The 70,331-nt window shown below is 26.9% G+C and overlaps 1 protein-coding gene and 1 long non-coding RNA gene across 3 annotated transcripts; one reads left to right on the top strand and one right to left on the bottom strand.

The window, feature by feature from the left end:
• The first annotated feature begins 14,917 nt into the window (after positions 1 to 14,917).
• LOC136081922 (uncharacterized) lies at positions 14,918 to 17,771 on the top strand. Of its 2 annotated transcripts, XR_010639245.1 has the most exons (5): positions 14,918 to 16,041; positions 16,586 to 16,632; positions 17,134 to 17,172; positions 17,368 to 17,472; positions 17,639 to 17,771. It is a non-coding gene; the product is annotated as an uncharacterized LOC136081922 (long non-coding RNA). The 2 variants fall into 2 exon arrangements; XR_010639244.1 differs by lacking the exon at positions 17,639 to 17,771 and having other exon boundaries at positions 17,368 to 17,532.
• Positions 17,772 to 20,271: 2,500 nt separating this feature from the next.
• LOC136081456 (uncharacterized) lies at positions 20,272 to 21,426 on the bottom strand. Its single transcript, XM_065798770.1, has one exon. It carries the CDS (start codon positions 21,424 to 21,426, stop codon positions 20,272 to 20,274), a length of 1,155 nt encoding a protein of 384 aa, XP_065654842.1.
• Between the last annotated feature and the right edge of the window lie 48,905 nt (positions 21,427 to 70,331).

The following is a 70,331-nucleotide window of genomic DNA, read 5'->3' as shown; positions in this document are numbered from 1 at the left end:
AAACAAATTATATCTATCTATCTATCTATCTATATATATATGTATATATATATATATATATATATATATATATATATATATATATATATATATATATATATAATATATATATATATATATATATATATACACACATACAGCATTTTATAAAAAAGATACTGTTGAACACTTTATGGTTTAAAACCAAAAAAAATTAATGTTTGGAATTTGAGTAACAGTTTCTTATTTTGTTTCAATAGATTTAAAGATTTTAAGTTTTCTATTGTTTTGGATGTTATTGTTTTTTAAATTTTCTTATAGCTTAAAAATAGTATTTTTCTTTATTTTGTGGAATATGGATCAAGACATTCTTCACTGTCAAGTTTTTAAACCAGAATTTAGTGAAAGTGTGGGAGTTAATTAGAAATCTCTTGGACGTTGTTTAAATTTAACTGACGATTGTTTAGACATTATTGGTAAAGATAATCTTCAAACTCAAGAAAAAGCATATTCAATGTTAAGAAAATGGTTGGAAGTGAATATAAATCCAACTCTTGAGGAGTTAAAGATTGCTTTACATAAAATAGAGAGGATGGATTTAGTAAAAAAAGTAAATTAACTTAAAAGTAAATTTTTTTTTAATGATTTGTTTGTGTTTTGTAAAAAATATTTACATACTAAAGTATGTGAATATTTACGAGTTGCTTATGGAGTCTCGTCATTTTTTTAGTCATGATTTTTTTCATAAAAGAGTTTGAACAAAATATCAAACTTCAGCTTAATTTTTTATTCTAGTTTTTTGAGTTTTATAATGAGCTATATATTTAACATTGTTTTAAGTTTCAAAATAATTTAAAACAATGCTGAATATATTGCTTTATTTTGCATTCTATTTTTAACTCTTTTTTTTCGATAGTTTTTCTCAAACTTTTTATCATGCTATCTTTCTTCAAAATTGGAAACCTAAAATTTGTATTTTAAATCTTGCATTTATATATGATTTTACTTAAAAAGTTTAAATAAAAGAGGCAGAAATGTTAAAACTACTGAGAACTGTGGCATATGTTTCCAAAAAGTTATATATTAAGAATATTAAATTTTTGCTTGTGGTTATATATTTTTAAGTATTTTTTGTAACAAATTTCATTTATGAGTAGAAAAAGTTGCTCAAATTTCAAGAAACAGTTACAAAAAAACTAATGACTTTTTCTTCTGTTTTTTAAGTTTAATTTTTCCACATAAAATCTCTTATAAATGTAGTTGAAATATAAACCATTTAGACATAACTCTATGTTTTTGTTATATAATTTTAACAACTTATATTTCTTGAGTAAAATTGGTCATATATTTGCAATCATTGACATAAGAGTTTATTAAAGAAAAGGTTTCTTTCGCCTCTGTTAGTAATATTTGTTAAAAATTTATACCATTTTATTTCTCTTATTTATCTTTTAAATATTTATTTTTTATTTTGTTGTTGTTGTTGTTGTTAACAAAACAAATTTTTTTTTAAATTATTTTGTATTGTGTATTATTTTGCAAAGAAAATTTACCAATATAACAAATAGTTTCTTTAACATTAAAAAAAAAAAAAAAGCTAACATGCAGTTGTGAATGAATATTAATTTCTAACATTTTCAAAACAATTTTGTTATAATATTGTTTCCATTTGCACTTGCAAGCACACAAATACACAGACACACACACCAAAAAGAAATTACCTGTACACAGAAAATAACAACAAATTGATTGTACACCGAAAATAACAACAACAACAAAAATCAAAAATGAAACACATCATTTATGTTATATTTGGGAAAAAATAAAAGAGGATAATTATATTTACATATTTTTTTATAATTCTTTGAAATTTTGTTTACAAATACAAAAGTCAAATTTACAATACAAAAATTATTTATTTATTACATTTGCAAATACAAAATTTACTTGATATTTAAACCTGTTTAAATTTACTTGCCGCCATCATGCAGTAAATAAATTTCACTCTGCTCCTTAAATGCCATTGTTGCTTATTTAAATCAGTTCTAAAATTACATATTGCAATGAAGGTTCTTTCAATTAACATTCTATTCGACAGAAATTGGCAAGACAAGTAAGTTGCTCCTCTAAAGGCTATCAAGCTAGGGCAATTCTATGTGAAAACATTCAGGGCATGCAACTCAGGTTTTAATGATTTTACACTACTCAAAGATTTGAATAAGTTATGAACATTCCCAAAATTTTATCATCTAATTCTAAACTGTTTCAAAGATATGACTATTCAAAATTTGCCTTGAACCAATAAAAATCTGTCATTTAAAAAAATGTTTTGGTCTTTGTTTCTGTTCTGTGTGCAATGGAAAGCTGAAAATAAGTACACTTACATATTTTGTGGCAAGGAATCCAATAAAACAACCTAAAATATTTAAAAATAAACATAACACCTGTAATTTTGACCTCTGTCACAATTTTACTGGGGCAAGTTTAGTTACAAAATTATAGTTTGATTTTTGTCATTCTGAATAGTTTAGTTAGAGTTATTACAAAGAATTGAAGAGTGGTCTTTTCTTAACAAGAAAAAAAACACGGTCAAATTTACTTAAATTTTTTTGTTATAAAACTTAATTATGAAAAATGAAAGGATAAAAAAGGTGGTACTCTTAAGTGCTTAATTCTCAGAACTCAATGTTTAATAATTTTCGGAAACTTTTTGCATCCACCACTTTCCACTTAATATGACCCCCTCCCCCCAGTTATTAAATTTTACTTATTATTAACTTAGAAACTAATCTAACATTAAAAAAATCTCAAACTAAAGAAAAAAAAATTTAGTTATTATTTCTTAAATTTTGAGACCAGTTTAGATTTTAAAAATTAGAAAATATAAACTCACTTATAGGTAAAAAATTAGTCAAAAATCACTTAAAAAATTGTTTATTTAACACTTTGTTTCATCAATGAAGACTTATCAGACATGTGTGCATTAAATAAATGAGTGCATTTATGATGAGTCTTTATTGATGAAACACAATGTTAATGAAAAGTTTTTGTTAAGTGATTTTCTACTAATTTATTGCTCTGTTCTTTTAAGAACATTAAGCACTATTTTGAAAATTGTTTAAAGAGCACTATTTTGAAAACTATTTAAAATTGTTTATATATATATATATATATATATATATATATATATATATATAATATATATATCTATATATATATATATATATATATATATATATATATATATATATTATATATATATATATAATATATAAATATATATATATATATATATATAAATATATATATATACACACACACTCTTGTATGGTCGTCTTTAGGTTTTTACAATAAAATGTCAATTTTAGGTTTTTTCTAAATTTCAAGACTGAAAATAAAAAAAAATTTAATTATTTGATAGACTGCCTGCCCAAACCATACCCTCAGTCGATGTAGCAGCGCTCTGTTGCGAGTCAGGCTATAAGATAGTTGATGTAGCAACACTCCGCGCATGTTTTACAGTTAAAAAATAAAAATAAAATAAAAACATTTAGAATGTTTTTAAAAACGTTCTAGTCTTTTATTTTGCTTTTTTATGGTTTAATTATTTCCCGCAATTAAAATAATGCGTTTTGACATAATCTAACCTTGATTTTGTCAGCTTTAATACCACAAACAAGTGAAGAGCCATTTTTTACCACAAACACATTTTCTTGGCCATAAACTATAGGAATATATATATATATATATATATATATATATATATATATATATATATATATATATATATATATATATATATTTATATATATATATATATATATATATTTATATATATATATATATATATATATATATATATATATATATAATATATATATATATATATATATATATATATATAAATTATTACTTATTTTTCAAGCTCATTTTCTATTATTAAACTACATTTATCAAGTCATTTTTCTTTTTTTTTTCAATCCCCACCACGTCCCTGGTAGTACTGTGCTCAACTTGTTTCTCTGTGCTAAGTTAAATAGTTGAGAGAGGGTTGTAAATACAATTAAAAGTAACCTCTAAAACCTGGTATTATTTTTTTCCGGAATTCCGGATATTCTTTCACCTTTTATTTTTTCTGGATATCCAAAACATTTTCTATACATTTAAGTTTAAGTATATACTTTTGCAATATATTTGTTTTTTAAGCTTTTTCACTCATCACTCATAGAAAAAATATGAAAAGTTTGAAAAAAAATTAAAAACAACTCAGCTAAAAGCAAAATTAAAAGGAATATAAGGGGAAACATGTTTCAGATTTTTCTGGATATTTTATTGTCAAATAAGTTAATAATATATAGTTAATTTAATAAAAATAAGTTAAATTAGTTAATAGTAATAAGTTAAATAACGAATGTCTCAACAAATGCATTGTTAAATACCTTAACTCATGAGTTACGGTATTTAACAAAGTTGTTTTATTAAAAATATTATTTATATATTTGATTATTTATGTATTTGATTATTGAAAACACAGTAACACGTTTGTCAAAACTATTGGTATTTACGAAATATTAAAAAAAAACTTTTAAAGGTAAATACAACTTTTAAAGTTTTAAAAGTTGTATTTAACCTTGAAAAAAACCTACATTTAAAAGTTAAAATAACTTGGGGTACTTAAGCTATTTAAGGTACTTATTACCTTTAAATGCCAATGGAGGCATAACACGATGTAAAACATTTAAGAATTGAAACGTAATTAAAATACGTCACAAATAAAAAAAATTTTATGTTACATTGAGTCTTTTTTTTTTTTAAAGGGTAACTAATTGAAATATCGCATAACGCTAAAAAAATCTATGTATGGGACGTATTTTAGTTATGTCTCAAATCTAGATTTAGTTACGTTACATCTCAATTGGTTACACTTTAAAAAGTTGAAAAAAAAAACAATTGAGACGTAACATTGCGAATTGAGACAGCATTTTTTTTTCGTGACAAAGTAACCAATTAAGATGAAGTTATTTTACAATAAAAATAAAATAAAAAATAGTATTTAGCAACACGGCAATGATGAACAAATATTTACTGCATTTTCAAGTTGATTTACTTAATATTTAATTAATAGTTAGATAATGTAACCTTGTTACCAATTGTAACCAATTGAGACGTAACGTAACTTTAAAATATTACAGCGGTTTATTTATATAAGCATGGTAATATTTTCTAGAAAAATTTTTAAAAAAATATTGCATTGGACATTGCAATTTTTTAAACTCTTTTTTAATGTATATTAAAATTGCTTTTTTATTGAAATGATTTATTGCTTTATAAAAATTATTTTGTTTTGCGTTTCTTCTTATTTTTATATTTCAGGCCTTGTTTTAAATAAAAAATGCTTAATGCAATATCAGACATGTGGAGCTGATAGTTTTTTTTATGGCTCTGCTCCTGGTCCCGTATTTTATGAAAAAAAAATTGCAAATGTTGAAATAATTTTTTTTTATCACATTTGCTGACCCAAATCCAAACCAGTTACAGAAATTAACTTTTAACAAACTTTCATGATTACAAGGTTAATGTATTACTACCACTACTCAATTAACACATATTAAATTTGTAAAGAAAAATGTTTTGGGTAAATATACATTTTTTTTTATATATAATTTACCAAAAACTAGAGTTTTTAGTTCTAATTTTAGTTCTAATACTACCCAGTGAGCACTGTACCTAAAAAGATGTCTTTTGAGTTTTTCAAAGATGTTCAAAAGATATTTTAAAGATGTCTTTCTTATGTTTCGTGCCAATTTGGTACCCAGTGGGCACAGGATCTAAAAAAGACATCTTTTGAACATTCAAAAGACGTCCAAAATGTTCAAAAGGTGTTCAAAACACTCTAAAACATTCAAAAGGCATTCAAAACACTCCAAAGGCATTCAAAAAACATTTAAAAGACGTCTTTTTAACATCCCGCGCCAATATATTACATATATTGCCTTTTATTATATTTTTATACCGATTCTATGCTGTTAAATATTTGATAGGCAATTTAATTATCAAAGGTTATTCATATCCTAAAAATTATACTACCCAGTCGGCACGGACATACAATATACACCTTTTAAATGTGTCTTAAATAGGGTTGTCTTAATTAGGGTTGAGGATAGCATAATTTAATTGCATCAAAATATTTCAACTAAACTTTTATGGATAAACTGAAATTGTAAAAATAATTTATGGGGAGGAAGCAGAACAGCTATTCATAACCCCTAATACTATTTGTTTTGTGGGTATTTTATTCTTTAATTTCTGATCTAAAATAAGTAATGAAAAGGAAGCAGAACTCCTTCACAATACCCCTGATATTGTTTAGTGCCTAGGTTTTTTTACTTTTAATTTCTTATTAATTTTTAAAAGAGCAAAAGGTTGTATGCAGAAAAAAAAATGAGTATAAATTTAAAGATTTTTTAAGAATGGCAACTTCTACAAACACAATTAATTTTAATAAACCAATATCTAAGAATTTAAAAAGTTTTTTTTCTTGGGTTAAAAAAGCAATTATATGATACATAGAAGAAAGCGAGTTAGTAGTTAAAATATGGTGTAAGATTTGTGCAAGAAACAAAATAGCTATTTTAAGCGATCCTTCAGTTAAAACTTGTGTAGTAACTAAACATCAGGTAAAAACTAAAATTATTTGTTTAATTTGAATTTGTGATGCCAGAATATATTTTAAACTTTATTTTTGCTGATAACATTTAATTGGTTATACAAGATATCTTTATGATTGCACATAAAGAGAGTCTCTATGCAACTATATTCCTATTCAAACAGATTTTAAATTCTAAAAAAAATTAATATAAAATTACAAATTTTATAAAAGGTTGTTTAGCTGTACTAATTGCGAATAGAAACCCTGAAGAAACTGGAAATGGCTGTATTGTTATCCCTGATACCAGAAACTTTTTAACATTAACACCAAAAACAGTGAAGCGCCAAGATGATAAGAACAGCCTATGAAATGACACTAAATCCTAACAAACCCCATAACCATTTCGAAATACTCATCAAATGCCAAAATATTAATGGGGTATATCTTTAAGAAAGAAAAAGCAACAATAATTTTATCTCATGTATTGCCAATGTGGTTAAAGAAAAAGTTACAGAAGTTGTTTTCAAGAAAAACTTTTTCTCCATTCTTTCCGATGGTTCTCAAGCTAGGAAAACAAAGGATGAGAAAGAGTTAGTTTTTGTTCTTGTTAAATAGTATGGAAACCCAGTCTATTTTGTTGTATCTTTACTTGAGATGGGCAACTTAGGTGGTACAGACACTAATGCTATTAAAAAGGCTATGTACAGTATTTTTAGTGAACCAGGAATATTTCTTTAACTGCAGAAGCATGCAAACACAAACTTGTCAGCGCTACTGCTGATGGTGTTAGCGTCAATTTCGATATTTACAATAAGGTACTAACTCAAATGAAAAACGATCATACATGGTTCATAAAAATTCACTGCGTAAACAACCATTAGAATTGGCTATTATAGGTGCAGTAAAAGATATTGTCCAGTTTAAAGGGTGTGAACGCTTTTATGTTACCCTACTCCATTTTTTCTCGCAATTCTGGCAAATTAAAAAGTGAAGGTAAAAAACTAGCTGTAGCATTAAACATTACACACTAAAAATTGCCCAAAATATCTGGAAAGCCCTTTGTAAATCACAAGAAACACAGTTTTACAAAGTTGTTACATAACTGGTTTGCATTTATTGTGGGTCTTGACAAAACTCTTGCAAATCGCAGTACTAAAGCAAAAATGCATGCTAAACTTTCAGCCATAACCGAACGACAGATTGTTATTTCTAGTATGCAGTTACTTGGACATACTGGAGAAATTGAGTGCTTTATTGTTGGTTTTTAGAAAGAATAAGTTAATGGTGAATGAGTTGAAAGCAGCAGTGGATCTTACTAAAACTAGCTTAGTTAAATAAAGAAATAAAGAAATTGACAATATTCTTGATTCATATTTACTTAAGTCTAAAATTAAGGACAAATATAGTTCAGCCACTCTTATTGCTTTGTATCTCAATAATGTTAATGAGTTGAAAAGAGCGCATTTTAAGTATATTGACTGTGATACTCACAGATCGCCGGTTAAAGACCACCAGACAATAGAAGACTTCATAATGATATATGGAAATGACCCTATTTTTATCTTTTGCATACGAGATGAGATCTTCAAGTAGAGCCATCAAAATCTATTTAAATAAGTAAAGAATTGTTTGCCTTAAATCAGCTGATGCTAGCATTACAACAAATTATAGTAGTGGCATATGCAGCAGCAACAATGATTTCAGTTCTACCTCAGAACCAGACATCAAAATTAATTGTCTTAATAAATATTCTTGTGCTTGCAAGATGATAAAGAAAGTTTTTTTATTAAATTTCTTTTATGATTTTTTTACACGTCATTTAACATCTTTTTTATTTTATTTTGCTAAACATTTTTGATGGAAAAGTTAGGTTAATAAAAATTCTGGCAGAGTTAATAAGTTAAGAAAAAACATTTTCTTTGTTTTTTCTTAACTTATTAACTCTGCCAATATGTATTACGACGCCTTCAAAAATCTTGTTACAAATTCAAACTTAATTATATTCTAAAACTTATCCAACCTTTATCAAATAATTGTTAGCACAATATTATCTGGCTTAACCCCCCATATAGTAAAAATGTTTCTGCCAAAATTGGTAAACTCTTTTTGGATTTAATAAACAAACAATTCCTATTTGGCCATAAATACCACAAGATTTTTAATAGATATACTATAAAGGTGAGTTACAGTTGTATGCCAAACATCATATCAATAGTTAACTCTCATAACCATATAATGAAAAACAACACCTCAGATTCCAATAAATATTGCAATTGTATTATTAAAACCAAGTGCCCTCTAAATCTACAATTCCTTGTAAATAGCATAGTGTATCAAGCCACTTTGTATCCAGGCACTCTGGACAGGAGTGAAAAAGTGTATTTTGACGTTAGTGAAACTGCATTTAAACTTAGACACTAACTATACAAAATCTTTCAATATCAAAAAATATAAAAATGATACTGAATTATGTAAGGAAGTATGGAGGTTAAAAGAAAGTGGAATAAGCCCGAAAATTGAATAGAAAATCGTAAAGGTTGTAGATCTTACAAACCACAATAAAATGATGCAACCTATGTCTATATTAAAAGTATGTCATAATATCTTACACCAATGATAACTTATATAATCAGAAGAATGAATTACTTTCTAAATCTAGACATAAAAGCAACTTTCTTTTTTCAAAGTTTGATACAATTAATTAGGCAGCCGTTTTTAGATTTTCCTTTTTTCTTTTTGTTGTTTGTTGTTATGACAACAGAGCCCACTCACTGTAACTTTATATTGTGACGGGTTATTTACATCTTGATTTTGTATTCGATGGCTGAAAATTCTCTTTAGATATGAAAGTAATAGTGCAATTAAAAGTTGTATTTTTGTTTATAATTATATATATATATATATATATATATATATATATATATATATATATATATATATATATATATATATATATATATATATATATATATATATATATAATGCTCTATTAAATAAATAAATCCTATATGTTTATTATTGAGCACTCTTATACATACAAGAGTTTTTAGATTTTATTTACAAATACAAAATATCATTTACTAATATATATATATATATATATATATATATATATATATATATATATATATATATATATATATATATATATATATATATATATACATATATATATATATATATATATATATATATACATATATATATATATATATATATATATATATATATATATATATATATAATAAATTAGTTAGATATATATATGTAATAATATATATATAAATAAATATATATATATATATATATATATATATATAAATATATATATATATATATATATATATATATAAATATATATATATATATATATATATATATATATATTTACATATATGTATATATATATATATATATATATATATATATATATATATATATATATATATATATATATATTTATATATATGTATATATATATATATATATATATATATATATATATATATATATATAATTGTATATATATATATATATATATATATATATATATATATATATATATATATATATATATATATTACTATTTTTGTTTTCTTATTTTTAGTGCGTTTCTTATTTTCCACTACCAAAATTGATACAAGTTGAGGAAAAAGCAGATAAGAATATAACGAAAATAAAAACATTTTTTGATATACAATTTTTTTGTGACTTTTTTCAGTCGCTATAATAAGAAAATACTTAATCTATTGAGCTAGAAACCTGGAATTTTGAAATTTGTTTTTCAAATGTTTTTGCTAAACTAAAGCAAGAAAACAATTGCTATTTATTTGTAAAAAAAAATTATTTTTCTTAACAAGTTTTTCATGTTAAAAAACAAAAACTCATTAATACTAATATTTAAATATAAAATATTTAGTCGTTTTTAATACCCCCTCTCCCTCTCCCATTGAAATAGTCTGCACTTTTGTTGGACTATCCAAATTGTGCATCTTATTGTGATAGTTTATTTCCTGATGAACTGTTATTATTGGCGATGCTCTAAAAGCTTGTGGGGTAGTGCGTTGTTAATTTACTTTTTTAATGAAATTTTAGGAGCCTATTTAACACTTTTTTAAGTTTTTAAATACATTTTTTCAAACAGAGCAATCGTTATGTTCATTATCTCTAGTAATTTGTATTAACATTGGTTAATATAAAGAAAACAAATTCAGACATGCATCAAATGCGGTAAATACATTTATTAAAGAAATCATTTTATTCTTTTATTTAAATTATTCCGTCATTACAAAATTTATTAATCAAATAATATATTTTACAAATAAATAGCAACTTATTTTCTTAAGTAAGTTTTTTTGCCACAAATTATTGAAGCAACTTATAAGTTTAAAGATGCAAACTGCTGTGGTCAATTTGCATTTTTACGCAACTTGTTCGTCAAAGTAATTTTAAAAATATTACTTTGACGAACAAGTTGTGCGATGGCACACGCTTTCCAGGTGTAATATTCTAAGAATAATGTTACATAAAGAATTGAATACAACATAAAGTTTAAGGCGTGCAGACCGCCATATTTATTTCAAGTAATAATAATAACACGAGGCATGTGTGTATTATACCGAACACGGATATTACATTGTTCTTCTATAAATTTTTTATTTATTTATTTATTTTTTTTTTCAAATTTATTTATTTTTTTTTTTTTAAGATGTGTGTATATTATATAGTTAAATAAATTCTTTATAATATACACAGTTAAATGAAGTCCCTTAAGTAGGCAGGTCTGTTTTTAGTCCTTGACGATTTTCGCATGTCAGGCTGCGGTTCAGCCGATAGAGCTTCAGGAATACTTGTAGCTTCTTCTAATTCATTGTTTGCTGTTTCCTCATTTGATGTAGGAGGTGTGATAACTGCTGGTAATTCGTATGGTAAATCAAGTTGTTCATGCTGATATGCTAGTGGTTGCTCATTGGTTTTAATCAGATGTTTACGATTGCGTCGATATAATCTTCCGTACTTATCTACCATGTTGTATGATCTGGGTAATGTTAGTTTTTCTTTAACTGTCATTTTCTTCCATTTTCCATCTTTTCTCATCCGGGCGGTGTCGTTTGCTATGAGATTTTGGAGTTCAGATGTGTTCCCATCGTACTATTGTTTTTGATTATTTCTGGACTAGGTGATCTGACTATAAGCATTTAAAGGAACTGCTGGTAAAAGTAAGTCATGGTAAACGGGTTGGGTTGTTCGCATTCTACTGTTCATCAGAAGTTGGGATGGAGAGTAGTCCATACCTGTGAGAGACATGTTGAGGTATTCTATAAGACCAGGTTCAAGGTTGTCGCATTTTTGTAGTATTTTCTTCATAATTTTCACGCCCATTTCACTTAGACTATTTGATTGGGGGTAGTTAGGACTTGATTGAGTGAAGTTGTACCCATATTCTTTTGAGAAGTTAAGGAAGTCTGCACTGTTGTAGCGGTTGTTATCGGGAATGAGATTTGAAGGTATTCCGTGATGAGTAAAAATGGCTTTCATGAATTTGATTACAGAGAAGGCCGTTTTGTCAGGAATGACACTGTTCTCTATATATTTAGAAAAGTAGTCTATAACAATTACATAGATTTTTCCATGCAACTCATATATGTCTGATCCTACTTTACTCCACGGTAAGTCAGGAATGTCCTGTTGAATGATTTTTTCCTTTTTGTTGTTATTACGGTACTTAAGGCATTTTTGGCAATTAAGTATTAGTTTATCAATGTGGCTTGTAAGTCCTGGCCAGTAAACAGCGTTTTGAGCTCTAGCTTTTGTCTTTTCGTTGCCAAGGTGTGATAAGTGAAGCTGTCTAAATATGAGGGGTCTCATAGTAGTTGGTATGATTATTTTATTTTCTTTTAAAATTATTTCCTCTGCTAGGTGTAAGTTGTTTCTGATGGTCCAATATTTCTTTTCTTCACTACAAAGCATTTGTCGGTTTCAGGGCCAACCATAAGTTATATAGTTTGTTATTTGAGAGAGCACAGGGTCAAGTTTAGTGTTGTGCTGCTATTTCTTTAGTCTATCTGTTGATATTGGCAAATTTTGAACTAAAGTGTGGAGTATAATGTTGCAGTCCTCATATCGGTATATCGGTTGAAACGATCACAAGCAAAATCTATTGCTAAAAGTTCTTTTTCTATCTGGGCATATCTCTGTTCTGCTATGATTAAACTACAAGAAGTATAGCTAATTGGGTGACCTTCTTGCATAATACAGGCTTCTAATCCATGTAAAGATGCGTCTACCTGAATCTCGACATCTTTTGATGTGTTGAAGAATGAGAGTACAAGAGAAGCTGAAAGAACCTGTTTAATTTTTTCCATAGCACTGGTATGTTCTAGTAAGTGACCGGAGCCCCGGCGAAAAACAGAGTTTTTGCAAACCGGCCCCTGCTAAACAAACACAATTTGCAGGGGTTACTAATTGGGGCTGGATTTTTGTTGTTGTTGTTGCTGTTTTTTTTTTTATTTTGTTCAACTTTCAAATTTGTTATGAAAGTTTAAGAAAATATAAAAAAAAGTCACAAAAATAATATATACAAATATAATATAATTCATAAATATTTACAATGACCAATAAGAAAGAACAAAGTAGATCAGATGGATATATGGTGTCTTTAAAAGATAGGAAAAGAAGCAATGATCTTAGAGATAGTATGAGAGTAGTAATTATATTTATAGTGTGTATCAGAAAAGATGATAATGATGCCAATAATTAAGATGATGGTGATGATCATTGTCATCATCATCATCATAATCATCTTAATCATCATCAACTGTATGCTTGATGATGATGATGATCATCATCATGATGATATTACTATGATGATGATAATGATATTATTATGATGATGATGATGATATAATGACGATGATGATGATGATGATGATTATATGGATATTCGGTATAGCAACGCAAAATTTGCATTACCGAACATTTTTGTTCGCTAATGCAACCTGACGCGGCCTATGTTCGTTTTTGTAACAGTTTTGTTCGTTATTGCAACTTGTTGTTCGTTATTGCAACTCCGGGAAGCATATTTACATACTCCACAAGGCGATAGCACACATGCGCCCGCGCACGATTTTTCGTACTTTTTTATAAAGAAACATATTTTTAAATTACGTACTATATACTATACTTTATTTACCTTTGTGTTTACATTTGAAGTGTCGCTTTATAAATGTATAGTAATCAAAGAACACGTAAGTATATTAGAATAACATTTTTTTAATTAAAGTACACAACTATACAAAGATCGTGAGGGTTTATTTTAAAAGAAAAGTTGAATGTAATTAATGCCCTTCTCCATGACTTTTGGCGTTTGCTCTATCTTGGGATATATTTAAAGCCAAATTTCGTGGACGTTTTTGTGGTTTGTTCTTTTTTAAAAAATCGTGCGCGGGCGCATGTGTGCTATCGCCTTGTGGAGTACGTAAATATGCCTCCGGGAACGCACGTTAAAGCCTTATAAGTTTTTTGTTTTTTAAGAATTTACTTGATCGTAATCCGGCAATAAATTTGTTCAATCGCCGTTAAATACTAAATAAAATATTATATACATACATAAAATATTTTATACATATATATGTATATGTATATGTATATATATATATATATATATATATATATATATATATATATATATATATATATATATATATATATATATATATATATATACATATATATATATATACATATATATATATATATATATATATATATATATATATATGTATATATATATATATATATATACATATATATATATATACATATATATATATATATATATATATATATATATATATATATATATATATATATATATATATATATATATATATATATATATATATATATATATATATATATATATATATATATTTAAAAAATTTTAAAATGTATTCTCCAAGTAGAGTGCTCAATGTTCTTAAAAGAACAGAGCAATTATAAATTAGTAGAAAATCACTTGACAAAAATTTATCTCATTTAACACTGTGTTTCATCAATAAAGATTCATGATAAAATTATCATTTCTGATGAGTCTTTATTGATAAAACACAGTGGTTAATTTGATAATCACTTATACTCTACTTATACTCTAAATATAAAGTTGTTGTTTTTCACTTTTTCTGTTTTCTGTTTAAAACAAAACAAAAATTCAAACTTGTCTAATAATTCTTTCAAGGTAGTTCAAGTGATATCGAAGACTTGGATACATTTGTTACAGCAGGTATACAATTTATTCATATTTGTATATAATTTTTGATACACGTATTTGTGAATATTATATGTTATAAATTATATATATATATGTTAAAAATTATATTTATGTTAAATTTTGATACACATATTTGTATACAATTTTTGGTGTGTAAATATATGAGAAATGAAAGTGTTGTTCAATAAATATAGTCTTAATAAGGCATTAAGCTTGAACTCATAAAATTGGCAGTCAAAATAAAGGCAAAAAGTAAAGATTTTACTAAATGATGACTTAATAATAGATTTTTTATTTTTGGATCAGAATTTTTATGTTCGATAGATTCACAGGTGTAAGGTTGCAATACAATCTAATAACTTGCATGAAATTCTTTTTAAATTTCAAGTCTAGATGTGAGAGAAAGATCCCCGATACAGTCTACTTTATTTTGTGGTAATGTTTTTTTTATAACTGTTTGTAATAAAATAAGGATATAATTAAATGTTTAAAGGATTGAAACTGTTTACAAAGAAATGTATGATTGAAATAGCACTTCTCAGTTGCTATAATCTATTTATTCTGGTCAAGTAAGTATCTTACTTAAATTTATAATTCACAGATACATATTTATATAATATACTATTGAGTCGGGATAGCTCAGTTGTATAACGTGCTGCTATTATTGTGATCGAATAGCCTGTCGCAGCAGGATTGCAGATTTAAATCCCACCTTTGCCAGTTACTATTTAATTATGAAGGGAGTTTGTTTTATACAAATTTTAAGGTCCCTAGAGTTTATTAAATACTGTGTTCTTAAAAATATATTTTAGCATTTGTTTATTTATTGGGAGTTATTTAAACATCAGTTTGGAAACAAAATGGCGTGTAATATTTTAATGTAAATAAAATCTTTTGCAATATTTTATTTTTGAGTATTCAATTTTCAATACTTGAAGTCAAATAGTTTTGACTTCAAGTATTTAAAATCGACTTTTAGTCAAAGTAGATCACAACTTACTAAATGCTAAATCCATTAACATGTTTTTGTATTTCCGTTTATTTATTCAGAAAATCTTTGTAACAGAGATCTCCTTAGCCTAATGACAGAAGACAATTGCATGATCTTTTTAAAGCTTTTGTTTTAGCTTTTAATAGTTTGAAGGTAATCATAATCTATAATATTAATCATATATTTATTTCTAATTATTTCATCTTAAAATCATCTATTTAGATAATATTCAACTTTCCAGTATTATTTTTGTTTTTTAAGTAATGATCTTTTTAGGATAGTGACTATGTACTTGAAATTCTAGTGCCAGAATCTATTGTATTTATTTTTGCTAAAGCTAGTAATGTGTCAAGAATAAAGCTAATCTAAAATCTTTTGTTTTTCAATTTTTTATTCTAGTAAATAATTACTTAAATAATTAAATATTACTTATTAATATAATTAAATATTACTTATTAATATAATTAAATATTACTAATTTGTATAATTATATAAATAAGGGATTTTTTTAAATAACTTTTATTAAAATCATAACTATTTTTAATAATATTTTTGCGTATTCTTGATTTAGGCTGAATTAGCTCTTTGTACTTACATTTCTGAAAGGCAATACAAACTTTAATATTTTTATTTTATTTTTCTTTCAACTAATTTACCATTATTAGTTATTATTACACAATTATTAATTTTTTTTAAGAGATAAAAAGTGTTTCTGTAGCTCACCAGAATCAACTTGTGGAACTGGTAAGACTGTAAGACTGGTATTCAATCAATATATATATTTTATTTAATGTTTATAGCAACAAGGTATAGAAATAAGTTGTTTTTTATTATTATAATCCACCCAACCCTTGAAAATAAAAAAAACTGAAGTTGGCAAAAAGTTGCAGACCTCGATATGTTTTAGGTCATCATCAGGTCAGCAAAAACATTTATTGACTAGTTCCATCATAAAAAGTAGAAACCTAAAATGTTCGGAAATGTTTAGTAACCTCAAACGCTAAGTTCGGCAGTTCGGTTTGCATTGCCGAATGCCGACCCTAATTCCGAGGGCTGTACAGCAATACTTTCAAAATTTTAAAAATGTAAAAGAATTGAAATATTTAGCTTTAATGTAATAACATATTTAATAATAATATAATTAAAATAAAATATTTAGCTTTATATAATAAAATATTAGCATAATAAAATATTTAGCTTTAATGTAATAAGTATAACAATTTTATCTTTTTTTTTATCTTTTAGATGTAGATTTTTCAGTATCAATTTATTCAGAAAATCAATGTGAGAATTTTAAAGTCAAATTTATTAAAGCAATTCAATAAAATAGTTTTAGATATTAAATAATAAATTGTAAAATGTGTGTTCTTTAAATTTTAAAAATAAATGTTTATTATATATATATATATATATATATATATATATATATATATATATATATATATATATATATATTTTTTTTTTTTTTTTTTTTTTCAGAAATCCTTTAAAGATATTGGCAAATCAAATTCATCTATAAGTACTAAGGATTTAAAAACAGATCCGACTATAATCATTGATGTACCACTTGGATGTTCAGCAAGTGTGAGTTGGGTGTTTATATATATATATATATATATATATATATATATATATATATATATATATATATATATATATATATATATATATATATATATATATATATATATATATATATACATTAATTTTTTATGTTTTATTTATATTTTCAATATCGAAACCAATGTAGAAGATTGAAAAAGCTAAACTGACTTAGCCGATAGGATTAGTGGCAGAAATGGTTACGTTAACGTTCTTGATGTTTGCAGAAAATGTTGTATTTAATTTATTTTAATTTTAGAAATACATTATTATTAATAAAACCTATAAATTATTCGATTTCGTTTTTATAATTGAAATAAAACTTGATATTTAAATTTCTGATAAAATATTTTGACATCGTTACGTCATAGAAATATAGCTTACAATATACTATTGGAAAAAAAATAAAAAATACTGAAACATTTAGAAAATAATAAAATAATCAAACAAATAAATACTGAAACATTTAGAGAAATTAAATTTGGGCTCCTCATATTAGGTACAACATATTTTCCTTAAGTTGGTGAAAATGAATGTAAAATATAATTTTTTTTAATTGATGCATCAACTACAAAAAGTACTTCAATATAAATACAAGATAAAATGCGAAATTGAATTGCGGACCATTATTCTATAGGTATTTCATGTTGCAACAGCTTTTTTAGCCGTTTTTAAACAATAAACATGACTATAAACATGACTACGCTACTCCAACCAAAACCCTCAGTCGATGTATTTACATTTACCTGGATGCTCTCTCTAATAGTCAGTAAATGCATTTTCACTTAATAACATACATTACTAATATATTCATATTAATTTAAATTAATAATATAATCATGGTCCTTAAAATATGACATTTTAGTTTGCACAAAAGTTCGCATTTCACTAGTGTGTTCTTTGCATTTTGCCGATTTCCTTACATTCAACAAATATTAAAGAGACATAGGGAAGCACTTGCACCCTTGATCCGTAAGCACCTTTGATCCTAAAGCGTTATCTCCATTCCTGCAAAACCTTTTAAAGAGGGTTGTTAGCCATCGTCGAATAATTATTTTACAATGGAAACCTTACTTGCCTAAGTTGCAAATCGAGCTTTATTATTATTAATGATTTAGATAATACTAAAATTAGTATTATGTTGTTCTATTAGTCATTATAGAAATTGTGTTTCTGAATTTTCAAATAAAAATAAAATGCAAATCCTGAAAATGATTATTTTTTAAAAAGATATTATTTTTCAGTTTCTTGATTTTAATTCGGGGCGGGATTTACCATTCACTAACAAAGGCAGAGGCTGATCTTGCCTTTTTTTTATGTTTGAGATAACTTTTAGACATGGAGTAAACTCCAAACATTTTTATGGTTATACTTACATTAAATAACGATGCTTTGCAAATACTAAAATAAAAATAAATATTATACCCAAATAAATTTAGTCCCCCTACCCCATATGTGAGGGCAATTAGTTTGCAAAATATTTTTTATACTATTCTAAACTAATTTCAAATTTTAACAATTAATTTGAAATTTCATAAAATAATCTTTTAGCGTTCAAAAATTATAGCGAGATAAATATTGTAACCCTCTCAAATTGAGGGGGATTCAAACTTTTTATGGACATAATTTTTAAACGCTAAGAGATTATTGCATATAATTTAAAATTGATTGATGAATATGTTTTTAGTTAACAATAGAAAAAAAGTATTATGGTAATTTGTTACCTTCACATTTGAGGTTAGGGGAGGGGTGTTTTTTGGAGGCATTTTTTTTATCGGGCTCCAATAGTAATAAAAGGTGCTGTAACGACTATTGTCGCGGAGCATAAAATTTAAAATTTATACTTTAACAGCCGTTAACAAATGTTTATCTAGTCTACCTTTAAAAGAATTTACTGTCATTGCAGAAACCACTTTTTCAGGTAAAGCATTCCAATGAGGTTTCACTCTGTTCGTAAAAAAATTGTGTCTAATGGTTGTTTTTGGAAACTCTCTTTCAAATTTCATTGAATTACCTCTTAGACTTTGGGAAGAAGCTTTATAAAGCTCTTTATACCACAATATCTTATCAATACCAGTTGTTATTTTGAAAAACTCAACAAGATCATCTCTTGTACGTCTTGTTTCCAGAGTTGTGAGACACAACTTTGCCAATTTTTCAGTATAACTTAGTTGTTTTAGTTCAGGTGCTACCTTTGTTGCTTGTCTTTGAATTTTTCTAGGTCATTGATATTGTTTTTATTACCTGGACTCCACACTGGAACTGCAAATTCCAGGTGTGGTCTAACCAGCGATGAGCATAATTGCCTTACCAATTTAGTGTTAAGATAAGTAAAGCTTTTTCTTATTAAAGATTCAAGTAAAGCACAAAGAATCATAAAGATTCTTTGTGCTTTACTTGTAGCAGCTTAAACCTGATGATTCCATTTCATAGTGGATGAAACTATTACACCTAAGTCTAATTATTTTGTTGTCATTTTTAAAATAAAACTTTGATTGTCGTGTTTCATAGAGTAATTATAAATAATATTTTTTCTTCCAATGTGCATAACACTGCATTTGCTTATGTTAAAATCCAATAACCATACATTTGACCATTCAGTTAACAAATCAATATCATTTTGCATATTAATTAGATCATTATGTTCTTTTATAACAGATATGATTTTAGTATCATCAGCGTATAGTTTTGTAATTGAAGAGATACATTGGGGAAGATCATACGTAAACGAAAGAGAAGAGGACCCAATACAGAACCCTATGGCACACCGCTATAAATCTCTCACCAATCTGATACAGCTTCACTCATTACCACTCTTTGTTTTCTGTTCTTTTTTTTTAAAAAATCAATCCAATTTAAAATATTGCCTTTTATTCCATAGTTAGAAATTTTATATATAAGTCGATGGTGGGGCACCTTATCGAACGCCTTTGCAAAATCTAGGAATAATATATCAACTGGATAATCATCTTCAATTTCAGTTGTAATAATATCGAAAGTTTCTAAAAGGTTTGATAGGCATCCTTTATTTTGTACAAATCCATGTTGTTCAGGCTTTAACAGATTGTTTTCTGTTATATAAATTATCAGCTTTTTTCTAATTATTTTCTCTATTATCTTACATTGTATCGATATTAAAGAGATAGGTCTGTAGTTGAGCGGATCTTCCTTGCCTCCTTTTTTAAAAAGTGATGTAATGTTTGCAGATTTCCATAATTCTGGCATCTCTCCTGAATGAATCGATTTCTTGAGTATTAATGACAAAGGTTTGGATAATCCTTGTGCACAATGCTTTAGCACATAGGGACTGATGTTATCACAACCAAGTGACTTGTTTTCATTAAGTTCTAATAAATAATTATGTACAATATCTTCTTTTAGTTCTTGGTCCCAGTCACATTCAAATAATTGCATTGTTTTATTGATGAAATGTGGTAGATCATGATTTTCTTTGACAAATACTGATTGGAAACTACAATTTAGTAGATTAGCAATGACTTTTTTATCTGTTATTATTTTATTGTCACTAGTTTTAAGTGCTTGTAGTTTTGTATGTGTTTGATTTTTTTGTGCATATGCATAGAAAAGTTTTGGGTTATGTTTTACATCTTTTGCTAAGTTTATTTCATGATCAAGAGTAGATTTTTTAATTTGCTTTTTAATCATTTTATTAACTAGTTTGTATTCATTATTTAGGTTTGTATTTTTGAAGTTTGTAGCACGCACTCTGCACCATAGATTACGCTTTTTTCTAATTAGATTATTGATTTTTATGTTGATGCATGGATTTTGGATAGAACTAGTGGGTTTGAAGTGGTGAGGAATATATTGTTTGCAAGCTTTTTCATAAATTTTTAAAAAGTATTTATAACATTGGTTTGTATTTATTTTATCAAATATTTCATCCCAATTCACTTTATAAAACATGATATTCATTTCTTGGTATTTTCCTTTTCGAAAAATAAATCTCTTTTTGTTGAACTTTTTCTCACATGAATTGAGTATGTTAGTTTTCCATTTTAAGATGTAATGTCTTTTAGTAATTTGACCATCGCAATTTTATTACATAGTAATTTAATCATCACAATTTTTTGCAAAGCATCTTTAATTGACGTAAGTATAAACAAATAAATGTTTGGAGTTCCATGTATGGAAGCTATCTCTCCAACAAAAAACACGCTGGTTCAGCCCTTGCAGCAAGGGAGGGTCTGAGAGCTAAAAAATAATTAAAAAGCTTATTGAAATTAAGACTTTGTTATAGTTAAGATAAATCAATAACCTTTACACAATAGTCTAGTTAGTAAATTCTGCACTATATTATATCGATGTTATAAATAAATATCTTAATACTCGCCTTTGAAAAGTATATAGCTTATCCCCAAGTGGTGTGCGTGGGGTGACCTGGGGGATGGGGCTTACTACCTTGATTCTCACCCTCAACGCGCTCTTGATTGAAATCAAACTCAAATAATAAAAGTAAGAAAGTAAAATGCCTTAAACTTTATTTTTCTTATTTAAAACTAGTATTAAGATGCATGTATGTATGTAAGAATACGAAATGATCATTGTAAACTTATTTACATTTATTATAAACTTAAAATTGCTGAATTTGTTTATTTTGGAAAAACGCCCACAGAAGGATTTTCAAAAAACGTATTGGTTTGGTATAGATACTAGTGTAATAAACTATTTTTATTTATTTGAGATTTATTTTTTGAAAAAAAAGTATAAACAATTGTAAAATGTAAAAAAATATTTTAATTTCTTCTGTTTTGATTTTTCCATTAGTCAATTTCTTTTACCCAAAAAAACCCATTCCGCGGAGCATTCCTGCTTTTTTACGATGGAGTTTAGATTTTATAAAAGGAGTTTGATTAAAGAGAAAAAAAAGGAATTAAACCTAAACAATAAATTAGAAATTACGAACCTTTTCTATTCGTCCATTATCAAAAAATAAGTGAGTTCGGTAATGCAACCTGGATAGTTTCGGTATTGCAACAACTACTGTTTAAAACCCTAATTCCCCGCAAAAAAAATAATGTCAAAAGCAAAGTAAATGTTTTTTGGACATTCGACATGATATATATTACATCCATCCAGAAAAATAACTTTACAAATGTTTTTAAAAAAATTTTATGTAACGTTTATTTTCAAAATCAAAGTAGGAGATTGCACATTAATATATTATAGAAAGTTTACTTGAACTCAGAAACTTAAAATCGCCATGATGATATGAAAAACCTCAAAGTTTAGGTAAGTGGATTTTTTTCGTTTATAAAAAAGACATATCCGAATCATTTTTTGATGATCCCCATGCCTAAATCCTCTTTTTTAGATTTTTCGGTAATGCAACGCCTTTTTCGTTATGGGTCTTACCTGTAAGGTGTTTTTCTCAAAAAAATTTTTCGTAACTAACATATCTTAAAAATTTATATCTTTCTGATAAAAATTAAAAAATAAAAAAATAAAAAATCGCAAGCGATACGGGTAAATTCTAAAATCCTGTGTGCCGATGACAGCGTTACAATAGAGAACACAGAACCACATACTGATGATGATGATGATAATGATGATGATGAGTATGATGATAATGATGATGATGTAGAGATGATGATGGTGATGATGAGGACGATGAGATGATATATATACCTGTATATAAAATGTGTCATGACTTTTAAATAACAATAATATATTAATAAGGAATATCAATAGAAATGCAGCCCCGGTCACAAACCCGGCCCCGGTCAAATATCAACCCCGGTCGCTTACTAGTATGTTCATGGTTCCATGACCAGAGTATGTCTTTTTAAAGCAGCTGGCGGAGGGGAGCTGTTATCTCTGACATATTTTGGATGATTTGTTGCAGATAATTGAAATTGTATTTATTTTAGGTTGAATTTGATGTTTCTCTCACGAGCTCGTTGTAGAGTTTGTTGGAAAATTGTATTATGCTCTGCATCTGTTTTAGCTGCAATAATCAAGTCATCATGGATAGCCAGAGCATTAGGAATATCACCAAAGTTAATTTCAATCATCTCCTGTGCAGCATCCGTTGCGCACGATATGCAGAATGGCATGCGGTTGAATTTGTATCGGCCATAAGGAGTGTTAAATGTGCATAGGTCTGAGGAAGGTTCATCTAGTTTTATATGCCAATAGCAATCAGCCATGTCTATGACAGTGAAAACTTTGTTGTCACAAAGTTTGCTAGAGATTTCCTCTGTAGATAGAGTGGTTTTGTATTGTCTTAAAACAGGCTTGTTTAGTTCTTTCGGATCAATACATAATCTTAAGGATCCATCTTTTTTCTCTATTATGACCATTGAATATACCCAAGGTGTCGGTTTAGAAATTTTTGAGATAACTGTGGCTTTTACTAGACTGTCAAGTGTGTTTTTAAGTTTAGGTAGGACAGTCATTGGTACTTTTCTTGGTGCATGAATAACTGGGATTGCAATTTTAGCAACTGCGACATAATAGTTTCCTTTAACTAAACCAAGGCCGGTAAAAATGTCACCATAATGTTTTAAAATGTTAGCTTTATCAATTTCAACATCGTTAATGTTTAGTATTTCAAGAGCTTTGCAGGAACTTAGACCAAGAAGTGATTTTACATCAAAAAGAGATTGCAACAAAAAATTGGCATACTTGTAAAATGTTATTCTTTTTAACAGTCAGATTGCAAGTTCCTAGTACAGGAATATTGTTTCCACCATATGATTTTAGTCTAGTTATTGTTTTTTTGAGAGGAGGCCTTCCAGGAATTGAGTAGTAGACATTGTATGGAATGATGTTACACAGGGCTCCAGTATCTAATTTAAATGTTATTATTTTGTTATTGACTGTAATATTTATTGTTAAATCGTCAGTACATTCCATCGATGCTGCAACATGATGAATATATAACTCTGCAACGTCGAGGTTGACTTCCTTTTGATCAACTTAGTCTACACGATTAGTATTAAAGCGATTAGTTTCGGATCTGCATACTCAAGCAAAATGGTTTAGTTTTCTACATGCTGTGCATTTTAGGCCAAATGCTGGACAAAACGAGGTAGTATGTTGTGATCCACAGTAATAGCAAGATTTTTTGCAAACATCTATCAATCTTTAGGGAGTTGAAATTAGTTCTGTTTCCATGTTTGTTTAAAGAATCTGCCTGGATTGTATTTTTGAGGGTTTTTAATTGTGTTTTCGATGTTTCATATGCTCTCATAAAATTGATTGTTTTTTTCTAGAGTGAGCTCAGTGTCTCGAAGTAGTCGTTCTCTGACAGCTTTAGAGTCAATACCACAGATTATTCACGTATTAGGCTTTCTTAGAGGGCTCCAAACTCGCATGGTTAAGCTTTATTTCATAAATTGATCAAGAAGTCAGTAAATAGTCTGCTGTCTTGCATACCAATCATAATGAAGGAAAATGGCACATGAATATCTTCATTTTTGTCATTGACTCCTGAAACTATTTTATAAAGATTCCATCTCTGCTTCCATTTTCGCCAGTTTTTTGAAACATTGCCATTTAAATTCAGGGCCTCTAATGGTCTAAGTTGTTCCATTTTATTTTAAACACAGGTTTACTTCTGGTACCATGTAATATTCTAAGGATAATGTTAGATTAAGAATTGAATACAACATAAAGTTTAAGGCGTGTAGACCGCCATATTTATTTCAAGTAATAATAATAGTAACACAAGGTATGTGTGTATTATGCCGAACATGGATATTACACTAGGAAGGCTTGAATATGTATAATTATATTAGGATCTGCCCCCTATATTCTAAAAAAGATCTGTTCATATTATGAAAACTTTTTGTTGGTTCTCACAAGCAACTTTGTTAATTTTTATCAAAATTAACAAAGTTGCTTAATTTAAAAACATGACATACTTTTGGAAAACTTTTTTTTTATACAATATTAGGGACCTGTAAGTATTCAAAGGTCTTGTGCTCCCCCTAAATCCAAAAAAATTTTGAAAAAATTTAACAAAGTTGCTTGTGAGAACCAATAAAAAGTTCTCATAATATGAACAGATCTTTTTTAGAGTATAGGGGGCGGATGTCACACCCTAATATAAATATATATAAATATATTTTCCATTATATATATATATATATATATATATATATATATATATATATATATATATATATATATAAATATATATATATATATATATATATATTTTATATTAGTAAAAAATCACTTAACAAAAATTTTTTTCATTTTACACTGTGTTTCATCAACAAAGATTCATCAGAAATGAATGATCAAATTAATAAAACTTCAATTTATACCAAAAAATAAATTACAGGAAATCGCAAATGTCTTATAACTGCTATAAATTTTCACACATTTGTGGAATTTGCTGACACTATTATAAAAAGAATTATTTAGAAATGATTACTTATGCGTTTTTTAAAATGTCTTTTTAAAAAAGGTATTTAATGTAAATATTATTTGAACTCATTTATGTTTATAGTTTTTTAGGAAAAACTTATTTTCGTGCCTACATTTAGAAATTAATTCTAATTTTTTGGTTAATAAGCATTCTTGATTTGCATGTGAAATTATTTCAAATTTTTCTTGTAGGCATAGCATGCATTTTTTGGAAATATTGTTATATGCAGGCGCTGTTTTAAGGATGGACCAATTCAGTATAAAATCATCAATATTTTTACCTTTCAATTCCCATATATATTTTGACAGCATGGTGCCTTTTGAATATTTTTATTTTTGAAATTATTGCATATGATTGGCAAAACTTTTTTTTCCATTCACCCTCTCTTATGCCAATATATTGTTTATCAGGTACATTCTTAGAGGAAACAACACATTTATATACAACACTTTTTGATAAACAACTTCCACTCATTGGACAATTGTTTTTTTGTTTACAATTACAATTTTCTGTAGTTTTCCATTTAGGATTTCTTTTTTGTTTAACAAAGCATATATATATATATATATATATATATATATATATATATATATATATATATATATATATATATATATATATATATATATATATATATATATATATATATATATATATATATATATATATATATATATATATATATATATATATATATATATATATATATATACATATACATATATATGAAGAAACAATGTTTTTTTAAAGTTAATTTTGTTTACAAAATTAATGATAAAAATTGCATTCAAACATTGTAATAAAATGCACAAATTTTTAAGATAAAATACATTTTTAAAATATTTTTTCTTAATTTATATATAACGTATATAACGCTTTTTATTTAAAACAATCATTAAAATTTGTTACTTTATTTAAAAGTGTTTAGGATGGCATAAAAATATTTAATTTGAAAATTTATAAAACAACTAAAAAATTTTGATATGTTTTTGGCTTTATTAAGTTTAGGTATTTTTTAAAAAAGTTACTGAAGCGCATTCATTGTCATATATATATAAATTACTTAATGACATTTACATTAAAAAAAAAAAATACTTTTGAATTAAATTAAAATTTTACTTAGCATTCCCCTATAACATTTTAAAGTTACGTTACGTCTTAATCGGTTACAATTGGTAACAAGGTTACATTCTCTAACTTTTAATTAAATATTAAGTAAATAAACTTGATAATGCAGTAAATGTTTATATTGCCGTATTGCTAAAAATCATCTTTTATTTTATTTTTATTGTAAAATAGCTTCGTCTCAATTGGTTACTTTGTCACACAAAAAAAAAAAATTCTCAATTCGCAACGTTACGCCTCAATTAGTTTTTTTTTTAACTATGTAAAGTGTAACCAAATAAGACGTAACGTAACGTTACTAAATATAGATTCGAGACGTAACTAAACTACGTGACGTTAATGGATTTTCTTAACGTAACATTATGTCTTAATTGGTTACACTCTCACAAGTATCAAGATAGACGTAAGGTAACGTAAAATAAATTGAATTTGTGACGCGTTAAATTCGCGAAATAATTTTTAATTAATACGTAACATTACGTGACTCTAGGCTACATTAAAAATCATATATATAAGGAATTAGATTGCTTGTGGGTTAGTTTTTTTTTAAAAAAATTTTTTTATTACAATGGTCTGGACAAATGTATTCAGGGCATTTACAATATTATTAATTCAACAAATTTGTTAAATACTGTAATTCATTTATGGGTTATGGTATTCAACGATGCATTTGTCAAGACATAAGTAACTAAAAAAAGTTTTAGAAAAATATTTTTTTGTTAAAAATTCAAATCGCAAAGTTGCAATTAGTTAATTGCAACTTCGCGAATCGAAACGTTGCTTTCGTGACAAATTTGTTATAAAAAAAAATTAGAACTAATTTTTTGTATATAGCTAAAAGTTTAAAAAAATACCAGTATGGTTTTTTTTAACTTATAAATATTATTTAAAAAAAAACCATGACACTTATAATTATAACAGTGTACTTTTAATACGTGTAAACTAAGACGCAACATAACGTCAAAAAAATCTATAGGTATTTTAAATGCGTCTCACATTTAGATTATATAAAGTTACATTACGTTTTATTTGATCAAAAGCTTTTAAATTTATAAGTTTAGAAAATAATCTTTGTTAAATAAAACCCGCAAGCAATCCAATGTAATTATTATATAGGTATTGTGGTTTATTCTCCTCCGGCTAGTTGCCATACAGAGACCACCATACCAAGGCACGCAAAGACATGTTCAGCCCCCAAGAAGGAGCGTCATAACCGCTTTACGGCCGAGAGTAAAGTGAGTTTTGGAAGAACGAAGTTATTTTAGAGCAAAAAGATGGAAGTAATCGTGTTAGAAAGATAGCATAGAGTCAGCGGACAGGATTGCACATGATGTTAGATTGTGCAAATATAATTCAGCTATTTCATAAGAAACAGGAATTATTTGAGATGAATGTAATTATTATATATATACTTAATCCTTTTATATGAAAAAGATCTCAAATAATTCCTGTTTCTTATAAAGTAGCTAAATCAGATTGCTAGTGGGTTTGATTTAAAAGGAAACTTTTTTTAAGTCTTATAAACGGCGTAAATCGTTAATAAATTTGAAGACGGCATATTAAAACATTTTTAATACTCAAGTATTTTTTGCAACTTTTTTGATTAAAACTTAGATTTTAATGCGGTAGAAAAGTATTATTTTGAGGTACATGAAACAATACACAGTTGATGTATGAACACTCCATTGCGCCTGTACCTTATATTTATATCTGTAAATGGTGTAAATACGATTTGGGCGGGGGGGGGGGGTTAAGGGTCAATTATAAAAGAAAGAAGACACTAAACTAAAAAAAAGGTAGGTACGTTAAAAGCGTAGGTTCTTTTGTTGAGGTGGAGGGTACTAAAAAAAGCGTATATCAAAATTATAAAAGAAGACACTTAACTAAAAAAAAGGTAGGTACGTTAAAAGCGTAGATTCTTTTATTGAGGTGGAGGGTACTAAAAAGGCGAGGGGAAGATGGATTGAAATAAAAGCATACGTACTTAATGAACGACTCCTAACTAGAAATACATTTATACATATACAATTAGCAATGATAGTTAAAATTATGCTTGAATTTTTCGGCTTTTAAACTAGACATTAGGGGTGTTCAAAAATTTTTTTATTATAAAACGAAAATACACAAGAAACCCAATATGGAGCAAATATGAAGAAAATACAATTACAAAAAAAAAATTGTAAAAATATTGACATTTACCTTGTGCTCAAGCAGCAAAAAACCCCGGAAAATGCGCTAAATATTTTCTGAAAACAAAATTTCTTATGCGATAGTGACCGAAATTTTTTTTAGATTGTTATGTATTCCGGTTTTTTCATAAATGTTGTTTAAGTTAAAAAAAAAGATTTAGGAAAAAAATAACTATGGGCAAATACGCAATAAAGTTTTATTTTTTTGACTAAATTTTGCGAAACTTTATTTTATTTTAAACAACAAATACGAAAAAACCAGAATACACAATAATCTAAAAAAGAAATTGGACCATTATAATTACATTAAAATTTTTTTTTTTACAAAGTATTGAGATTTACCTTGCGCTCAAAGTCAATTATTTTGGGGACAATTTGGGGCATTTTTTAAGGTGTTTTGCCGCTAAATTTATTTATTTTGTCAAAAAAAATTATACTGTTGTGCTAATGTGATTTCAATAATTATATAATTGGATAAATGTTTTGTTTTTTTTATCGATTCTATTCCTTTTAGGATGTAGATTTTATTTTTATATTTTAAAGATTCTCTGCAGCTAAGATTGCAAAAACGCATTAACGTCCATAAAGTGGCAGAGGCGCTTGGGGATCAATTAAAACGAATGCCAATGCATGCAAAACAAGCAGTAATCAAGGCAGAAGCCAGACTAATAGGCGTACCTAGTCGGCACCAAAGAAGGCTAGTATTGCACCTGAATCTATTGGTAATGATAATTCTGACAGTAACGCCTTTGATGATATTTCGTTTACCAAAGACAGTAATTAGAGGCAAAATGTAGACAGATTATATTATTACTTTGTTAATTATTTTTTTCGTTATAATAAACTTTTGAATTAAATGCTTTTTTCTGATCGTCATTAATAAGTTTTATATGAAATTTGAAAAATATATGAGGAGGAGGGAGGAGGGTAATCAGGTGCAATCGATCCCCCTTTATTTGCAAATTCTCTTTATTTCAAACAACTTTTAAATTTAAAATTAAGAAAAATTTATATTTACTATTATAATCTGCCTTTTTTCTAAAAAATTTCACGTTACAGGTCCGTATATATATATATATATATATATATATATATATATATATATATATATATATATATATATATATATATATATATATATATATATATATATATATATATATATATATATATATATATACATATAAATATATATACAGACATATATACTAGTGCAACAATTCTTATGTTTTTATTACCCCACAATCAAAAATGTGTTTATAATGTGAATTTTGACAATCTCTTGCATCTGGCATGTTATTTTAAGTGTAATACGGTAAGCTTTTGTTACAATCAAGTAATATAAGAATTTTTATTAGTATTGCTGGTTGTTGTTTTAAGTTTTAGTGTGATTACTATTGTTGTAAAAGTATCTGTTTACCCCTTACACTTTAGACGAAGGTTTTGTTGTTTTATCTGAACTATTTCGGCTATAAGTGTAAGCTGTGACGAAAATGTAATCGCATATAATAATTCAAGATGTTGCAAATTGAAAGTCGCCGTAGGTGACCATGATCACACCTTATTAGGTCTAAATGTTACGTATTAATACGCTATACGTTATATCTCGGATACGTAAAAATTATATTTTTGCACGTAACGTTACGTTACAATGTTACGTATCATTACGTAAAATCTTACGTCTCGGTTACGTAAAAATAACGGACATTTTGCAGGTATTGTTACGTTACAATTTTACGTATCGTTACGTAAAATATTTCGTCTCGGTTACGTAAAAATAACGGACATTTTGCACGTAACGTAACGAATCTCGTTTACGTTACAATAAGTAATGTAACCTGAAAATGTTATAGGGGATTCTAGGATTTTTATGACTCAATTTATTTAATAACATTTTGAAACTTTATTTAAAAGTGTTGAGCGTAGTGTAAAAACATTTCATTAGAAAGTTTACAAAACATAGCAAAAAACCCTTTCAACTATATAATATCTATTGATAATTTTGATACAATGTATTTTTATAGTATACAACCAATTTCTCACTTTATTACCTTATACCATATTTCAGCACATTTTGAAATGTTTTTAAAATTTTAAATAGCTTTGGTCAAGTTGCCGTAAAAAAAATTGAATGCTTGGTCAGGAATAGCCTGCAAAGATACGCCTTTCCTGTTTAATTATTCCTGTTCACACTCAACTGTGCCATGTATTTCAAATTTAACAAATTTTTATAACTTTTTAATTAAAAAGATTTAATTTAAGTTTTAAATAAAGTGTATCTATTATTTTCACTTTGATTAAGTCGTATTTAAGATATTAAGTTAAAATATTGCGTATTATAAAGTATATTTTATTCTTTAAAAGTTTTATTTAAAAATATAAAATTTAAATAGCTTTTTAAAAACTACTAAAGTTATTTAGTTCATTGTTGTGGTTGCTATTTTACAGTTTTTAAAATATGTTTTTGAAAAAGGTTTTTAAAAAGTTTTGATATTTTTTTAAAATGTCCAAACATTTTAAATAAATCTTCAGTTATAAACTTTTTTACATTAAGGCTAACAATAATGTAACAATAAATAAGCATTTTTTTTTTTCTGCTTTTTTTATCATTGCATAATTACATCAGTAATATCAGCTCTTGGAATTAAGGTCGGCAACTGCCAACCTTAAAGTCTTTTAGGTTGACCTTGTTTCTATGCTTTGTGGTAATCCCTTTCTGTCAATTATTTTTGTCGACCTGATGGCGACCTCTAACAGTTTAAGGTTGGCAATTTATTGCCGATCTCATTTTTTCTCATTCTGAGGGTTGCATAATTCTAATGAAAAACAATATTTTACTATAAATTCTTCAGATGATTTTATTTTAAATAAGCTTTTTTACATATATTATTTACATACTTATATATATTAGTAAGTGACCGGGGCCTCGGTCCTGGCTTAGAATGAGACTTTTTGCAAACCCGGCCCTGGCCCCGGCAGTTTTTAGTCCAGACTTTTTAAGAAAATCTTTTGAAAAAGATAGAACCTTGTGGTACCCTTAAAGTTACTCAAATGAAGAAAAGTGTAGGCCTTCAAGAATAACCTTACTTCCAATACACCTACTGCATCAAGTAGATTAGCATTACTTCTGAAAAGCTTTTCTATTCCAACTTTTATTGGTTTTAGCAAAATTGTTATTGCATTCATTAACACATATTTTTCTTCTGAAATATTAAGAATTTATTTTAAATCAATCATTGCTTTTAATATACATATTTTTACTTTTAGAAATCTTTTCTAGCATTGCAACAAAACTATTCCACCTTGTTTTAACATCCAATATTAGCTTAAGTTCTTTATGAAACATACATTTTATGACATTTGCAAGATTTCACTTTTAAGAGGAGGTTTGCAGAACATTTAAACAACTTTTTAAACCTTCTGAATCATTAAGGAAATAAATTAAGGAAATATTTAGACTAGTTTGTAAATCATCAGTAAATGTTACGCTTATTTAGCTGAATGTCTCATCATTATGTCCCAAATGTAAATATATCATAATCATCACAATCACTAAAATTGTCCTCAGAAGCTTGCTACTGTGAATCATCTTCAAAACTTTTTGCCCTCGAAGATTTTTTTATAAAGAGCTTTTAGTAAAGAGCATTATATATTGCGAAATGAAGCATCACATACTGCTAAATGATAAATCAAAAAGCTTTTTGTACAGAGCTACATACTGCTAAATGAAGTCCATGAGTATAACACAGCTGATGTTCAATACCATTAAGTGATGCCCATTTTTTTATTACGGATGCTCTGTCAGTGACACTTGCTATGATCATTAATAATTTGAAATCGGACAGTTTTTTTTCTACTATATCCACAATTTTATCTGCAGGAAGTGCAATTTTATCTGCGGAAGTGATCCAGTTATTGGAGTCATCCCCAGGTTCCAAAACTTTGTTGATAAGTGTAAATATATATTTAAATAAAGTTGATTTTTTAGACATTCTTCTAACGATAAAGAAAATCGTGACTTGCAAATACAAACCATAAAATGTAAGCTGTCAGTAAAGACAAAAAAATACAATATATCTTGGTCATTGCCAAGAGTAGGCGGACCTAGAATCCTAATCATTCTGATAGTTTAATACTTAATTATCTAGAGCTAAAAACATTTTTAAGTAATTCTAAATGAATTTTTCAAAATTAAAAGTGCTTGCCGGTGTTTAATACAAGGGCAGGGGAGGGGGGATAAAAGAATGAGGTGGGTGAAATTTTTGTCCAGATCAAATAATTAAGGGGAGGGGGGACAACAGGGTCAACACTCTTGCTGTAAACTAAGCCAAGCCACAACAATTTGAAACCATGCAAACAACATGATAACCACTTACAAACTATAAACACATAACATTATAACACATCATAAACATAGAAACACTTCATATATAAAAGGTATTTACGCCCTTACAAAATATAAACTCATATAACCTCAACACATATGAACACATAATAAATAACACATAAATATAATTAAATTTATAAACTAAGAAAAATATATTAATTAGAAACATTTACGAATACTACCTTATTATTGTAATATTTGTTTAATGACAAACCTCGTAAATTTCTTTTGTTATTTCAAAAAAATCTAAATCATATATTTTTAAAATCATATTCATAAAATTGGATGGATTTTTGGGTAATACCATGCTTTTTTATGACAATGATTTTCTAATGAATTCACTTTTTGCTTTGCTATTTATAGAGAAGTTGTTTACCGTTGCTAGCTTTAACACAATTTCCTTGAAAACCTGCTGTTTAACAAATGTTGGGATTTTTTTTGTACATTTCCTATTTCCAATCCAGTATTAGAGTTATTTGAAATTATAAAAACCAAACAAAACGTACCGCTTTTGCTGGTTTTTATAATTCCCAACCCAAAATGTTATACATAAAAAATTATCCCCACCACTTAACTGATTTAATATATCTTTTACAAATATTCTTGGTCTGCGAAGTAACCTTACATCAGCTGAATCTTACCTCTTGCAAAATTTACATGACTTGCTTGCTCTTTGTAAGACTAATCTAAATTCTACTGTTCCTTCTTCAGATGTCAGTGTTGATTGGTACTAACCTTTGATTTACAAAGACTCCAATAGTAATATGTTTGGCTTGGGGGTATACATACGCATCAATTCACCTATTTGTCGTAATATCAGGTTTGAATATTTGTACCATTTTTTTATTTGTTTCCACACCTCTTCACTCTATCACCTTTCACTTTGTTCTTTATTTTTTTCCTTCTTCCCAAGACTGTACTCTATTAGGTGTAATTTCTAATCAAATTGACCATGGTCTTTATCTTTACCCCTCTGCAAATAATGCTGCCATCGGAAGCTTTAATGCTAATCGCAGTGAATGACATGACTCTAATGCCATTAAACCTGCTGGCACTAAAGCTCACAACTTCGGCATTTCTTTTACACAGATAGTTATCTTTGTGACCCCTTTTCCAGACAACCCTAATCACTTACCTTCACTCCTTATTTTGTGTTTAATCTCTGACCCTAGCTTGTATTATTCAGTTTTTCTTTGTCTTCTTAAGGCGGTTTTGACCAGGCAATGATCTCCATAAATCTTTCATCTTGTACTTCTTCGGACTCACCCTATCATCCCACTACCTACTACTACCCTAAAGCTGACTGGGATTTCTTTTCCTGATTTTCTCGATTATTGTTCTTGAGCTGATGTCTTTTCTCTCTCAGCTTATAAATGCACCTTCTACTAAACTCCTGGATACAGGCAGGAGCAGAAGCTTTTATTCCTACTCGTTGGTTCCAAGTCAAGTCTTGTTCTACTCCATGGTTTTCATCTTCTTGTGAAGCTCCTATATCTAATCATAATCATTTTTTTTTTTCCGAAAAGAACAACTCTCCTGTGAACAAACGCCTGTATGTTAATGTATGAAATCAATCCAAAAAGGTGCTGTCTGATGCTAAGCTACCATATTCCGATTCACTATATCTTGTATCTTGTCTCGGGAGTTAGGCTCTAGAGAAAAATTTTTAACAAAAGTAGGTCTAACATTTTATCTCTCATTCATGTTCCACCTTCATTCATGGGGCTGATGTTATTACCTCTTCCAAGGATAAGGCTAAACTATTTGCAAAAAGCTTTTCTTCTAATTCGACTCTTGAATCTTATACTCTTCTTTCCATTTAATACATGGGAGGAGCCTTTATTAGTTTTTGTAAAAATTCCCTCTCCCCAATCCAAGCTTTTTAAGATCCCTCTCCCTCCCCCACCTACTAATTTTTATTTATTATCAACAAAAAAAATAATCTTAAAACTAAAAAAAAGTGTATAATAGTCTTAAACATTTAAAAGTATATCAGTCATTTTTATCTTTATTTATTAGCTATTTTTATCAGCTACTGGTATAAAAAAAAAAACTTTCAGTGTAGTCAGGCTTTAAAAATTGTCCAACTATAATAAAATCACATAAATATCGATTTGTCAAAAATGATCCTTTGGTTTATTCTTTGCCATATAAAACCTATATAAGCATATTAAATCCTATTAAAATTATATAAAAAAACTGCTGATTAAAAATCCGCATTTGGCAGCAAACTAGGCAAGTATTAAATTGTTTTAGGCAGTTTTGTAAAAAAGTTTAGTTTGGATTTTGAGATTTTGATTAGTCCGAAAATAAGTTGACATTTTTATTTCTTGTCATTTCAAAATTGTTAGCTAAAAATAAATTGAAAGAAGATATAATATAAATCCCCACCCCTTTCTTTTTTCTCCCTCACCAGATATTAATTTTCAAAATATTTTTTTATAAGTAAAAATTAGTTACTGCAGAGGTATAAGATGATGATGATGATGATGATGATGATCAAATTAATGTTTTCTTGTATTTTTAGATAAGAAGACATCAGTTGCACTAAAAAAGAGTTATATTAAAACCTATGAGAAAGTGGATGAACTTCGACCACCACTAATAACATGTGCAAGTGTGAATTTATTAAATAAATTTATTGAGTTGTGTATTGTTGATGCAGCAGATGTTCGAATAGATATTTTAAATATTTATAAGGTTAAACAGAAAGAAATGAAACAAAGTAGTTATAAACCAATATCATATAATGAAGTATTTACAAAAGAAAAATCTCTTCTATTAATATCAGGCATAGCTGGGGTTGGCAAGTCTTGGTTATTACGAAAATGTTTACTTGATTGGGCTAATAATCGGATTTGGAAAAATGTGGATTTTGTATTTTATTTTGAATGCAAAATACTCAATCAGTGTGAAAATATTTCTAATGTTAAAGAATTGCTAAATAAATTTTACCTAGATTTTGTAAAAGATTTAGATATTAATAACCATAACATAATATTTATGATTGATGGTTTAGATGAGTTTAAGTACTTAGATGATTTAATAAATAATAGTTCTAATACTAAATATCCAATTGTTAGTGCTCTAGCAGAAATTCAAAAATATAAATCTGTGTTAGCTGGTAGACTATATGCTATTGATAAGTATCAGAGTGTTTGTTGGGAGTGTAAGGTTCATAACAATAGGCTAACCATTCAAATAATGGGGTTTAACGAAAATGAAATACCTATTTATATTGAAAAAAATGTTACTGCGGATAAAAAAGAATTTGTAAAAACTTTTATTGAGGAAACTCCGATTGCAAAAGCAATGGCATCTATTCCGTTTTATTTGTCTTCAATGTGTAAAATTATTGCTAATTCGAAACAAGGAGAATTTTCAATCTCAACTATGACAGATTTATATGCAAGTATCTTTTTATACTTTTTAAGTAATCATATTACCAATAATGGTATTCCAATTTATAAGATGATGGAAAATGATTCATACAAGCAATTTATTTTAGATATTTGTAAAATTGCATTTGAATTGTTTGTTGAAAATAAAGTAATTTTTTCCAAAGAAGAAATTCAAAAACTTTTCCATGAGTTTGGTAAGGTTGAAGATAAATCTTATGGGTTTATTGAAAAAATTGAAACACATCTAGGCTTATATTATCAGTTCGCACATCTAACAGTAATGGAGTTCTGTGTCTCAGTATATGCATATAATTATTTTAGTGGTAAAGATATATTGGCCAATAAAAAACTGACAACTTGTTTATCAATGATATTTGGATTAACTAATACAAGTCAAACTAAATTTTTGAAGTTTCTTGCTAATTTGAATAATTCAAACCAAGAAAAGATTCATATTTGTAGTAAGTACATTTAATTATTTATGTATTGTTATTTTTATAGAAGCCATATTAGGGAAACAGGTCTTTAAAAAGATATTATAAAACACTAAAGATTTGCAAGATTAATTTAATTTAATAATAAATTGTATATTGGATTTTAAGATCTTGATTTAATTATGTTTTCTTGTCTTTCTTTCTATGAATAGCTGTACATTTGGTTCCTGGTTCTATCTTCTGGTGATGTATTAACCCTTAAAGTCTTATTTTGACTCTGATGGTGGCTCATTGTCATAATCATTGTTATTCTTGCCATCATTATCATCAGCATTACATTTCAACCAACTTCAACTACAGTAGAATCTCTCTAATTCGAATTTTATGGGGAAAAATAAAAGTTCGAATTACAGAGATTTTCGAATTATCGAAAGTTAATTTCTCTTAAACGCATTTCACGGTCACTTTGCATTTAATCGAATTATGGAGGTTTTTGAATTAAGGAGATTCGAATTAGAGAGATTGTACTGTATTAAGCCAGTAAAATGTTTTATAAATCTTTCTGTCTATCAAAAATACCAAAAAGTACTCTTGGGTTGAAAGACAGACTATTTTTACTCAGACTCTGGAATATTAAAACTACAACAATGGAATGAACTTGAAAATCCACACCAGTAAATAAAGAACTTTTCTTGCCCTGAATGTATAGTTTTTAAGGTTAATTGATAGTCAGGGATTCTAGGACTCTTGAGTCAAAAAATAATAGATTTCAGGACTCCTAAAGTTTTTTCAGGAGCCCTGAAAACTATTTTACAATTTTAAATATTTGCTTTATCCATACAGTTGCCATAAACTTTTAGAATTGAACTTTTTGACTATTGTAGCTTCATTTTAAAATTAAAGAAGTTACTGTTTTTGTTGATTATTTGAAATTGCAAAAGTTTAATAAAATCGGATTATTTTTAAAATATTACTTTAAAAGTTTTTATGTGGATGCTAGTCTTGAGAAAAATGTAAGCAAAACTAAGGCTTATTTATTATTAATTAGGAAGTAACATTTGAAACAATATTTTGTATAGATTTTTACTAATTTTGAAAATAAAGTTATCAAATAGTTTATATTATTTCAAATTTTTTTAAAGGGATCCCAAAGTGCCGAGACAAATTGTGTTCATATCATAGATAAACATTTGAAAATAAGTTAAAAGTTAATTAAACTTTCCAAAACAAATTATTGAATAAGATATTAAGAAAAATATTTGTTCATATGCCATTATACTTCCGGTAGAGCCTAATTTTAGGCTCTCAAATCTGCATAGTTTTTTTAAAAATAAAACATGGTTTCAACCGCAAATGTTTTAGACTCAGAGTTTTTTAAACTGACTTAGAACTCAGAGTTGTTTAAACTCAATTCAGTTTTACACAATAAGGTTGGGTTTTCCCCTTCATATTTAGTCTGCGGTGGTTATAAAAAATGTTCGCTGAAGCATGTTTGTAGTTTTTGTTCAACGTATTGTTACGTTTTTGAATTGAAAGAAACTAGCATTATAAAAATAGTAATTAAGCAAAGCAAACTTTAAAATACACGAGCTGAATATTTTTCTTAGAAAAAAAGTAATCAATTTTTTTATAACAACACTAAGTATAATATAATCCAACATAATTTTGAAAAATTTTAAAATCTTTATTTTTTTAATAAATTCAGGAAACCGTTTTAAAAATGATTTTATATATATTTTCAACTTTATAATAATTTATATTTCTTATTCAAGAAATCAATTTCAAAATGATCTAATATATATTTTTTAGATATATATAAAATTGATATTAAAAACTTGAGTCTTACATTTTCGTTTAACCGTCAAAGGGGAAACCCTTACATTTTAAACTTGTTTTAAGTTTTTTGAAAGAAGTTTTTTCTATTGACGTGAAATATAAGCGCATTAATCAGACCAGATTTAAAAAGTAAAAATAGTCAGAGCCGGAACTTTCTTTTGTGAGAAACAAAATGGCATTAAAAATAAAGAAGTTTTTTGTTAGTATCTCATTCAATAATTTGTTTTGGAAAGTTAAATTAATTTTTAACTTATTTTCTAATGTTTATATATGTTATGAATACAACTTGTCTTGGCACTTGGGGATCCCTTTAAAGAATTTTTTCCAATGACAGTTAACATTAAAATAAAAACTTAATACTCTTAGTTATTGATAAGCCTAAAGACTATTAGAATTTTATGGGTATTATTTTTATTAAATTATTGTAAATTTAGTTTTAATTACAGTTTTAGCATACCTATCCTGTTGTTGGATGCCCAAGTATAAATGGAAATGCAAGCAGTGTAGCATTTGTGGCTACAGTGCCCTAAGGCATATGATTAGTCATCACCTTATAATTCGTGATAAAAGTTAAAACAATACATATCTACAGCAAAAACTATATATCTGTTGTTTTTGTTAGTTTATTGATTTAATAAAAAGCAAAAATACGCTATAAAAGTAATAGAAATAACCAGTTTTACACAACAGAACAAAAATTAGGTAATGTAACGTGATTTTTTGAGCTAATGTTGTCCGCTTAAAGACACTCCTACCTATCTTAAAATCGTTAAAATCTTTTTTTTTTTAATGTTAAACAATAGAAATAGTTTTAAAAAATTCGAATAAATTCAAAATTAATTCTGTTCAGGCAATGAAAAAAAAAAAAAATGTCTGATAAAATTTTTTTGGGAAAGTAAAAAGTTAGGTACCCCTTTTCAATTGGCGCCCCAAGGCAGTTGCCTAGATTTGCTTTATGAAAAATGCGCTTATTAATGCAAGTACAGATGAAATAATAATACAAATTTAAAGCATTTATGAAAAGTAGAAATATCAGTTTTGTATTCTTAAATAGCTATAAAATTAGCAATGTATATGTATATACTTTTTTTACACATCTTCACTTCCAACAAGACTGCAAACAACCATTATTAGAAATGGAAGTTACTGGAAAAAGAAAGATAAAGTTTATAAACAAGATAACGATTAACAGACGACTTAAAAGATTGCAAATTATATGAATCAGGAAAACAAGATGAAGGGAGCAAATTCCAAAGAACTGATGTTTGAGGAAAAAAACTAGATGAATTTTTGGATGAGTTTTTGGAGCACTTAGATGAGTTTTTGGAGCACTTAGGATCAGTCACAGTAAAAGGATAAGACTTATTTGAATGACTAGTAACTTAAGAATGAATTTTAGTTGATGCCACAAGAGACGCTAGCTCTTAAGAGCAGCGCTTATTATAGTATTTATAGAAATTAGAAAGAGATGCAACATTAAGACAATGTGATAATGTTTGGAGGTTTCAAAAGCAGGTCCAACTATATTTACGATGCGTTTTTGCACCTTGTCTAAAAGAGAGAGGGCATCATTCCAAGATCTGCTCCAGATATGGCAACAGTATTCCATACAAGGACAGATTAGAGATTTATGGAGATAAAGAGTAGAATCTGGAGTAAGAAAGTGGCAAACACAATAAAGAGATGCATCCTTAGCAGATGTTATTTTTTGAAATTGATTTGATATATGGTTTCGAAGAAAGATTTGGAAGTAAGAGTTAATCCTTGAAAACAAACAGTGGATGATTTATTGAGTACATTACCATTCATAAACATAGGAAGATCTACATTATTGCAATAGCGATTAGCTAAAAATATAGAATTTCATTTGAGCAAAAGTTAACCAACCACTTATAGCCCCATGCTGCAGCAGAAGTGAGATCTTTTTCAAGCTCAAATACCCCCTCAACGCAATCAAAGAGTATTGGCTTCTTATCAAGATAAGTATTAATGATTGTATCATCAGCAAACAATGCCAGCTTAGATATGAGAATTCCTAGAAGGTTGTTAATATAAATTAACTTATTGTTAATATAAATTAATTTATTGTTAATATAAATTAACTTATTGTTAATATAAATTAACTTATTGTTAATATAAATTAACTTATTGTTAATATAAATTAACTTATTGTTACTATAAATTAATTTATTGTTAATATAAATTAACTTATTGTTAATATAAATTAACTTATTATTAATATAAGTTAACTTATTGAAGAATGGATCAGATTATACGAAAAAAAGTTTACATTAGAAGGCTGCAGGGTTGCCGAGAGGGAGGGGCAAAAGGAACATATGTGCCCTGGGCACCCAGATTATAGGAGGGTCAAAAGACGAAAGACAAAAAAAAAACCATAATGATATTTTTTTTACGAAGTAAAAAAACTAATAAAGCAGAAACTAGGTCTTATCCAAACAAAACATTTTATTTAAAAATCTTATAAATGCCTTTATAATTATTTTGAAAAAAATGATTAACAATTTTAAATAGCAAAATTTAAAAAAAAAAAAAAATAAATTAAATAACTTCATTTGCTAAGATATCATATCTCTCTTTGGAGTGTTAAAATCTCAACGCAAATCAAATGGCTACCCTCAGAAAGGAAAAAAAGCCAAGACTTATAACTACAAGCTGGTGTCTCACTTTTGCCGTGCAAGGTGAGGGAGAGAATTATCTTAGATTGGATTATGAAACACTGTGCACAATCTTATCACAGATCATAAAGATCGCTTGCAAACCTAATTAAATCCTGTACCATTTTAATGAAAGCAGTTTATCATGGACGTCTAGTTGACATAATCTTAAATGACTTTGTTAAAGCTTTCAACACAATGTTACACAACAATTTCTTTATAAAATTGATGCCTATGACATTTTAGGCCAACTTAAACTATATTTTTAGTTGGCTAATGGACATAAATAAGTAATAGTTGGAGAATAAACGTCTGAGTGAAAAAAGCTGACGAATGGTGTCCCTGAAGGATTAGCTTTTGCATCACTGCTATTTGTTTTCTTCATCAATGACTTACCAAGCTGCATTTATAAAAATGCCAAACTATACGCCAATGATAGCAAGATCATATGAGTTATCAATGTCAATGAATTTTCACTTCAAGTGGACACTGACAGCGCTGTAAATTGTTTGCACAACTGTCTTGTGAATTTCAATGTCTAGAAGTGCAAAGTAAAGCAAGTTGGTTGTCACAAAAAATTAATAGCAATATCATGGTTGAAACTGACAGTAACGGATGCAATCTAGTTTCAACATGCGTTGAGCGTGACCTTGGAGTACTAAAACCTAACAACCTCAAAGTACAAGAAGAAGCAGCTGCTCGGGTTGCCATCAAATGTTTGGTTATCTCAAGAAGTCATTTGGGTGTCAGAGCTCTCTAGCTATGGAAAAAACTGCCCGGGCTGTACATTAGTCCGCATCTAGAGTTTTGTATTTGTAAATTTCTCTACTCAAACTTGTTCAATAACGCGTAATATTGTTTATTAAACATTTTAGTTACGATCAAAAACTAAAAAATACTGGGCTTAACTATTCTCAAAGTACGTAGTGACCTTATACTGCAATACAAAATTGCTTATCATTTACAATTAAAATTTAGGCTGTAAATACTGTTTCTTTAAGATTCTCATTCTTCTGGTTAAAAGATCGAGAACCGGTAAAAATTAAATCTTGTGAAATAGAAGACAGTTTTATGGAAGATATTTCGCATCTTATTCGTTTGAAGGAGCCTTAGTTTTTGACTTGTGAAAACACTTTAGGCTTTCTAAACCATATATTCTCAAAGGGTCTAAAGTCTATTGTCCAATCTATATGGACTCTAATTCTAATTTAGCTCGTGAAAAAGCAAGAAAAGATTGTTTTCAATGATGATTTCATAGAATCTGTTTATTAATTTATTGAATGCGTTGTCTAAGTGTTATTAATCCAGATTTGGATTAATAACGCAATGCATTTCTTGAAAATATGGATGTTAACTAATAGTATTAGAAATAAAAAAAAAGTCATTAAATTGTATAATTGTACATGCTTTTAATTTAAAACTATGTATGCCACGCCCCGGGCGTCACAAAAGCTTTCGGTGGCCATGGAAGGCTGTAAGGTAGCATTAGTTGTTGATAATTACACCGTCCATCTGAATATTAAATATCTTAAGTTGATTACAATCTTTTTTCTTACCCTAAATATACAACTGTTTGCGCATAGGCTGCAAACAGTTGTATATAGGAAAGAAAGAAGAGTGTTATCAATGTAAGATTTTCAATATTCATATGGAGTCATTCAATTTTATAACGAAGTTTTGAAACAATCATTACAAAATGATTTAACAAGTCTAAACAACTGTCTAAATATGCTTTATTCAAAAAATAATTCTCCTTTATTCTAATGTACTTCCTTTTTCCTCAGACTTTTACTGGTCGTGTCACCATTCGGCAAATTTATATGCTAAAATTTAAACGCTTATATTAATTTGATGTTTATAGTATTATTATTTTAATTGCATTACCGATGTTTACCAATGTTTATTATTTATTAATTATCAATAATTTTTTATTAATTACCAATGTTTAACATTTTTACCTTGTTTAATATAGTTTTATTTTAACAATTATTTACTTGTAAGTTTAAACTAAAACTATAATTTAAATTTCCTTGTTTTAAGATCTTATACGCGATTCTTTAAGTAACAATAAAAGTTTATTCATTGAATGTTTTTATGAAAGTCAATCCTTATTTACTGATAAAATAAAATCATTCATATATAAAAGATCGTGGATTATTCGTATTTACGATAAGAAACCCTTTTATGAAACTTCTTGCGAAAATTATTTTGTGAATTAGTTAATAAACTCAGGAAGAACACTGGAGGTATTGGAGTTTGATCATGAAAGTACTTTAAAAAATGAAGAAAAAGCTCTTATACTTAATTGTTTGATTAATGTTCGCATTGTTGTCTTTCATCGTCCAAATAAATTTGAAGGTTGGAAACCAAATAATAAAATTGAATCCTTGACGATACTCATTTCAACATATTTATTATCGAGGGACGAATTTGAAGAAAACTTACGTCTGTGGTTTAATTTTTGTGAAAAATTAAATCTTTCTCTTCACGATGACATCAACTTTATGAAAGATATATATAAATGGATTTGCGATTCGAATGTCAAATGGTTGTCGGTCAAGTACCGTAACTACACTTTAGATAGCCTCGAAATTTTAAAAATCTTTTTATCATAATAAATATTTAATATCTTAATTATTTTATAATTAAAATATAAACAACAGTTATAAGTTATAATAAAACTGTATTATTTTTTAACTAGTTTTACTATGGACGAGGTATGAGAGATAAATGTGCTACTCGTTGTTGTTTTCGTGAGCCATGCTCATTACTTATGCATGCGCATTGTTACAAATTTGTTTTAAACAAAAGAAATTGTTATCTATTTATACCGATATGTCGATCGATTAACGATAACTCGTTTAATCAGTCTGCATTTTTTAATTAAAGTTTTTAATGATTTTTTAATTATTGCGAAATTGTTAATATATAAGTGCTTATGAATTTGTAACAGTTTATAGCATTTCAGTTATACAAGATATATTATAATTAGTATAAGTTAACGAATTGTAAATCTCAAATACTACTTTTTTGTTTTGGTAAACTCCCACGTCTCACAGTAGTGCAAAACTTTAAAAAATTGGTCATTCAACATTTTTCAAAACATAGAATTGGTTTTTAATTTTTTTTAAACGACTATACTAATAATGATATACTGTATACTAATAATGATATATTAAATAATAATATACTGCTTATATTATCTAAAAGTATATTGGTTTGTTATTTGTTTATTAACAGGACTGCTAGACGGATTTAAAACACGTCATTGTTGTAAAAAAATTTTCTTAAAAAGTACAGAAGTTATAATTTCAATTTCTTTTTTAATTATTCATAAGATTAATTTTTCAGTATGTTTAAGATATCTTAACTTCTACGTCAAAAAGATTTCGCCTACTTAAAGTAAAAAAAAAACTTTTAAAAGTTACTATTAAAAAATGCAGCTTTTTGTAATTTTGAATTCGCTGTTCGTTTATAAAACATCCTTCTCAAGCTAATCTGGGCAATCTTTATAAAGTTCTGGTTATGTTAATACCTCATTAAAAAATTCAGCTGCATATATTCATGCATTACGTAGGTACGTACGTATCTGGCTTTTACGGCACCGATTTTAAAGAAAAAATCTGTGACCTACTTTTTCATAGCGTGATTAGCATAGGTGTCATAAAAATGTGTTTTGTTACCTTATTTTTTTAGAATCTTATATCAACTTAGACTTTATTTTAAAAGTAGAAGGTTTAAAGTTTGTTATATGGTTGTTCTTTTTTGCAGTTACTAACGTTTATAGTTACTAACGTACTAACGTTTTCAATAATTTTATTGGAATTAAAATCTTCGTTCCTGTTGGGGAGGTGTATTAACATTGAAGGCATGTTGATTTATTTTTTTAACATGTTCATTTAGTTTTCCACATCTATTTTCTACGTATCTGCCAAATTTCAAATAAAAATAATTGCACTCTCATACTCTATTTTTGCACTCCCTGGAGGTATTCAATATTATATCTTTTATGGTGGCTCGGGGGTGTGTGTGTCACGGTTATGAGCATTTAGTATTATTGACTTTTCATTTTAAAAATTTGTTGAGTTTTCATATAAATTTCTTTAAAAAGTTGTGCAATAATAATTTGTTAAAAAAATGGAACTTTTTTTTTAGAATTAATACCAATTTCCATATAATTTATAAAGTTACCTAATGGTAAATTAACTTTATAAATTAAGTGGAAATTGGTATAAGTCGTTTAATATTTATATTTATACCTATAATACTAGTAGAAAGTGCCCATAAACCAGTAAGTGGAGATTATTAATAATATACTTTTAATGTACGTACATTTAAAATATATTGTTAAAATGTCCACTTAATTGGTACATAATGTTATTTTATGAACTTATCAAGTAGAAATTATTAATAACATACTTTTAATGTATGTTATTAAATATTTCAAGTAGTTATTTTCTTATGTGCACTCAAGCATTTTTTTTTTTTATATAGTTAGTGGTTGTAATTAGTAGCTGAACTAAGCATTTTTTTTATATAGTTAGTAATTGTAATTAGTAGCTGGCCTAAGCATTTTTTTTATATAGTTAGTGGTTGTGATTAGTAGCTGACCTAAGCATTTTTTTTTATATATAGTTAGTGGTTGTAATTAGTAGCTGACCTAAGCATTTTTTTTATATAGTTAGTGGTTGTGATTAGTAGCTGACCTAAGTGAATTATCATAGCTATTTTGTTTAGTGAATCATGAGCCCCAAAAAGAGTAGACGTTTATTTTATGGTGAAGTCAAAAGATGTTTAGCTTGTAACTTTGCACTGCCTGCTCAATTAAACATTGAATGTAAGAAGGACATGTATTATATATATTCACAACCAACAGCGAATTGTTTAAAAAACTGAAAAACTAGTCAATAAGCTTTTTAACTTCAAAATTTATCAAAATTACATTGTGCATCTTGTGAATACATCCAAGTTGTATGAACGCAATTTTTTGAGAAATTCAAATCTTTTCGTGATCTAGGTGTCATATCAGGCCAGGATATATACTATGGCACACTTCTTAGTGTTAAAAAGAGGAACAGTGTTATATAATATATATATATAGTTTCTTATTGAAAACCAAATGAGATTGAGGATGGTGATGGTGTAGAGTATGAGATGAGGAAATATCAACTATCTAAAGACATCATAAGTGGTAATATGGTCATATCATAAAGAAATAGTGTGTGAATTGATTTTAATAAGGTATATGTTCTTTTAAATAATAATGTAGCTTATTTAGTTTCATTAATATATTTCATTTACAGATGTTTTTTTTTTTTTTTTTTTTTTGTGATGATAAAAAGATTTATAATTCTTTCATTTATTATTTGTTTATATCAGATCTTATTTCAGGTAATCGGGTTTGTTACCGACATCCAAAAACCAAGGTTGACTTGGTTGCAACGTGCTATGGGAAGCAAAAGCTCGTTTACTACTTGACTTATACCAATTACCTAGCTCCTTGCATACTGTTTCTACTCAGAATACTAGACCTTTGCCTGCATGGATGCTAAAATGTTAGGGCTGAGTAATTTAAATCAATCATTATACTCTGAAATTTTTTCTATATAAAAACAATAATGAAAAAAAAATTTTTTTCATTATTGTTTTTATATGTCACATCTATTCTATTTCAGGTAACAAACATTGAAGGATTCAATTGGTTTAATTGGTGTTTCTGTTTTAAGGTCACAATGTGTTATACATCAGGAGTTATTTTGATATGTTTTTAACCTAAGACTTAAACTTCTTTTTCCATTATTTTTATTGGATTTTTCAGTAATTTTAAAAATCTAATAAATTTTATCATTGCAAGGTTACCTCATAGCATGAAAGCTTTAACTCATAGCATGAAAGCTGAAAGACTTATGCTTACATGAATGCTAATTTTTAACAAGTAAACATTAAAGCGGTAAGATTATACTTATAGTTTAGATTATGCAGTGATAGCAGTTACATATTTTTTTTCCAGAACATATGATTGTGCTATGATAATATGTATTTATTCAGAGATCCACTTTTATTTTTTTTTTAGGTATCATTGCACTGAGTTAACTCTGTTGCCGAAGAATTGACTTTTTCTATCTTTGGGTGTGCTTCAAAACTAAGCTATTTTAATAGCCACTAATATGTTAAAAACATTACTTAGCAAATGGGATTACAATTCATTTAATTTTAATTTTTTATTTACGAACTATATTTTAAAAGAAGCAATCTTTTCTTTTTTGACGGGGTGTGAGTTTTAATCGATTCAAATTAAGGCGGTATACAAAGGACACACTAAAGCACTTTTCTTAAACATGTCCATATATCTTTCTGAATACTAAAATTTAAATATTACCGCTTATTGTATGGTAAAATAATTAAAAACTTTTTATTAAAGTTCTTTTATTATTGGCTCCGAATAGAAAAGTCGTGTGACTTGTGTAATAGTAGCACGTTGATAGAAAACAAACCATGTTTTCCCCAAAAACTATTGCTATTACTAAAATCACGTGGTTTTCCGACTAAATCCATAAGTCATTAACATTGAGAAAAATAAGTAGAAACATAGAGGCTATTAAATTTTTTAATAGCCTTTATATTTAAGTTCACTTTTTAGTTATCGAAAGCTTTATACTTATACAATAACATACCAAGTAGAATACGCCTTTTAATATAAAAGCCAATATTTATAAAATAGTGTTTATAATAAATAGCGCGTATATATGCGCTAATTTGGTAATTTATATAATAATTTATAAGTTTTTATTATAAAATTTTTTATTCGTCAATAAAAATTTTTTTATTTAAATAAACAATATTATTTATTTTTTGTTTAAGTTGTGTTGAACTAAAATTTAAACAAAATCATGCGCAATTTAGCAACAGAAGTTATTATTACAAAAGTACCGTTAGCCGAATTTCTTAAGTTAGTTGCAGTTTTCTTAAGCAATCCTTATAATGAAATTTTGTAACTTAAATAGGCATAACTTTTTTTAGAATTATTCGTTTTTTATGAAGTTTTCACCATTGTAATACTAATTTAAAGTTCTTTCTAATGATAAATAATATTTATATATATATAAATAATTCGAAATTATTACACACATATTATGTGTTTTTACACATTATCTTACCTAAATTATGATAAATTTTTAGCTACTAAAACGCAACCTTTTTTTTTGCTCTAATATTCTCAATGTTTATAACTCGCATAAATTATATATAAATGCGAATAATTTAAAAATTCTTATAAATACCAATAGCTAAGTCATGTTGCTAGGTTAAAAAAATTTACTTTTTTGTTTAAAATGATTTCATACGTTCTTATTTTTATCGTGAACTTTTTGAAAAAAGGGATCTTTTTTCATGTATTTTATTTATCCGGCCTGAGGGGTAGAAACATTTTTTTTTTTATTTTACAATACCACAAATAGTATACGACATTCTTAAGAAAATTTAGTTAAAATTATTAATTTTTGAAGTTTTTATTACAATTTTAATGTAGAGTACTTTTGATGCATTTGGCGATTTTTAACAGCAACTTTTTGAGTATTATTGGAATTGCTTTATTTATTTCCATAGAAGCGAATTTTCTAATTTAATCAGTTATACAAAAAAATATAATATGAATAAGATTATGGTGCAAAGACAAAAATAATATTTTGTCTTTATATAAAAAACAACATTTATCAAAAATTAATTTATTTAAAATTACTATGTTAGTTAATAAACATTAATCATAATAGTAGTCAGGCAAATCAACATCATTTTTTTTTAAGTCTTGTAATAATTTACTATAAAAAACTCTTTCTTCTTCGAAATTTCCTTATCGTATTTCTTCCTTTTCGTATTTCTTATAAGAAATACGATAAGGAAGAAGAGGTAGACAAATAAGAAGAGGTCGATTAGGAAGAAGAGACAGACGAAGAAGAAGAGATCGATAGACGAAGAAGAAAGACCTTTTTATAGTGAATTATTACAAGACTTAAAAAAGTGATGTTGATTTGCCTGACTACTATTATGATTAATGTTTATTAACTAACATAGTAATTTTAAATAAATTAATATTTTGATAAATGTTGTTTTTATGTAAAGACAAAAATATTATTTTTGTCTTTGCGCTATAATCTTATTCATATTATATTTTTTTGTATAACTGATTAAATTAGAAAGTTCGCTTCTATGGAAATAAATAAAGCGATTCCAATAATAATCAAAAAATTGCTGTTAAAAATCGCCAAATGCATCAAAAGTACGCTACATTAAAATTGTAATAAAAACTTCAAAAATTAATAATTTTAACTAAATTTTCTTAAGAATGTCGTATACTATTTGTAGTATTGTAAAATAAAATAAAAAATGTTTCTACCCCTCGGGCCGAATAAATAAAATACATGAAAAAAATCCCTTTTTTCATAAAGTTCACGATAAAAATAAGAACGTATAAAATCATTTAAAACAAAAAGTAATTTTTTTTTAACCTAGCAACATGACTTAGCTAATGGTATTTATAAGAATTTTTATATTATTCGCATTTATATATAACTTATACGAATTATAAACATTGAGAGTATTAGAGCAAAAAAAAAGGTTGCGTGTTAGTAGCTAAAAAGTTATCATAACGCATGAATATATGCAGCTGAATTTTTTAATTAGGTATTACCATAACCAGAACTTAATAAAGATTGAGTCAGATTAGCTTGAGAAGGATGTCTTTTAAACAAACAGCGAATTCAAAATTACAAAAAGCTGCATTTTTTTATAGTAACTTTTGAAAGTTTTTTTTCACTTTAAGAAGACGAAATCTTTTTGACGTAGAAGCTAAGATATTTTAAACATACCTAAAAAAAAAATTTAATTTTACGATTAATTAAAAAAGAAATTGAAATTATAACTTCTGTACTTTTTTAATGAAAATTTTTTACAAAAATGACGTGTTTTAAATCCGTTAAGCGGTCCTGTTAATAAACATAAATAACAAACCAATATACTTTTAGATAATATAAGCAGTATAATTCATTTAAAAGAAATAAAAAATTAAATTTATGCTTTGAAAAATTTATGCCAAAATTAAAAAATTATGGCCAATTTTTTGAGGTTTTGCACCACTGCACAGTAATTTAGAAACGCTTGAAATTTGGCCAAAATATAATTTTTTGAGTAGCGAAATTTAAACAATGTTATTAGCTAACTATATTCTACAGTTTCTTATATTTTTAACGGTATAAAAAAATAAGTACTGAAATAATAGAATTAATTGTTAATTTTTGTTTGAAAATAACCGAAAACAATTCTTTTTTATCGTTAAAATTTTATCATTATTAAAACTTAATTTTCTCCCTAAATACAAAACCTTTCATTTTTTTTTTTTTTTTTTTTTTAATTTACATTTGTTGTCGTAGTAAATAAATTACTTTCACAAACACAAACAAGGTTTCTGAAGGAAGACCGTACTGATCTTATCATCAGAACCTATTACAAGCATGTGTATATAAACGACATCAAAACATAATCAACAAAAAATAAAACGTAATTAACAATAAAAGTTATAAAGAAAATTAAAATTACAATTAAAAAAACCTGACTACATCATCCATTAAGATAATTAAATTTTTTAGTTTGTATTTGAAAATGGGAAAAGTAAAATGTATGTCGAAATTGGACAAAACAATTTTATTCCAAAGATAGGGTGCACAATATGCAATACAAAACTGATTAAACTTGGTTCGGCAAAAGGGCTCATGTATAAAATTATTGTTTCTAAGTGTATATTTATTTATTGATTTCAAACAAAAGAGATCTTTAAAAACGGGTAAAGATATATCATTTTTCCACATATACATAAAGCACAAAACATTAAAAACATTAAGCTCATAAATATTGAGAACTTTCATTTCAATAAAAAGTGGTTTGGAATGAGTATATCGATTTGCAAAGTTTATTAAACGGATCGTGTGTTTCTGACGGCGATAAAGGCATTTTAACTTACTTTTTTCAGTGCTTCCCCATGCAACATTAGCATAATTTAAATAACTATGAATTAAAGAGTAGTAAAGTTGAGTTAGACTTTTTTTACATAAATATGTTCTGGTTTTATATAAAATTCCAATAATTTTAGAAGCTTTTGAACTAATATAGCCGTTATGCGTTTTCCATGTGATGTTTTCATCAAGAAACTTAAAATGTTTTCATTAATGAAAATTAAAAAAATTTTCATTGTACACAAAGATAAATTTATCTTAATTTATAAAAAAATGTAAATATGTATTGATACAACTTAATAAAAATGCATTTAAAAAATGTAATTTTTATTAGTACAAACTGATTTTTAAAGTGCTAGGACTTTTTACCTTAAACTTCCTTCACGTAGCCAATACTTTTTTTAAAGAGAGTTCCTATCATTGTGTTAGAAACAAAAAAAAGTTAGCTCCCCCAACCTGCCCCATTTTGAAATAATGTGGTTTTAAAAAGCTGATTTTATAAAAAAAATTAACGATGTAAAAGCTAATACGACGTAAATTAACTTCAAATTTTATGTTTTAAGAGTTTTTCTGACGTTTCTGAGTTAATTTACGTACACTACACTATAAAAATCAGTTTAAACTCATAAAAATTGCATTTTTTAAATGCATTTTTAATAAGATGTATCAATACATATTTATATTTTTTTATAAATTAAGATAAATTTATCTATTATCTTTGTAAACAATGAAAATTAAAATGAAAAGTTTTGTATTTAGGGAAAAAATTAAGTTTTAATAATGATAAAATTTTAGCGATAAAAAAGAATATTTTTCGGTCATTTTCAAACCAAAGTTAACAAATAAATCTATTATTTCAGTACTTATTTTTTATACCGTTAGAAATATAAGAAACTGTAGAAAATAGTTAGCTAATAAAATTGTTTAAATTTCGCTACTCAAAAAACTTTTTCAAGTGTTTCTAAATCACTGTGCACTGTGCGTAGGTTTGAACTGTTGTAATTTCTTTTAACTCACCATCCAACTCCTACTGAGTATCCCTAGTCAAAAAGCATTACAGGATATCCTTTAAAAAGGATATAGGACATTTCTATAATAAATTGGAACAGGATTTTCTGTAAAATAACGCAATTAAATACAACCTATAGGAATTTCTTAAGGATGGGATTCCCATACAATCCTGTTCCTTATAGAATCTTAGAGAAGTTTTATCCTATAAGATACCGATATAAAAGTCTTATAGGCATTGACGTACAGAAATCCTACAAGATCCTGTTTCAAAATCTTATTGAAGTTTTATCCTATAAGACATCGTATATAAAAGTAAATAGGTATAGGCGTACAGGAATCCTATTCAATCCTGTTTGAAATTTTATCTGATTGCCCTTTGCAGTTGTTAAATAATATTTAATAGAAATATCCTCTATAGGAATATCATGATTTAAAAAAGGTGTGTTTATAATATTGGTAAGTTTAGGGCATTTTTTTTTAGTTCCTAATTTAATAAAAAACCAAGGAATTAAATTCACAAAAAAAAAACAATAAAACAACAACAGAATATTGATTAAGTCAGCAAGTCAGTTATTGTTATTAATTATATTAATTGTTACTATTACCAACATAATGTTCTCTATAAACAATAGTTTTCTTAAAAATATCAATGCTTTTGTTTCATCGTGTTTTAAAGGAAATAAATGATTATCACTATCTCTTAAATCCATCCTTGGATACTCAATCCATTCTTTTAAAAAATGAAGCACTCAACTTTTTCAAATTCTATAAATCTTATGAAGAAGTAGCTCAACTACAGCATTACTTTTTCAGCGCCAATCTTCTACAATTTGAAAAAACGCCTGAGACCGAAATGGTACATATTTTGTGGAATACTATACATATATATATATATATATATATATATATATATATATATATATATATATATATATATATACATATAGCATATATATATATATATATATATATATATATATATATATATATATATATATATATATATATATATATATATATATATATATATATATATGTATATATATATATATATATATATATATATATATATATATATATATATATATATGTATATATATATATATATATATATATATATATATATATATATATATATATTACATATGCTGTATATATATATATATATACATATATATATATATATATATATATATATATATATATGCTATATATATATATGCTATATATATATATATATATATATATATATATATATATATATATATATATATATATATATATATATATATATATATATGCTATATATATATATATATATATATATATATATAAATATATATATATATAAATATATATATATATATATATATATATATATATATATATATATGCTATATAGCATATAGAATGCTATATATATATATATATATATATAATATATATATATATGTATATATATATATATATATATGTATATATATAATGTGGAATGCAATATATATATATATATATATACGTATATATATATACATATATGTATATATATATATATAAATATATGTATATATATATATATATATATATATATATATATATATATATACATATATATATATATATATATATATATATATATATATATATATATATATATATATATATATATATATATTATATAAGACTCACCAATGTTATAAAAACACCTTTTTTAAATGATGATTTTTCTATAGAGGATATTCCTATTAAATATCATTTAACAACTGCAAAGGGCAATCAGATAAAAATTTCAAACAGGATTGAATAGGATTCCTGTACGCCTATACCTAATGGACTTTTATATACGGTGTCTTATAGATAGAACTTCTGTAAGAATTTGGAACAGGATAGGGATCCCATATTAAAGAAATTCCTATGGGAATGTTGTATTTAATTGCATTATCCTATTGAAAATCCTGTTTCAATTTATTATAGGAATGTCCTATATCCCTTTTAAAGGATATCCTACAAGACATTTTGAATAGAGGAGTAAGCTTCCTTCTGGGCTAACTTAGCAAAAAATTTTGAACCATTTCGTTTACTATGGAAAAAAAATCTTTCGCGTTTACTTGCTGTGTTAATGATTCTTGCATCTAGACAGTTTTATTTACTTTTTGCACACTTACAAAGTTACTTATCCATTCTTGTGGTCTTTCAACTTGTTCAACGATATCATCTTCTCTGAGATGCTTTAATTCTGCTCAAATATGTTAAGGTAACATCGCCCTTTGTTTTACATAGAAAAGCGCAGTGTGAAAACTGTTTAAAGTTTAGATTTTGACGACGTTCTCCTACATAAATAGAAGGAAGACATTTTTACCTTACATTTTTTAATAGTTTTTTTAGTATTAAATTTGGATTATGGCATTTAATTATTTCATGTTTGTGTCAATTAGGATAACACAAGAACTGGAGTCAATAATCGAAGAATCAAAGAATCAAAGGTCAAAGAGTTCTTAAAGGAGAAATTCGGAATTAAAAATAACATTGCAATTGCAATTGAAAGAGCACACAGGACTGGGAGGGAGCACAAATCTGGGAACACAGGACTGGGAAGGAGAACGAATCTGGGAACACAGGACCAGGAAGGAGCACGAATCTTGTAAAAGAAGAAGAACTATCGTGGTAAAGTTTCTTAACTATAAAGATAGAGAAATCATATTAAATGAATATAAAAAAAGAAAATTATGGAACCAAAAAATATATCTAAACAAAGACTATAGCAATTACGCAATCAAAAAAATACGATTTCTATATACAAAAGCAAAAGAACTTCAAGCTGAGGGTAAGTTTGCTAAAGTTATATAAACCAAACTTGTAACGCGCGCCTCAGTAGTATAACAAAGTTCTTTTAAATCTTATTTAGTACACAAAAAATGATAACAACCAAATATATAAAATGGATGACTATGAATCACTTATTTTCAACTTTAGAAACAAATACATTTGATCTAATGAAAACACAGATCCAGGTATTAACTATTTTAATGACTTAAAAATACATTGTTTTTATCATTATGCTAGTGAGTTAAAAGAAATTCTTTCTAAAAATGGCAATGAAAAAAATCAGAATTGTCCGCATAAATATAAGAAGTCTGAACAAAAATTTTGAAAATCGTTGACATTTTATAGAAGAAACTAAAAACCATTTGTTTTTTGTTTTTTTTTAACGGGATTTGTTTAACGAAAACTTGGTGTTCACAAAATGAGTTTTATAATAACTCTAACTTCCATCTTCCTGGTTTTGAAACAATTTTATTTTTATGTAGAATCTTGTTTTCCGCTACATTGTTTGTATACTGGTCATCTAAGATATATCAGAGATATTAGTGTTAGTCTTATATGTAATCCAAATTGTTTGGATTATTATAAATATATATGTTAATTAAATTTAGTAATATAAAAAGTGTTGATCTACTGCATAATATACATATTACGTATATGTATTTGGAATTATCTTCCAGAGACACATAAACCTAATCAAATTATTAGATATAAATACCGGTAGTTAAAAAAAAATTATAATAACATATAGGCTATTTGTAGTGAATCCTTTTTTACTGCAGTATGGAATAGGCGTAAGTCGCGGGGTAAAGCATAAGTGGCGATGACGTTTGTCTGACAGGATAAACTAGTTATTAGTGCTGATTCTCATCGAACCACCAGTAATAATAGTCGCGACTCTGAGAAGATGTTTATTACTTAATCACTACACAAATTATGTTTACACATTAGTATTAATATTTTTTTTCCATTCTGAGGCCTTTCATTGTTGTATGCATACCTTTTATTTTTGCAATCTATTTTTTGTTTTATTTTTCTTTTTTTCTTATTTTTGTATATCTTTGTTCATATTAGTATTTATATAACAACTTTTTTTTTAATTATTATTATTACTATTGTTAGTACTGTTTAGGTGCATTGTCTTTATTATTTATATTTTAAATATTCTTCTATTAATCTTTATTTTTGTCTTGACAACTGTCAAAATATGCTTTGTTTGAAAAATAATTCTCCTTTATTCTAATGTACTTCATTTCTTCCGTTCACAGTTCGTGTGTGACCATTCGGCGAATTTTATATATGTCAGAATTATATATATGCCAAAGTTTTTAAATAATAATTCTAACTTCCTCTTCCTGGTTTTGAAACATTTTATTAAAAAGACAATTGAATAAACGCGGAGGAGGAATTCTGATTTACATAACATTGAGCATAACATTAGGAATGATTTGTGCGTTTCTGAAGACGATAAAGAAATCGTTACAATTGAAATTTTAAATAACAAAAGCGAAAAGTTAAATAGCAAAAGCATCCTACTAAGTTGTTGTTACAGACCACCTGGTGGTGCGTCAGAAAATTTAAGCTTATACTTAAAGTACAATACTTTTTATAAAGGTAACAAAGAAAAGAAAAAATATTTTGTAATTAGCGATTTAAATATGGATTGCTTAAGATATAGTGAAAACAAAAAAATTAAAAAATTTTATGAAGTATTTGTATCAGGAGCAATACCGCTTTTCAACCGGCCTACTCAAATAACAGAAAACTCAACCACCCTAATAGACAATATTTCAACAACAGATGCATATGATAATGACATTATAAAAATAGATATATCAAACTATTTTCCCATTTTTCTAACTATCAACGCAATTTCAACTCCTAACACTAATAAAAGTAAAACTATAAGAAAACGTATTTTCAGCAAAGCAAAAATTAGAAACGTTTAAATATCAATTATCGTTGTTAAACTGGAAGCATATAATTTTAATGAAGACATAAATGTAATCTATAATAAGTTCTTTAATACATTCTTATTGGTGTACAATGCAAATTTTCCCGTCTCCGAAGTAACCTTAAAACCAAAACCCTTAAATAGTCCTTGGATTACCAAGGGTCTTAAAAAATCTTCAATAATTAAACAAAAGTTGTATATAAAATATTTAAAAACAAAATCTCATGCTAATTTACGCATATATAAAAACTATAAAACCAGGGTGGACCTAGGATTTATTTCTCCTTTGGCGAAATTTTTTTGGGTAAATATAATTCCCCCCCCCAACCCCATCCTCTCTCACGCAAAACTACTGTCAGGTGCTAAAGAAACGCTCCCTACCAGTTTATCCTTCGTAAATTTTTTTCCCCATCTATGCGGATTTATATTTTCAAAAAATTCTCACTTCACATTATTTATTATAAACACCTTCCCTTTTTACTTTGCACACGAGAGTTTTATGACTGAGTCAATTTTTTTCTTTATGTATTATGTAAATCTTTATGTAAATATCTATTTAAACTGAATTGAAATTACACATATATCTCATTTTTGAAATCCACAATGTACACTACTAAAAGTAAACATAACAATTGTAATATTCAAAGTTACTTTCAAAAAGATTCTTATAACCTGAATATTATTACTCTATGAACACAAATAGTACAGTCAAGGGTTTCGGAAATAAATTTGAAAATTTCTATTTATTGAGTATAAACTAAATTCAGAATATACATTGATGCTCCACCTCTACAGTATAAAGGTTGAAAGAGTATTTGACTGGAAGATATTTGTTTAAAGCACATGAAACACGTCAAAGTTCCTTAATATTCATGAGTACGATTTTTTATACAGAACGACTGAAGCCATATGATAGAGAAATACACCATCAATTAGCAAACTGCTTTTCTTTGCACATTTTTATTCCTGGATTACATATAAAATATAATGAAATATGGCAATGTGCCATATTACATTATATTTATATATATATTAATGGCATTGAATTAAGGTATTTTAAGGCCTATGGCTATTTTAAATAATGCCTAAAGTATTTATTGTATTTTAAGAGTTTCTTTTAAATATGTTTTCTTCTGTGAAGCCTCCAAAACTGTGGGGCTTAAGGCTTGACATTAGCAATGCAATTCCATAAGGAAATATACAATAGTTTCTTAAAATTTAAAAAGTTTAAAAATATATATACTAAGCACAATCCACATTTTTAAATCAATTACAGATTTAGATAATCATCTTAAAAATACTATTAAAATAAAATTTTTACTTACCACTGTTAATCATACCATTAAAATTTAATGATTAAATTTTGGATGTTGGAATAAAACGTCGCATAGATACAATTCTAGATTTTCTAGCATAAGACACAATTCTATTGAGGTAAGAACCCGTAAAACATCAACTATCAAATACTTTTCAATGTTAGCTAAAAATACAAAACTATAGAGGCAGCTACCAGATTTGATTTTAAACAAATTCAAATAATAAAAACAAACCTTTTATAAACAAACCTTACAATCTTTTAGATTTTTTTTTTATATAAATAAATAAAAGTAACTTGCAGCTAACACATTATGAATAACTGAACCAACAAAAAAATGGTGTTTTAAACTTTTAAATTTTAGCACCAACCATCAACTGTATAATTCAAATAAAATACGGCTGATTAATAAAAAAATATATAATTATTTTTTATTAATCAACCGTATTTTAAATATATATGTTTACATATACAAACATCACAGCAGCAATATTACAAAACTATACCAGCAGTTTGTAATTCACTGAGCCAATCATATATTTTTATAATATAATAAAAAGAGAAAAGCAATTATTGTTTACTTCTTGCAAATTCATAAAACTGCAGATTAGGCAACAAATTATCTTCACTAAAGATAATTCCTCGCTTTATTGCATAATAGCATAAAGTAAATAAAGCAGCATAAACGGTTAATAGCTTTCTGAATGGGTACAAATAAATCCAATTTCGAGCTTTTGATGTATGTTTCTGAGCAGAAATTTTGCTTAAGATGAAAGCAGGTTTTCATTATATAAAAAAATAAAAAATATACTTCATAAGACAACTTCTTTCAAATTATGAAACTACATCGTTTTGCACTAAAACAATTCGTATATTATAACAAATGTTTAACATCGTTAGTCAGACACTTAAAGAACTTTGCAATTCTATATGCAAAATCATTATTCAGTTTACCGGCTTGCTTATAAATTTTTTCCAAGTTGTATAATTAATTTCTAGATTTTTTATACCAAGATCCAGATTTTTATACCAGATCCAGATTAGGCGGATTGGTATAAAAATCTTAGTTCCATAGTACTTTGGGCATAATTTAACTTTTGTTAGTTACAGTCATTTAAATCCATACCTAGTATCGAGATCAGATTAGGCAAAACTTATTTCGCCTAATGCATGAAAAAGCCAATATGCCTAATTATAATTTGTAACAATCCAGCGCTTGTCGTAGTTAAGTTAAATAGCGTAATTCAGCATCTCCATAACAGTGAATAAAATGCTGGATGGAATTTTGAAATGAAAAGTAAATTATATCTTAATTGTAATATAATTTCGTCTTTGGCGGCCGCCTAATATGCCGTACCCTAGATCCGCCCCTAAAAACTCTATTTGAAAAAATTCGTAAAAACATGGAAAAAAGTTACTACTCTAATCTAATTACTAAATATAAAAAAGACTCAAAACAAATATAGAAAATATTGAAAGAAATAACGGGCAAACAGAAAACCTGTTCAAGTTTCCTTTCAAAAATGATTAAAATAAACAATGTATGCGTATATGAACCAAATGAGATAGCAAAAGAATTTAATAAGTACTTTATTGATATCGGAAGTAGGCTGGCTGATAGGATTTCTTCTACAAATATTTTCTTTAATAATTTTTTGACAACTTCAAATAATTTACTTTCTCCCCATGACTTTTTCCTAAATTTATCAATTGAAGAGTTTGAAAGAGCCTCCAAATCTCTAAAAAGAAACAAAGCAATCGGTGCGGATGGAATAAACGGGAACATAATTATAGATGGCTATGAAAGTTTGAAAGATATTCTATTTGAAGTTTTCAAAACACTTATAAAACAAGGGGTTTTCCCTGACCTATTAAAAATTGATGATTTATAAAGACGGAGAAAAGTTAAACGTCAATAATTATTGCCCTATTTCTATCCTTCATATGTTTTCAAAAATATTAGAAAAAATCATTTTCGAAAAAACTACCTGATTTCAAATAATTTACAATATAAAAATCAATTTGGCTTTAAAAAAAATAGTTCAACTTCAGGAGCCATTACTCAGTTTACACGCGAAGTCTCAAATTCTTTTGCTAAATCACAATATACACTTGGTGTATTTGTCAGTTTATTAAAGGCTTTTGATACAGTCAATTATGATATCTTACTTAAAAAACTTGAGTTCTACGGAATAACTGGTAAATTGATCAAATGGTATAAAAGCTACTTGTCAAATAGAAAGCCATTCGTCTGCCGCGGAGAAGAATTGCTTCCTCTTGATGTTCAAAATAAAACATTAATTGAAATAAAATGTGGTGTTCCACAGGTTCTATCCTTGGTCCATCGCAATCAGAAACATGCAATGCGAATAATATATTTTTAAATCGTTTTTCAAACACAAAACTTTTATTTAAAGATATGAATGTATTAAACGTTTATGAACTTAACTTGTATAATACTTTATGTTTTACATTTTGTTGTATGAACAACCCTTTATTAAATGTTTTTAAAAATCTATTTACCTTTAAAGTAAAGAATAAATATAGTTTGCGAAATGATAACTATTAAAAAGAACCCTTTTGTCAAGCAAAGTTTAATCAATTTTGTATAGATTATCGAGCACCTTATCTCTGGAATAAAGCTGTCCAGCTTAATTTAGATTATAATATAAAGATCGACTTGCTCATGCCAAACCACTTTTGCCAATCATGCCAAACCACTTTTGCCAATCATGCCAAACCACAAATGAAAATTCTTAATATTTATCAACTGAATATTTTTAATATACTTTGTTTTATGTATAAATGTAAAACTAACGCATCTCCTGTTTCTTTTCATAACTTATATACCTTAAAAGAAACAAATAAATATAACTTAAGAAATGATAATCTAGTTCGGCAACCTTTTTCTCTAACTAATTTTGGAAAGTCATGTGTCGCATTTCGAGGAGCTTTTCTTTGGAACAAAATAGTTTTAAAAAATTTTGATTTTCCCATGGAATTACATTTCATTCACAAAAAAACTGAAAGAAATAATTTTATTTTTTGAAGACTTATCTTTATATTTTTAACACTTTATGAAAATATGAAACTTATTATACAATGTAATATACAATAATATCGGATTCACTATTTATGTGTTTATGAAATAAGCACTATTTTATACAAGCTTTGCATTTATATATAAAAATCAATTAAATTTCTTTACAAATTTATTAATATATTCTTACAAAATTTATGTTTTTCGCTAATTATTTCTTTGACATTTTTGTTTATTCTTTATTTAATGCTATTTTAATGCAATTAATATTCACGAGCGGTTCTCGATGATATGACCTAAAGGACTTCTACGAGTCTCCGCGTTCTATTTATTATGTTTTTATTTTTATACTTGTATATTTCATTATATTTTTTATTGTATAACGATTTTTTAATTGTTACTGTATAACGATTTTTTTAATCTTAACTATCTTATTGTATAAATTTATTTAATATTTAAGAAAAGAACAAAAAGTTCAGCTATCTCTTCTTCTGTTTTTAAAAATAAGTTAAAGAATATTATTTTTTCAACGGATAATATTTTGAAATATTTTTGAGAGATATTATTTTAACCATTTATTAATTCAAATGTTTTGGATTATCATTTAGTTATAAACTGCATTATTTTATGTTATATTTATATTGTAATTTTTATATGGTTCTGGCAAAAAGATCGATATGATCTTCTTCCAGATTCCAAGTTTATATCTTTATATTACATGTAAATCACGACATGTAAATAATGAAAACTAATGTAAATAATTAAAAAAAAAAAAAAAAAAAAAAATCATTTTTAATATAATATCATTTCGAAAATCATTTTTAATATAACGTTTTTTCACGATTACATTTATGGTTTTTATTCTTTATAAGATTGTTCTTACTGTTTTGAACTAATTGTAAGGACTAGCCTTTCCTCTAACTCATTTTCTGAGCTGTTCTCTTACCAATTATTTATCTATTTAACTTTAGAGGGTTGTTCTATACAGCAGATATAAAGAATTTCTGCAAATGACTTGTTGACTTATGTTTTGACATTTATAACATGTTTTATCAAAAGCTTTGCACGCTTTTTGGAATTGAAAACATTTCAAGACATTTTTTTTACAAACAAAATTTCACCCCGGTCTTTACTTTTAGTCCGTTGTTTAGCCTTGTCTTCTGAAAAAAGTTTGTTTTTCTAAATGGTCCACCGGGTCGATCTTCTCTTTGCGCAAACTGCTTTGTTATTGGGCGTTTCTTTTGCTTGTTGTTTTGAAATTTCCACATTCCTATTTCAACAAATTTTTCGAGGTTTATATACAAGAAGTTTTTTTCTTATAGGTTTATAAAACCACATATTGATATAAGTCTTTTACTGTCTCAATGACACCACCGAGAGCTTTCATGACGCCCGGGGCATAACAGCAATAAGGCGCCCCTATTAGCATGCATAGTTTTAAATTAAAAGCATGATTAATTATATAAGTTAATGACTGTTTTTGTATTTCTAAGACTGTTAGTGACGCTTAAAAAGTACAATATTCAGTTTGTTTTTGTATCTGAGTGATAAAGTTTGCAGTACTTTTTCCTTTTTTTTGTTTCTTGTTTGTAAAAAAAAAGTAACGTTTACAGGGCCTTCGGGGGAAGGAGGAGGAGAGGAAGTTTGACCAAGACGCCAAGCTTAAAGAGGCGCCGAACAGTCCGTTTTTTTTTTGCTTTTATTTATTTATTTTTTTTACAATAAATCGAACATATTTTGATGACTGACAGTGTGAAATCTTCTTAGTTTTTGTAATTGATGTTGAAACTTTTTGTGTTCAGAATAAAAATGCACATGAAATAAAAAATTATCAACTATTTTTTACGAAAAAGTTAGGATTTAGTTGCAGTTGAATTAGGCGGAATCAGACGTATTCCGAAAGCTCATAAACAGCTAGCCATGCTAGCTTGTACACAGTTGCACGGAAAATGATGCGCTGTGGTAATTATAATATTAGCTGATTAAATTCGGCTTTGAAGTAGTTGAAACTGATACCACTGACAACTTCGTTTGTTCCATGGGTGAGCAACATGGCTGTTGAAGAAGTTGAAACAAACTAGACATTTGTTAACGCAATAAAAGCGCTACATTTTCAAGTAGTATTTGACTGTTGAAGCAAAGGCGAAAATCATAGCATTGCATTTTTTAGGAAAATAAGCTGACTTGCCTCTACCAGGACACGGCCAGTTATCAACTATTTGAGCTTTTGCAAAGAGTTTAAAGTAGAGAGAATGCCTACTTTAAACCCAATAGAAAAAAAATATTTTTTTGCTCAAATCGTTGGTAAAAATGTTAAAATTTCAATTCGATGCGTTACCGAGACTTGCTGAAGTTTGGCTTTTGGCTTACGGTTAGAGTAAGTGTCGATGTTGATTAAATAAGTATTTGATGAAATAAGTTGATCGATAAATAATGAGTTTTATTTTGTTTTATAGTTGATAATTAAAAGTTAAATATGTTGGTTCTTCATTCAAGAAGGATTTTGAAAATATGTATATATATATATATATATATATATATATATATATATATATATATATATATATATATATATATATATATATATATATATATATATATATATATATACATATATATTTCAGATATTGGTAGCGCGCTTGCCTCAGAGGTATAAAACCATGATTGGTTCAAGTTTTTCGAGATCGGTTAGGAATGAGGTGCTCTAAGATAAGACCGTAAGTATTTAGTATCTAAAAAAATTAAAATATTATAATTTTTGTTTTAAATTGTTATTTTTGCGGTTGCTTAGTTAGAAAAAAATAAATAATAAATAAGCTAATATTTTGTTTACAACAAAGTGTCTCTTGGGAATTGGTTTGCGGTCTATTGCGGATGTATTTTAATGTATTGAACAGAACAAATAGGAAATAAAAATATTTTAAACATTATTTTCAACTATAAAAAATAAGACAATTGAAAAGTTTTTAAACAAAAGAAAACAAATACGCAAGAAGCACTGTTTCTGACAATGACTGTTGCAAACACTCCAACGCCGAAACCGTAAGTATAAAACAACTAGTTTTTGTTCTTTTATCCTATTATTCTAAACTTGTGTTTTTCGAGTAAAACTTCCGATCTGTAAAAGTGCAGAAATTTGATATTAAACACTTTGTTTATAAACTAGTTATAAATTACAAAACATTTTAAGTGTTTTTAAAAAATGGGTTGATAAAAATCTCAAAACCGTGCAAAGTACCGTAAAAGAGCAGCAAATAAAAAAAAAAAAAAAAAAAAAAAAAAAATATATATATATATATATTTATATATATACAGACTTTAGAGAATATGGAATTTACTACATATTGGCTGCTTCACCATCATAGCCGATGGTACCCCCAATCACACTGATGCAGATAATCTTCATTGTTTTGTTTTCTCCTCTATGAAAGAGAAACTAATTGCTGGCAAATCAAAGAATAATTCTTGTATGTTGAAGCTTTCGAGGGGAAGAAGAAAGGAATCGATATAGCTAAACTTATCATTGATGTGTTTGCAAGGCAAAACAATATAGTGCTTTTGTACCGATGAGATCAAACCGGTAGTTAAATGGCAAAGAAAAAAGTTGGCAGCTCTTAACTGCTATTAACAACGTTAGTCGTCATCTACAATCTGAATTCATTATCATCAATGACGAGCAAAGTTTGATTTGATAGCTGCTGGAAAATCTCAAACGGATTAGGGTCTCTTTGTTGCAAATTTTCGAAGAGGTTGTAGTTGTAGCTGGACCGCTAAGATTCAAAACTAAACTGGCTACTAAAAGAAAGCATAAACTAAACGCTTTCACAATGAGGTGTCAAACACTGACCATTTTCACAACAGCTAAACAAAAGAATTTTAACTGAACGTTTTTAATGTTGTTTTAGATAGTCTAATCCAGCAGATTGATTCAATAACCATCCTGCTTGCCTCAATTGATTGATCAATATCGATAGAAAGACGATTTGGCTGAAAAGATGAGTGACGACAATGCTATCGATTCTTGGGCGACCAGAATATCATTTAAAATTCATTTTTAAGCACCTTAATTACCTTTCTCAAAAACTTTATTGATTGCCTTTTCATTTATCGGTTTTAAAACTAATATTTTAATTAAAATGTCAGTTTTGATTAATAAACTGATTTTCAATCCAGAGAATTAATAGGAACGCAAAAATACAATGTGGTGTATCAGAAATTAGTAATTGCTGCGTTTACAAAACTTTAAACTTTGTAAATTTCTTGGTTTGAAATAGGAGTGATGTTTTCCATTTCCGACACAGACACCATTGGCGTTCTCGAAGCCCCTGCATGTGCTTACGTGGTAATCTTTCTTATTTTTAAATCTTGACCGAGTTTTTCACACATCGTTTTCCAAATAACATATACATATACATGTCGGCACAACGTTTGTTATAAAGGCGGCAAAAAGTAGCACTTTTACGCCCAACTGACATTTGTTTGCTCATCACAATGTATAAGCATGTAAAACAACGTATTAGAAATAAAAACGGTTATTAGCTTGCATATTTCTATTTGCTTTGAATTTAAATTCATATTAAAAATAGGCATAATAATAGGGGCGCTTAATTGCTGCTATGCCCCGAGCGTCATTAAAGCTTTCGGCGGCCCTGACAAACATATCACGTGTTGGTTAAACAACTTATATCGTTTTGCTTATTTCAAAAAAATGCCAGTTGTGTTTCTGAGAAATTGTACATAACAATGTTTATTTTGATAAAAATAATATATTTACATCAAACTTTTTGAGACCTTATTTTTGTTAATAAGTACAATCGTCACACTTGAATGAGTTTATTTAAAATCTTGTATATAAATAGTTTTTTTTAAATCTACTAATATACTTTAAATGACAAATTTGTATAGTGGTTGAGTTTTAAGTTCATTTATCCTTTCAGCTTGTTTCGTACTTTTCATATGATTATCATACCTTTTTCTGTAAAATATATCTGTTAGTTTAAACAATATCATTAGGAAAACGCGTTAAAAAAAAACAAAAACTTTCTTTTATTTAGCATCAAAGTAGGTTTGACTTGTACCTAAGTATAATTTGGTATCTAGCTATCAGTGTACACCAAAAGTTTAGTACACCGCAAATGTTGTAATTCACCATATATTGAATATATTTATTATATTCTTAAAAAACAATGTATGGTGAATTACATGTATGCAAAAGGCAATGTATGCCATAAACACGCTGCACATTTTTGAATAATTTATATGCCGGATGGCTTGTCATACACAGCGTAACTTGATGCGCTTGTGCGTATTCGTATTTCTAGACTGTGGACTCGCATCCCTGAAAATAACTCAATAGTTCAAAATCCTTACTCAATCATTTGAAATCCAAGCTAAAAGTCATTTGTAAAGTTCAAAACACACTCAAAAAACTAATAAAGCAGGTCAATTTACGGTGAAAGAATACAAAGATTTTTACCCGAGTAATGTTATACCACCTCGTTTGTATGGAGTCATAAAAGCCCAGAAGTCTGAAAAAAACTACTGATGCGATTTATCGTAACCACCATAAGAGCGGCTGCGCGAAAAGTTTCAAAATTTTTAAGTAATATGACACAACGCATTCTCATTAAGAACAATACACATACTAAAAAATACTCGCAACAATTTGTAAACTTAGTTAAATCATGGAATATTGACAAAGATAAGATTCAATTATCTTATGATGTCATTAATCTAATCCATCAGTTTCAGCAAGGAAGCAATAATTGTTTATAATAAGAAATTACGTTATATACATTATATATTACATTATAATAATATTATTACACATACTGTTAAAGATGTCACTTAAATCTTATATAACTTCTTCCTACGGTGGGAAGCTTTACAAAAATACCGTTCAATTACAAGTAAAAAAGACCAAGAACGCTGCTAGCAAAAACCAATGGATATTTTTAGAGAGATGTATAAAAAATAATATCATACCTAAATCTTTTAACATTCATTGCCCAATTAAAACAAAAAACGGTTACAATCTAATGGTCGAATATAGGAAAAAAATATTAATTATTGCAAAAAATGACGCTAAAAAAAGATTTTACCAAAGCAAACGTATGGTTATCGAACTATCGAATGCAATTAAAAATATTGTGAAACCTGATGATATGCTAAACATAGAACGCATAACTGATAAATCAAGAGAAATTAAGTTTGAACAAACAAAACAACAACTAATACGTAAGTTCAATTTTCTTAACAACTATAATAAAAATAATAGTATAAAAAAATTTAATTCTTTGAATACTATTTCAATACCACCTACTAATCTGATAAAAAATCCAATATTAAATCTTTCGAATATATCAATCTCACGTGAACAGGAAAACTTATTATGTCTTAGTCCACAATTTATTCCAACACAAAATAAAATACCATTTATTGATATTATAACATCAACTGAGGAATGCGCTTTAAATATAGAAAAAAATGTGAACGTAGAAAGAGCAGAATTTTTAAGACAGAATGTCAGCAAAACATTAACCAAATATTTAAGAGTGAAAATTAATAGTAATATTTCTAAAAATCAACGTCTAGCTATCAATGAACTAAAAAATTCAACCAACATAAAATTATATCCATTTGATAAAGGTAATGGATTTGCCATTTTAAGTTCAGAATCAGCAATACAAAAAGTAAAGAAAATGTATTTCACCGAATATCGCAGTTAGTATTTTTAAAGGTTTTTTAGCTCGAGCATACAAAGTTTGTTCAGAACATAATATTCAAGATGAAATTAATTTTCTTATTAAGATTTTTACTGAAAATGGATATTCATATAAACAATATTCAGATATTGCTAAAAATTATTAATACTCCACAAATAAATCTAGTTCTCAAAAAATTGATACCAAAAATCTTGTTATTTTACCATGGATCCCAAAATTAAGCCTTGTTCTAAGAAGAGAGTTTCGTAAAGTCGGTGTTAAAACAGTCTTCCGTTTTGGTAATCCCTTGATAAATATACTCTGCCGAAACAAGTCTAAACTGCCTCCGAACAGTTATCCAGGAGTGTACCAACTTAATTGCACATGTGGTTCATGTTATATTGGTGAAACAAGAAAAAAGATTTCCACACGAATTCAAGAACATAAAAATAATGTTACAAAACTGGGAAATATCTGGAATAGTAGAACATTCACAACATTGTAATGGTAAAATAAACTGGGAGAACCCAAAAACGCTTTCTGTTATTTCAAACAACTACACAAGAAAAATTCGTGAGGCCATTGAAATACAACGTGTACAATGTTCAAAACCTAAAGAAAACGTTTTAAATCGTGACAATGGCAATTTGGTGATGACTCACCATTGGAAACCATTTTTTGTAAAATTAAAAATGTTGAATATCTGACGTTGCAATGACATAATTTGGTTACGTTTATTATAATTTTTAAACGGTTTTTTTAACGGTTTTTTCAGTTTGATAATGGCTCTCACTATATGAGCCGAAATATTACGTGAAAAAAGAAATAAATAGTATGATACCGTATATGATGTTTTAATGCTTATAATATTATATATATATATATATATATATATATATATATATATATATATATATATATATATATATATATATATATATATATATATATATATATATATATACACCGATGCTTTCCCAAAATTTATCAACCGATTCGCAGTGATATTTTCTTACAATTTTTTTTATTTTTTAATATTAATATTTCAATCAAAATATTATGGTTGTCAGAGTGGCAGACTAAGTCAAGAATATTTAACTATCGTTCATATTCTTTGCAACAATAATGTAATAGGATAAAAGAGAATAAAAAAATAATTCAACGAGGTGAAAATCACTTTTATTTTCTTCATTCATTTCAAGAGATACAAAATTTACATAAAAAGAAACTGAACATAACAAAAATTGTGAAATTTCATATATTAGTAAATATTTTTGTTATGAAGTAATTATATTATTTAAAATATATCCAAATAGCTAATTGATTTTCAGTATATTCGTTCGGTTTAGATTTTTTAACCCTTGTATCATCTGCCGAGTTATGGTTCCTCAACCAAGTTTTTACATAGGGAACTGCGTTCCAATTTTCCAATGGACGACCAACTAAGTTTAATATCATCAAATTTGATACTGTCTGCACTGTTAATCTGGCTCTTATATCAGTAATTATGATGTTCATCAATGAAAATCCTAGTTCTGCTTC

Source organism: Hydra vulgaris, chromosome 06 (genome assembly GCF_038396675.1).
Source record: "Hydra vulgaris chromosome 06, alternate assembly HydraT2T_AEP".
NCBI lineage: Eukaryota > Metazoa > Cnidaria > Hydrozoa > Anthoathecata > Hydridae > Hydra > Hydra vulgaris.
The sequence above is the reverse complement of the archived record's forward strand: the minus strand, read 5'-3'. Positions and strand labels throughout refer to the sequence as shown.

What these genes read in the sequence shown, in the direction of transcription:
- LOC136081456 (XM_065798770.1), bottom strand. Translation starts at nt 21,426, where the DNA reads ATGAATATCATGTTTTATAAAGTGAATTGGGATGAAATATTTGATAAA.